Here is a 72089-nt window from a genome sequence, read left to right on the forward strand (position 1 = left end):
TATCATCTTTCTTGGTGCGTTCCGCCAGTCCTAACAATGTGTATGTGCGAAATTGCATATGCAACTGTCTAGTCTACATACAGAAAGGGTGTCCAAATCTTGAAATACTATGGCACTTACAGTAACATATAGGCAAGTTCGGACTTACATTTATTTAGCCGAGAGAAGAGAACCACATTTGTGAATAAAAATTAGACTTTATTTATAAATTATAAAACCACAGGTAAAAACAACAGATAACTTATAAAAAAGTGTCCAGTAGGGAGAACCCCAATCCAGATGTGATATAATAATGCAATAGTGTAAGTAACATTGGGATCTGACTGAATAAGTTCAGGTATATAGGTTCAATGACAATTAGCTGATTAACTTATGATATATCCCAAAAGACAGAAATACAAGGTCTACTATATAATCAAATCTCCATAAAGGCTGATATATGAGTTACTAGTTCGCCCTCACCCCGATGTACTTTTTGTCCTTAGTTTCTTCCAGGAGACACCCATTGTGTCATAAAAACATCAAAGGGTCAAAACGTTATGCAACCGGTATACACAGCGAAGGGATGAATAGGCCCCACCACAGTATTGTAGAATTCCACATGAACATGCACAAAGCATTGGAAGAGCGCACGGACATTGGGTATCCGGAAATAATGCCTCACATTCAAAAGGGCCCAATAAAATACATAAAATACAGGGTCTGGCTAGTGATGACAGACAAACAGCAATCCTTCCGGTATATCCAGCAGCTGGAGGGTAGGTTGGCGGCTCTTGAGAGCGCAACCTCAGCTGTGGATGTTACCGCACTTGCTGTACAGGCTGCCAGCGTGGCTGCAGCAACTTTGTCCATTGCCACCCCTGTTCCGACATTTTCTCGCCTCCCGCTGCCAGAAAAATTTTCTGGTGATAGCAAATTTTGTAGGGGATTTGTGAGTCAGTGCTCTATTCATCTTGAGCTCCTGGCTGCACGCTTCCCCACAGAGCGGGCTAAGGTGGGATTTATTGTATCTCTGTTGTCGGACAGGGCGTTGGAATGGGCTACGCCGCTGTGGGAACGTGGCGATCATGTGGTGCAGAGTGCTCCGCTGTTTTTGAGCACTCTGAAACAGGTCTTTTTAGGACCTCAAGTCACCCATGATACTGCGCTCCAACTGCTGGCATTAACTCAGGGTGAGTCCTTGGTAAGTCATTTTGCCGTCCAATTCCGCACTTTAGCATCTGAGCTGGAATGGTCGGATAAAGCTCTTATCCCCATATTTTGGAGGGGCTTGGCTGACCACGTAAAGGACGCTCTGGCCACTAGGGAGATTCCTGCCACACTGGAGGAGTTAATAACAGTCTCCACTCGAATTGATCTCTGTTTTAACGAGCGGAGGTTAGAGCGAGCCCAGTGTAGGCAGAGGTTTCGGCTGGCTCCTACTTTCGCCAAACCTCTGGAATCTCTGGTCCTGGTTCCTGAGTCACATGAGGCCAGAGAAGTGTCACAAGCGGGATCTAAGTCCCGGACCGCTTGTGCACTCAGGGTCTGTCATGTTTGCCAGCAGTCAGGACATCTAGCCACCAGATGTCCTCAGCGGTCGAGGAAACGTCAGCGTCTAGTGGTCGTAGGTGGAGGTACACTAGACACGGCGACATTTGCCTCTAAATTGTCCTTTAAGGGGACAATTACTATAGGCTCATTCTCCCACTCGGTAGAGCTCTGCGTGGATTCTGGGGCGGAGGGCAATTTTATGTCTTCTGCCTTCGCCCAACGTCACGCAATACCCCTGGTTATGCTAGCTCAACCTGTAACGGTACGAGTGGTGAATGGGTCGACACTGCCCTCTCAGATAACACACCAGACCATCCCTTTTACTCTGTCCATGTCGCCATCTCATCAGGAGATTATTTCTCTGCTCGTCATTCCAGAAGGAATTGATGAGGTCCTGTTGGGAATACCTTGGCTATGGTACCACTCTCCTCCTATCGAGTGGTCCTCAGGCAGAATTCTGGGATGGGGTGAATCTTGTGGGGGTAGGTGTCAGAGGGAGTGCGTTCAGGTTGCTACAACAGAGGTACCCGCAGATCTATCCTCTCTTCCCAAGCAGTATTGGTCTTATGCAGACGTGTTCTCCAAAAAGGCGGCGGAGACTCTTCCGCCCCATCGCCCCTATGATTGTCCTATTGACCTCTTGCCTGATGCTGAGCCTCCCCGGGGTAGAGTCTATCCGCTATCTCTCCCGGAGACGGAGGCAATGTCACAGTACATCCAGGAAAATCTGGCAAGAGGGTTCATCAGGAAGTCAGTGTCACCTGCTGGGGCAGGATTCTTCTTCGTGCAGAAGAAGAATGGGGAATTGCGTCCGTGCATAGACTACAGGGGTCTTAACGCCATCACCGTTAAGAATAAGTACCCTTTGCCTTTGATATCTGAGCTATTCGATAGGCTTCGGGGAGCAAGGGTATTTACTAAATTAGATCTGCGGGGTGCTTACAACCTGATTCGCATCCGTGAGGGGGACGAATGGAAGACGGCGCTTAACACCAGGGATGGGCACTATGAATATCTGGTGATGCCCTTCGGGCTCTGTAATGCCCCAGCCGTTTTCCAAGACTTTGTGAATGATATCTTCCGGGATATGCTTTCCACCTCGGTCGTAGTCTATCTGGATGATATTCTCATCTACTCTCCAGATATTGACTCCCACCGGAGAGATGTTTGCAAAGTCTTCGACCTCCTACGGGCAAACTCCCTCTATGCCAAGTTGGAGAAGTGTATGTTTGAGCAGGAGTCCTTACCTTTCCTAGGCTACATCATCTCAGCCCAGGGATTGGCTATGGATCCTGCCAAACTACAGGCTGTGATGGACTGGCAGGAACCCCATTCTCTTAAAGTGGTGCAGCGCTTTATGGGATTCATCATTTATTATGGCCAGTTCATCCCGCACTTCTCAACTTTGGTAGCTCCCTTGGTTGCCCTCACCAAGAAGGGGGCGAATCCCAAATTGTGGTCTGAGGAGGTCTCCAAGGCCTTTATCTCTATAAAGTCACACTTCGCTAGCGCTCCCATTCTACATCGCCCCGATGTTGATAAGCCATTTATCATGGAGGTGGATGCCTCTTCTGTTGGTGCTGGAGCAGTCCTCTTCCAAAAGGATTCTCAAGGTCGGAAGCATCCTTGCTTCTTTTTCTGCAAGACCTTCGCACCAGCAGAGAGGAATTATTCCATCAGGGACAGGGAGTTGCTAACCATGAAGTTGGCTTTCTCAGAGTGGAGACATCTCTTGGAGGGAGCACGTTTTCCCTTCCAAGTCTTCACAGACCATAAAAATTTGGTGTACCTGCAGACAGCTCAGCGGTTGAATTCTCGCCAGGCCAGATGGTCCTTGTTCTTCTCCCGGTTTCATTTCACCCTCCATTTCCTTTCTGGGGAGAAGAACATTCGGGCCGACGCTCTCTCTCGCTCCGTTGTGTCATCTGCGGAGGAGGAGGAGGAGCCTCGGCTTATTGTCCCCACCGAGAGCTTGAGAACTTTGGCTCCGGTTTTGCTGGAGTCTGTGCCCCCGGGCAAGACTTTTGTTCCATCCAGTTTGCGACCGGAGGTTCTTTCTTGCGCGCACTCGTCCAGGGTGGGTGGACATTTTGGTACTAAAAGGACATCTGAGTTACTGGCGAGGACATACTGGTGGCCGCATATGGCCCGTGATGTCGCGGAGTATGTTCGGGCGTGTGTCTCTTGCGCCAGGAACAAGACTCCTCAGCAACGGCCAGCTGGTTTGCTTTATCCTCTGCCCGTGGCGGACAGGCCCTGTGAGATGGTCGGGATGGACTTTGTGGTGGGCTTGCCCAAGTCTCGTAACTGCACCATTATCTGGGTGATCACCGACCATTTTTCCAAAATGGTGCATTTGGTGCCTCTTCCACGGCTACCATCTGCACGGGCATTGGCTGTCTTGTTTATCAAGCATATCTTTCGCCTACACGGTATGCCAGACAAAATTGTTAGTGACCGGGGTCCCCAGTTTGCGTCTCGATTCTGGAGAGAGCTTTGTTGTCTACTCAGTATTGAGTTAAATCTCTCTTCGGCATATCATCGAGAGACGAATGGGTTGGTTGAAAGGGCCAACCAGACCTTGGTCACATATCTGCGACATTTTGTTTCTGCCATGCAGGATGACTGGGCATCCTTGCTACCGTGGGCAGAGTTTGCACTTAACAATGCCGTAGCCGACTCCACCGGTCAGACTCCATTCCTCTTAAATTACGGCCAGCATCCGCGTGTTCCTGTGCCCATGCCTGTGTCTTCCGCTGATTCCAGGGTGGCAGACTGGGCTGTGGAGGCACGGGACATTTGGGATCGCACGCAGGATGCCATTCGGGCCTCCAAGGAGAGAATGAGGTCCTCCGCCGATGTTCTTCGGCGCCCCGCTCCGACCTTTGCCCCTGGCGATTTGGTGTGGCTCTCCGCCCGTAACATCAGACTGCGAGTTGAGTCCACTAAGTTTGCTCCTCGCTACTTGGGTCCCTTCAAGGTTCTCGAACAGGTTAATCCCGTGGTCTACCGTCTGGCTCTTCCTCCACGCTTGGGTATCACCGACACCTTTCACGTGTCCCTCTTGAAACCCGTATACATGTCCCGGTTTTCCGAGTCTTCTGCCGGGACATCGGGTTCGTCTACGGACGATTATGAGGTGAACGCTATTTTGGGGTGCAAGGTGGTACGCGGCAAAAAGTTCTATTTGGTGGATTGGAAGGGTTATGGCCCAGAGGACAGGTCATGGGAACCTGCTGAAAACATTCGGGTCCCGCAGCTCATTGCTGCCTTCGAGCGTAGCGAGGCCCAAGGAGGGGGGGGCCCTAGGAGGGGGGGTAATGTTAGGTCTCGAGTTCCCACTTCTGCCCAGTGGGAATCTCGGGCCGTCTCCACTGCGGTCTCCCATTCCTATTCAGCCGCAGTGGAGTCTGCTCAGCAGGGACGTCGGTCCCAGCGTCTTGCTCGGTCTCGCTCGGTACAGAGAGTTACTGCTGCTTCTTCAGCTCCTGCCATTAAAGTCAGTGCTGGTCAGCAGCGAGCGGACTTCTCTTGGACTAAGTCCTTAATTGCGCACACTGAGCATGCCCAGGGCAAGATCTCCCGTTGGAGATCGAGGGTCATGTGCTCAGGCTCTGCAGCGCATTCCATTGGTCCTCTTGGCAGGTCTTGGAAGGGCAAAGTTTCTGTGGCCACTTCCTGTCCTGCAACTATATAAACTGCGCATGACCGCACGGCCATGCGCTAGTGTACAATTATTATGTGTGTGTGTAGATGGATGTATGTCGATGGATGAAAGCTCCTAAGTATCCCTCCCTAGAGTTGTTGATTGCTCGCGGATGATGGTAGCTCTCTAGCGCCCGACTATCCATCTGTATATTACACACATCACAGCGTCCTATAGCTGTGCCTGCCAGTACGGCGCCGTGCGCTTGCCTTGCGCTTTCCATACCCAAGCCTGGGTGGTTAGTGGCGTCCGTCAGTGCGGCATCGCACGCACTCTTGTGCTCATATATTGCTTATAAGGTTCTTTACACACCCAGTTGCGGTGTTGTGCCAGCAAGGGTCTAATCGGACTTCAATCCCTTTTGGGGTTAAGTTCGCTGACTACTTGCTCGCGCTCTATGTGCGGTACCGCGGTCCTGTGACTTAACAGGATCGCTTTCTTCACGTTGGGTGAGGTTTAACCCACGTGTTTATACTTTTAAGTACCGCCATATAGTCTGTCATTTACTAGCAGCGGGTTTCGCCTGCACGGTGGACCCTGGACTGCGAACGCATCTATATCATCCTTCTTGGTGCGTTCCGCCAGTCCTAACAATGTGTATGTGCGAAATTGCATATGCAACTGTCTAGTCTACATACAGAAAGGGTGTCCAAATCTTGAAATACTATGGCACTTACAGTAACATATAGGCAAGTTCGGACTTACATTTATTTAGCCGAGAGAAGAGAACCACATTTGTGAATAAAAATTAGACTTTATTTATAAATTATAAAACCACAGGTAAAAACAACAGATAACTTATAAAAAAGTGTCCAGTAGGGAGAACCCCAATCCAGATGTGATATAATAATGCAATAGTGTAAGTAACATTGGGATCTGACTGAATAAGTTCAGGTATATAGGTTCAATGACAATTAGCTGATTAACTTATGATATATCCCAAAAGACAGAAATACAAGGTCTACTATATAATCAAATCTCCATAAAGGCTGATATATGAGTTACTAGTTGGCCCTCACCCCGATGTACTTTTTGTCCTTAGTTTCTTCCAGGAGACACCCATTGTGTCATAAAAACATCAAAGGGTCAAAACGTTATGCAACCGGTATACACAGCGAAGGGATGAATAGGCCCCACCACAGTATTGTAGAATTCCACATGAACATGCACAAAGCATTGGAAGAGCGCACGGACATTGGGTATCCGGAAATAATGCCTCACATTCAAAAGGGCCCAATAAAATACATATCACACATAAAGCCCTGATTATAATTAGCTCCCAGAGTAGTAAGTGCTGGAGTGGTATTGGATTATCCTATTGCATAAATGCAAAATAACAAATAAAAAGATACAGAACCTGAGTGTAATCAATTAACATAGCCACAGGACAGCTTGAGTGGATGGATTGGGCATTTGCCCTCACTCCAATGTACGTTTTGTCCTTAGCTCCTTCCGGGAGACACCCATGGTGTTTTATATTAATCTATAATCTTTTCAAATTACCAAAAGAAAATTATTTTCAGAATAAAAGGAATTTGTGCTCTGTCACATTAAGTCTAAGTAAGAAGACATTTCTAGAGATTTCAAAATACAATGTTTGCAAAAGAAGTGCTGCAAATTAAATAAAATAATTGTGGGAGGGGATTGGTCTTTCCATTACAACATGTCCATGTGTTACAGGGACAACCTTGTGATTCTATGGAAAATGTGTGATGTTTTATTTTTCCTGCAGTGGTGCTCCAGAAAATTGGGTTCTTGCTCATGGGTTCCATCAAGGAAAACATCTAAAAAGAAATTTGGAATCTTAGAACCCTTCAGCTAAATATTTTCCTCACAACTCTATAATCTACCAATCCAATGTACATTATTCAAATTTCTAAGTCATTATATTACATTTTTGCATTTTTTTTCTAGATCAGTCCATTTTCCAGTGTTTCCCTTTTAAGTAACAGAAAAATGTTTCCATCCTTCTTCAGGACTTTTCCGAGTGACATTGTCCAGTCTAAAGGCATGGCTCAGCTTATTTTCAGATTTGGCTGGACCTGGATTGGTCTTTTGGCTCTCGATAATGATTATGGCCTTCAAGGAATTCAGCCAATAAAAGAAGAAATAATAAAAGCTGGAGCATGTGTGGCCTTTATGGAATATATTAGCCTTGGTCAACCCGATCGCAATGCTCCACATATAGCGAAAGTCATGAAAGAGTCCACCGCTACAGTTGTAGTTGTTTTTGCTACTGACATTGAATTTATTCCTATTTTGAATGAGTTGTTGAAGCGAAATGTCACAGGAAAGATATTTATTGGGAATGCTGGTTGGTCGAGGTCACTGTTATTGTCCATAAGTAAATATTTCCAGTTGTTATCCGGTAGTCTCAGTTTAGCCAGCAATGATTACATTGTACCAGGTTTAAGCCAATTCCTGGACAAGATCCATCCTTCTACGTCTACAACACCAAAGTGGACCAAAATGATGTGGGAGACGGTTTTCAACTGCCAATTTCTTCCTGAGAATCAAACTGTTTCTTTAGGGAACCCAGTAAAGGTTTGTACTGGATTAGAACGTATAGAAGATATCAAGAACAATGCCATCTATACCTCCAGCCTTAAAATGACTTACGTAATGTTTGTTGCTGTCCATGTCTTGGTGAAAGCTTTAGATGATCTGAAAACCTGCAAAATTGGGGAAGGGCCATTTTCTAAAAGAACATGTGCGAACATTTGGCACTTCAAACCATGGCAGGTAATTATACATATACTGGGTTCAAAAAAAGTTACTGTATATATAGATATGGGTAAAACATTAATAATGTGCTGCATCAGCTGAGACGTTTCTGAAACTTTGTATTATTTGACTGCTTTTTTAGTTACTCCCATCAAAGATATTAAACAGGGGCACTTGAAAGTTTAACACTAGAATTTTTGATATTTCTGTATATATTTGACCTTAAACTACATAAGATTATCAAACAAGTCATAAAAGTAGATAAAAAAGAACCAAATTAAACAAATGAGTCAAAAATATTAGACTTTTGTCTAAATCTAGGATCATTTGTCTGTTAGTGACAACAATATGTGAAAACAGATGCAGGTCATGTCTTTAAGACAACATGCATGGCTTTTCAATAAACCATTTTTTTTATCAGCCTTAGGTTTAATCTTGAACCATGATGACTGGATGGATAAATGATCTTTAGGAACATCAACCTTATGCAAGCCTAAATAGGACCACTAGGGTCTCCTCCCGTATTTTGTTTATTAGTTTCAAGCCATTGGGCTGCTGCTCCTCCTCTTTGTCTTGTTTCTTCTATTATTCCGATCATGATGTCCATCTCCAGTGGTTTATCTTTTTGTATGATGTTTAGAAAAGTGGTGGCTTGGCTAGCCTTTATTTGAGTGACATGTCTGGCTTATTTTTTAAGTCAACGCATCATGTTCTCAAGCCAGATGCAGGTCAAATCTTTAGGACCACATCTTCTTGACATTAATCGCAAACCTTTTGGATGTCATATTGATGTAACTTTCATTTCTTACTTACGAATATGTATTACACAGCCATTTATCAGCATGATTTGTTTTTATAAAGAGAAAATTCTGGGAAATGTTCATGTTCTCCACGACGCTCCGGACAAGTAACTCAGTACCATTGACAGTGTTTATAACAGATATGATTGTTAGAATAGAATGATTTCATTGAAACTTATTAAACATTTCCCAATTTAGCTCTTGTACTATATGCGGAGGGTCAAAGTTAACATTAATTTGAAGAATGAAAAATATTTTGATGAGAATGGTGATCCTCCTGGACTCTACGCTGTTGCTAACTGGAATCTGGAGGCAAATGGGACCCTGGCACAAGTGAAGATTGGCATCTATAATAATACAGCCCCACCACCTGAAGATCTGACTATGAACAGAAGTGTGATTGTTTGGAATCTGGGAAGTCAACAGGTGGGTGCAAATACAGCTGAGTGTGAGTGATTGTAGGGATGTGATTGAGTGTTAGGCCGGGATCACACTTGCGAGAAATACATCCGAGTCTCGCATGCTAATATCCGGCATTGCCGCCGTCACTCAGGAGCGGAGCGTGCGACTCCATGTATTGCTATGCGGTCGCACGCTCCTCTCCTGAGAGCCGGCGACATTGCCGGGTATTAACATGTGAGACTCGGCCGTGTTTATCGCATGGGAGATCCCGGCCTTACTCTATGTTCTCAGTGAGTTCTTTTCAGGAGTTCAAAGACCACAAACTTTCAAACATAAAGAACCTCAAACTATCCTTTTTTGGGGAGGTTGTAAAAGAGTTTTTCTGCTCTGGAAGTAAAGTATGGGCTTTGTTCAACTGGAGTTTTTATAATAGTTTTGGGAGCAGAAACTGATACTCTTAGATGCCAGCTCAGTTTCCAGATGCCAAATCATTAAAAAAGCATTGAAGTGGCTCTGTCGGCGGTTTTGCCGTGGTTTTTTAAGTGATTTTTTAACTATATCTTTTACAAAGAAATCCGGGGAAGCCACATGGAGAATGAATGTGTTATTTATTTTATCCGCTTCACAGTTTCCGAAACCTCAAGTGGTTAAAAGAAGTAAACAAAGGACTGAACAGAACAGCAAGTGGTTTTTCTATAGATATAAATATGTTCATTCTTTTGCACATTTTTGGTTAGGTTTTCAGGCAGATTTCTTGGTGGAAACCACCTAAAAAAGATGTTGTTTTCACATACTGTATCCACCGTGTGCAAACTGTCTAAAGCTTCCGCTAAATATCAAAGTTCCTCAAAAACTTTGAGTTTCCTTGCTGTAGATCCGTGCACATGGTGTTTTTTTTAAAGTAGATACTGCAAGGAATCTTCATGAAAACCCACTGCAAAACCACTGGAAAAAATGTACATAATGCACAACAATGTTAAAATGACAGATGTTCCGATATATGACACTTCTATTACCGCTGCAGGGTTCAGAAAAAAACGCAAAGGTAACCTGCAGAGCCATGTCAGAAAAGAAGTTACTAGATTTTTCCTGAAGTGACTTTGTCAAAGAAAATGTCAAAGAAAATTCTGGCAGCTCTGCCATCGGATGAAAGATGTTGTGTGTAGTGATGAGCGAGTGTACTCATTGCTCAAGTTTTCCCGAGCACGCTTGAGTGATCGCCGAGTAACTGCTCGGAGATTTAGTTTTCATCACCTCAGCTGATTGATTTACGGCTACTAGACAGGCTGAACACATGTGGGAATTCCCTAGCAACCAGGCAACCTCCACATGTATTCAAGCTGTCTAGTAGCCGTAAATCATTCAGCTGAGGTGACAAAGACTAAATCTCTGAGCAGTTACACATACTTGGAGACCACCCGAGCGTGCTTGGGAAAATCCGAGCAACGAGTATACTCGCTCGTCACTAGTTGTGTGCACACAGAATGGTTCTCCTTCTTTTGAAATTGTGCGCAAGAACCACAGCAAAAAACGGACATGCTGCATAGCAATTTCGAAACGTTATTCTTGTGGACATGTGCTGGCTTTTGTCACATTTTTTCCAAATGTCAAAAACTTAATCTTTCCATTTAGTTTTTGAGCAAAAATGTTTTCAAAAAGACTCCGTATGAACATAACCAATGGTTTTGTGCACACGGAGCCATTGTGGAACGGAAATTGAGCATAGCCTCCAAGTTTTTGAGGAGGTTTGAGATTTGGAAGAGTCTTTGGAGAATTTCCCATCAGTTTGTGCTCCGTTTCTGCTTCAAAAAGATTCTGTGTGTACATAGTCAATGAGTGGAATCTTCGAAAATTGTCATTAAAAGCCTGGAGGTTTTGCTCAGTTTATGCTTTGAAAATTCTGCAAAAATACTTCTCCAAAAGATCCACAAAAATCTTTGTGTATACAAAGCCTTTGGATATGTGCGCACATCGTATTTAAGATGCAGGTGGACCACTGAGGTTGCCTGGGTAAAGCTGCTCAAGGAAAAATCCACCAGTCTTTTTCTTGAAGCATCTTTGCTGGTGGTTTTACCATAGTTTTTGCTGTGGCTTTATCGCTGGGGTCTTTTCTCTGTAATTTAAAATATAGCTTGTAGCCTTCAATGAGTGAACAATTTCCTTCTTTTAACCGATTCACAATTTCTCAACCCTAAAGCAATTAAAAGAACCAATAAAAGACTGCACATGTGCGCAGCAAAGTTTTGTGGTGATTTTACAGGTTGGTTCCAGATCGAATCTGCCTGAAAAACATGTCACTTGCAAATTTTTGCTGAGTTTTTACAGTAAAAACTAAGGGTATGTGCAACAACGGCTGTGTTTTCTCCAAGACTCTTATTTTGCAAAACTAGTGAACAGTTGCCAAACAAAAGTCACTTGAGTGATCAGGTTATTTAGCTGCTTGATGGCTTTCGAAAGCCTTGAAAAGGCTAGCTCTAAGCTCTAAAGAATGAACATTTTTACATTTTTTGGCACTTTTTAGTGCTTTTTCAAGCAGGTTTCAATCAAAACACCCCAGCACTACAATCAAAATTTGTATTTTTTTAACTTCTCGTGGTTTAACTAACTTTTCAGGGTTAAAAGAAGGGAGCCGTTTCCCACTCTATTAGAAAATACTGAGAAAATAACAGCAAAGTCGGTAGCGGAGCTGCTTATGGAAAGAGACAACTGTGATTTTCTTGAATCAGGATTGCCTAGAAAAACTTGGAGGCTCTGCCCACAGAAGAAAGACTTTGTGCACACATGCGTCAACTCAATACTCAAAACGTTTGGTCCTAAATCTCTTTGTGGTTTTGGAAAGTGTCTGCTACAAAAATGCAACAGAACTAGTGATGAATAGTGATGAGTGAATATACTCATTACTCGAGATTTCCCGAGCATGCTCGGGTGACCTCCCAGTATTTTTTAGCGCTCGGAGATTTAGTTTTCCTCACCTCAGCTGAATGATTTACATCTGTTAGCCAGCTAGATTACATGTGGGGATTCCCTAGCAACCAGGCAACCCCCACATGTACTTATCCTGGCTAACAGATGTAAATCATTCAGCTGCAGCGATGAAAACTAAATCTCCGAGCACTAAAAAATACTTGGAGGTCACCCGAGCATGCTCGGGAAATCTCGAGTAACGAGTATATTCGCTCATCATGAAACAGAACCAAAAAACTCGATGTAAACACATTCTATGAAGGTTGATCTCATCTTCTCAACTTTTCACCCCACAATCCATATCATTATCTGCTTTATTTGACACAACCAGTTCTGGTGCAATCTGTGCACCATATTATAATTCATCTCTTTGGTGTAAATTACACAGTATTTTAAAGACATAAAATGGATCTTTACTCTTTACAGATCCCACTCTCAAGATGTAGTAACAGCTGCACCATTGGATTCCGGAAGGCCGCTATGCAAGGGAAACAATCATGTTGCTATGCATGTGTTCCGTGTTTACATGGAGAGTTCTCAAATAAGACAGGTGATGTTCCACACCAGGGAAACTGTATCTCAAGTTCCAAAAAGAAGAATGTGTCCATGAATTCAAACTATCTTTTCTTAGTCTTAAAATACATGAAGTAGTTTTCCTTAGTGAGCAATTCCTCAAAAGGAGTTATCTAAGAATTTGAATGTACAGCCTTTTCTTAGTAGAATACTAGTATAGATGGTTAGCACTCGACTAAGTAGAGTAACGGTGCCAGTGAAAGGGAACCCAATGTTCCATAGATATAAGTCAGATATAGAATCACTGCACTCAGTAGAAAGGTATGCTTTCAAGTGGATACATTTTATTTGTGATGATTAGTGAGGCGACAGTTTGACGATTCGGCCGAACTCCGGCCTTTATCATAAAGTCGCCTTTATGGTCATCTAGAAAATATTGGCACCGTGTATGTTAATTTTTCCAATTAGACGCAATGTATCCAGCTTGGTGGATGATCCAGTGGGGAGTTGCAGCAGGTCAGGGGAGCGATGTCCTGACAGTGGCACCTGGGAAATATTGGTGGCGCAGTGGTCATGCAGGAGCACAGGCATGCACACACACACTGCACCAGCATGCCTGTGCTCCCGCATGACCACTGCGCCACCAATATTTTCCAGGTGCCACTGTCAGGATATCGCTCCCCTGACCTGCTGCAACTCCCCACTGGATCATCCACCAAGCTGGATACATTGCGTCTAATTGGAAAAATTAACATACACGGTGCCAATATTTTCTAGATGACCATAAAGGCGACTTTATGATAAAGGCCGGAGTTTGGCCGAAACGTCAAACTGTCGCCTCACTAATCATCACAAATAAAATTTATCCACTTGAAAGCATACCTTTCTACTGAGCGCAGTGATTCTATATCTGACTTTTCTTAGTAGAAGACATTAAAGTCTGTTCATTGGCAACTTAGGAAGTCACATCAGCTCCATAACTTCCTGGAGCACTATAATCCTTCCATTGTTTATGCATGCACAGAGCCATAGATACTGTTGTGCATATTTCTGGCACTGCAGCTAGGTTTATGAAAGTGAACAGAGCCGAAGTATTGAGTTACAATAAAAAAAACCCAGGCATTACATTATCACACAAATACAGAGAGTGAAATGAGCATTGAAAAACAATTTTCTAAGAAAATATACAGGGTGGGCCATTTATATGGGTACACCTTGTGGGCCATTTACAAAGTTGGATTAAAAATGGCCGACTTCAAAATGGCCATCATGGTCACCACCCATCTTGAAAAGTTTTCCCCCTCCCATATACTAATGTGCCACAAACAGGAAGTTGATATCACCAACCATTCCCATTTTATTTAGGTGTATCCATATACATGGCCAACCAGGTGTATCCACACAAATGGCCCACCCTGTATTTCTAAACATGCTACTGACATGATATTAGAATCAGGTGTCAGTAACAACCAATACAAGCCACACAGGCAAAGAAATGAAACCATAGATGTCCAAAAATTAGGTTATGTGTAATAATGAGAAATGACACAGAAAAAAAAGTATGGAACACATGAAGAAAGATAGGTGTAAAAAGCTATGGAAAGTCGTGACACCAGCTGAAAACTATCAGTAATTAAAAAGCAATCCTGTCATTTAGTGAAAAATAATATCAACTGGTTAAACTAATAGCCTATAAAAAGGTATCTTATTACCAAGATGCTACACAAGAAACATCTCATGATGGGTAAAACCAGTGAGCCATCTCAAGACCTTCACAACCTTAATGTTGAAAACCATACCGATGACATTGATTGCAGATGAATTTCTAAACTACTAAAGGTTCCAGTGAGCACTGTTGGGACCATAATCCAGAAATGGAAAGAACATCATTTCACCATAAACCGGCCACAACCAGGTGCTCCCTGCAAGATTTCAGGAAGAGGAGTGAAAAGACTTATCAGAAGTGTTGTTCAGGAGCCAAGGACCGCCTTGAGAGTTACAGGTACCAGTACAGTTGTTTCAAATAAAACAATAAGTATTTGTGATGACACAGCATTTATTCTTAATTATGGCAGACATATTTTCTAGTAGGTCAAAAAACCAAAGCTATTGTTCATATGAACCTGAATGTTAACTCTTGAATTGATATTTATTGCAACTTATTGCTCTTCTATCCTTGGAAGACAAGGACGTAGGATAATTGAACAATTGAAGTCTGATAATATGTTGATTTCCATGGTATTAGCTTGTTGACCTGCAAAAGGTCAAAGACAAACCATGCAGATTGATTGAATACTTGAACAATTAGAACTGACCTCATCCCACCTTCCCTCTAATGTGTGGATCATGATCTGTAGGACAGCTGTGGTTATAAAAGAGACCTCTATCCTTCTGCAGAGAGACTTTTTGGAACAGCAGCCAGGCACCATGGCTCCAATCAGAGGAACACAGATTTGATAGACTGTCCATCACTGAACCCATGGAAACATTTCAAGAAGCCAGGTTGGGACAATCAAGTCACCTGTCCCCATGTAGACATTTGGAGAAACCAAGTTGGGACAATTAGGTCACCTAGCCACATACCTCAATGGACTGTCAGCTTCCTAAGCTTGCTGCTACCTCTTCCCTGGAAGCCCCAAAGTCGCAGCTGCTCTAATCCTGCCGAACCAGAGGAAGGCTGAGACTCTGTAATTTGCACCATTTTGTGTATTTGCTGAGACTGTACTATACATTATTGTCTGTTTGTGGTTCAATAAAGAATTACCACACTGTTTTACCCTCACTCTTTGTTTAGGACTGTGGGCATTCAGTGGGATGAGCCCTAGTCTACGCAGTCTTTCTAAAAACAGCAGGATTAGCAGACGAGAGCACTCACTGACCTTCGTGTCTCCACAGTAATGCAGTCAGCCTCCATGACCTGTATGCACACTCATGATCTTAAGATTCCATTGCTGAGCAAAAACTTATTCAAGCATTTTTAAAGTTTGCTCAACAACATTTAGACAAGACTGTGAAATACTGGGAGAATATATTATGGTCAGATGAGACCAAAATTTAACTTATTGGATACCATAATACACAACATGCTCGGAGGACAAAAGGCACTGCATATTAAAAACACCACAACAACAGTGAAATTTGGAGGTGGCAAAATTAGTGTGGTGCTGTTTTTTGAATATGGCATTGTCAAACTTCATGTAATTGAAGGAAGGATGAATGGAAAAATATACAGAGACATTCTTGAAAAAAAATTTCTGCCATCTACCAGGATGATGAAGATGAAACAGGGGTGGCCATTTCAGCAAGACAATGATCCCAAAAACAAAGCTTTCAATTGATGTCTCAAAAACACTGTGGAATTATTGGCGCTTAATAAATTAGTAGAATAAATAGACAAACAAATTGGTTTCTGTGAAAGAAAATAAATCTGCTAGAATAGCCCAGCCAATCAACTGACATGAATTCAAAAGAAAATGTATGGAAATAACTAAAGTTCAGAGTTTATAAAAGGAGCTAATTGAAGCCTCAGTATATGAAGAGTGCTTGTGTGGAAGAGTGGGCCAAATTCACACAGGAGCAATGCCTGCAACTAGTTTCTCCATAAAGGAGGTGTCTTGAAGATTCATCACCAAAAAAGCTTGTGTACAATGTATTATCTAAATTTCAATAAGCGTGGTTAATACATTTTCCCTTTGTCATTTCTCATTTTTATGCATAACTTATGGACAACTATGGTAATTTCTTTGCATGTCCAGACTGGATTGGCTGTTACCAAAATCTAGTGACAATATCATGTCATTAGCACCTTTAGAAATATATTTACTTGGAATATTAGTGACGGGTTTAATATTTATTTCACAAGCTTTGTTCAATCTAAAGAATCAGAATATATAAATAAAAAAAGACACAGTCACAAATGAACACCAAAACAATGTCAGTAGTATAAAATCTAAATTTTATTAAATTGGTCACAAGATTCCAAGAAAGAAAATTTCTATCAAAGTGAGAATTAAAATTTGAGAGACAGGCTATCTCAGGAAGAAGTTTGATCCCGAAGAAACATATAGAAGCTGGCAAGTCATGCAGCTTCAAAAAAACAGCACATAAGATTAAAACAAAATAATGATAATGCTAATATGGTGCCAATTCAGATATAAAGTATTAAAACATATACAACAAGAAGATAAAATCCCAAGAGGCATGCTGAAATGACAGTGTAAAGTTGTTAGGGCTAGCGGAACGCACCGAGTAAATAGAGATGTTTATTGATATTGGTGCGTTCGCAGCCCAGGGTCCCCCGGGCAGGAGTACCTGCTGCTAGCAAACGGCGGAGCTATATGGCGGTATAGACTAACTCAGTTAATTCACTGAGTAGCCGTGAAAGGAAAGCACTGTGCCCTGTTAGACTCCACAGAGGCACAGGCTAACTGCCCAAACAGAGAGCAGTCAGTGGTCACACAAACACACAAAACTCCTCGCCGGAGGAGCCAGCATTCTAGGGGCTTATTTCAGCCGGGTCCCTGAACACACATACATGTGACCACACTGGCGCAAAGCACATAACATAAGACAATACTAGCGCATGGCCGTGCGGTCATGCGCAGTTTATATAGTTGCAGCACAGGAAGCTGCTACTGAAGTTTTTGCCCTTTCAGGACCTTCCAGAAGGACCAATGGAATGTACTGCAGCACCTGAGCATGTGACCGAACATGTGGCCCTCGACCTCCAATGGGAGACCCTGCCCTGGGCATGCTCAGTGTGAGTAAACAAGGACTTAGTCCCAGAGAGGCTCGCTCGCCGCAGATCAGTGCAGGGTACCATAGGAAAGCCAGAAAAGGCAGTAGTGACCCTATGCACCGAATCAGCCTCAGCGAGACGCTGGGAGCGACGTCTCCGCTGAGCAGACCCCACTGCGGCCGATACCGAATGGGAGACCGCAGCAGACACGGATCGAGATTCCCCCTATGCAGCAGAGGAAACTCGACTCCTAACAAAAGTAACTATTTATAATGAAACGCAGAGCATAGGAGACAGTGTTAAATGGGACCTAAAAAATCAGTTAAATAACTTGTAAAAATCCCAGCACTTCCGTAATTCTGAACATTTTTTCCAATTTGCGCTATTTAGCTCTTTTGAAGAGATATTCACATTTGTTGCTTTTGGAGAACGGTATGTGAAATCTCTACTTGAGCAGCTTCTGGGCATTTCTTCAGTGTCTTCTCTAGAAGCGTGCACTTCTAGTCTTCACTCCTTCATCCTGCCAATCATAATGCTCAGTATAATCCGAGATGTGCTTGGCAATGTCTGGGTGGGATGGGTCAAAGCACACACCCACAGAGAAGACTCTGAACAAATTCATAGTTGGATGCAAGTACAGTTGTGCTCAAAAATTTACATACCCCGGCAGAATTTTTGCTTTCTTGGCCATTTTCCAGAGAATATGAGTGAGAACACCAAAACTTTTTCTCCACTCATGGTTAGTGGTTAGAATTAGCAAAACTAAAACTTGCTATCTAAAGCCAAGAAGTCTAGGTCCAAATGGAGGTAGTGATGGATGTGACGTTATAGTTGGAAGAAGCAAAGGAGGAGTAATCCAACACTGGTTTTTTTGTTGGTTTGTAATTTTTTTTATAAATTTTGGTGTTTATTTTATTTTTTAGTTTTTCATGGAACTGACTTTAAAATAACTTAGAATTAACAAAAGTAAAACTAGTAATCTGGAACCTGGAGGCATAAGTCCAACTGGAGAAAGAGGTCAATGTGGCAGTATACATGGAAGAGCAAGGGAGGAGTAATCCAGTACTGTTTTTTTTCCTGTTTTTTTCATTTTTGAGAGTTTTTTTTGCTTTTTTATATTTTTTATGGACCTGACCTAAAACAAACTACAACTAAACTAAAACTAAAACTAGCAATCTAGCACTAGGAGGTGTAGGTCCAAGTAGAGGAAAAAGTGGACGTTGCGGTATGGGTGGAAGAGGCAAGGGAGGAGTAATCCAACACTGTTTTTTTGTCTTTGTTCTTTGTCTGTATTTTTAAATTTTTCTTTACGGAGCTGACAACTAGGCAACCTAGAATTAACAAAACGTAAACAAACAATATAGAACCAGAAGGCGTAAGTCCAAGTGGTGGAAGAGGCCGATGTGGCGGTGTACGTGGAAGAGCAATGGTGGAGTAATACAACAATTGGAGTTTTTTGTGTTTTTTCTTTTTTTCAGGTTTTTTTATGGATCTGACTTAAAACAAACTAGAATTAACCAAACTAAACAAAACTAAAACTAGCAATCTAGAGCTAGAAGGCATAGGTCCCTTTTCAGTGTTTTTTTTTCAATAAAAATTACTTAAAACAACCTAGAATTCACAAAAGTGGAAGAGGCAAAGGAAGAGTAATCCAACACAGTGTTTTTTCTCTTTTTGTTTTGTTCTTTTGTGGGATTTTTTGTGTTTTTTTTTAGGGAACTGACTTAAAAGTTCTTAAAATGAACCCAAAATAAACTAACACCCTACAACCAGGGGTGCACAATTAACTGGAGTAAAAAGTGGTCATGGCCGTGTAGGTGTAAGAGAAGGTACAGTAAAATTATTTTTTTAGCCTATAAATACCAACGAGACGACTGCAGAGTAGACTTTTTTTAATTCACACTGCTCAACCAAACAAGGATACAAGAAAGAAGGAAACGACAATAAAAGTCCAAAGTGAGTGTAGTAAATTTATACAACTTTATTAATCAGGAATAATTATATAGTTGGGTGGGAAAAAATGACCAAATGGGACAGTGAACGCAATTCGAAGTAACACTTATGAAAATAAATCTAGATGAACATAAAAATATATATAAACACTGTCTAGTTTAAATGCAATAAATAGATTACAATATAGTAATAAATGTAGTTGATAATAGTAGGTTATAATCATGTGCAAAAAGTGCTTAAATTTAAACTTAATGTAGGTGCCCACATATCTAGACAGCCTGTAATCACAAATCATCAATGCAAGGTATACAGTATGTCTATAAGCAGTATATATGATTAGGTAAAGTGCATGTACATAAATGCACAGGACAAAGCATGATCACTATTAGGTAAATTATATAATATTGTTTAGTGTTGCCAATAGGCTATACCAGCAAAAGTGATAATAATTCCCTTGAAATAAACTATACCTTTGTGTAAGAGGATCAATAGTAAGTGTTGTGAAGAAGCATCCACCCCAAAGCATTTTACGGCATCTGCCTTCATCAGGGAACCATACAAACAAGGGTTGCCAATTGCAGAGTACTCCAACAGATTTTGGTTTAGAGTACACACAATGTCTTTTGGCACAGTACTTCCACAGGTGGGGTTGTAGAGTACACATAGTGGCTTTTGGCACAGTATTATCACAAATATGAAGTTACTGAACCGCCGCGCAACCTGCCCTGCCCTCTCCTAGTGTTTCATCACCCATCCCCTGCAGACTGTGAGCCCTCGCGGGCAGGGTCCTCCCTCCTTATATACCCGTGTGCCTGTTATCTGCTCATGTTTAATGTATTTGTCTATATTTGCCTCGTATTCACATGTAAAGCTCCATGGAATAAATAGCGCTATAAAAATGTATAATAATAAAATAATAATAAATATGGGTGCAGAGTACTCCCACAGGTGGGGTTGCAAAGTTCACACATTAGTTTTTGGCACAGAACTCCCACAGATATGGGTGCAGAATACACCCAGTGGCTTTTTGGTACAGTACTCTTACACGCGGCATTGCGGAACACACCCAGCAGCATTTGGCACAGTACTCCCACAGGCAGGTTGCAGAGTACACACAGCGGCTTTTGGCACAATACTCCCATTGATATGGGTGCAGAGTTCACACAGGAACTAAAAGGCACAGTACTCCCACAGGCGGTGTTTCAGAGTACACGCAGAGGCTTTAGGCCCAGTAGTCCCACATGAGCTGTTGCAGAGTACACACAGCAGCTTTTAGCACTGCACTACCGCAGGCAGGGTTGTAGAGTTCACACAGCAGCTTTTTGGCACAGTTCTCCCACTGAGACACAAGCAGCATACACACAGCGGCTTTTTTTCAGATTGTGTTGCTTAACACTGTCCCTCATTCCACATGTGTCCTGCCCGTAAACTATTCAGAGTAGAATGGAGGTGGAACTCGTGATCAAGCATTTATACCTGCATGGTCAGGTAGTTCTCTGGGCAATCACAGCCATGCCAATAAAATAGCTGCAGAAGTACCCACAGCCTAAAAGCTTCTTTGCTGGCTGAGCTACAGCCTTTTAAGAAACTTTGTTAGACATCCGAATCTGAACAGTAAACCAGACATCTTGTTAAAAGTCTGTGTTCGAGGTCCGGTACCGAATTCTAGGTGTCCTGTACAGAGCCGGAACTTTACAGTTCGGTTTCGGTCATCCTTATTAGTAAGGTAAATACAACCAACCTTATAGTTACAGATCAGTCCTTCTGTTCCTTTAAAAGAATAGGCAGTGCTATTTCTGTACAGACATATTTCCACCCTTCCTTTTGGTATTAGAAGTCTAGATGGTTGTAGATCAAGATGGTTGCCATACTTTTGATCTCAAATATTTCAACAACATATTAATTTTGAATATCTTTCTTCCTTAGTTATTTTATGTCCCTTTACTCTTTCTAAGACAGCAGAGACAAAATGATACAAGCTTAACATATTTTTTTCCATTTATAGATGACTTGAACTGTTTCAGATGTCCATGGGACGAATGGCCAAATCCTGAAAAATCCAAGTGTCTCCTAAAACCTACAGAGTTTCTGTCTTATGAAGATCTATTAGGTGTCTCTCTAGCTACAGCAGCCATAATTTCCTCAATTATTCCAGCTCCAATCTTCGGATTATTATTCCACTTTAGCAATACAGCACTTGTGAAAGCCAGCAATTACTCCCTAAGTTGTTTTCTTCTGATATCCATTAGTCTCTGCTTCCTGTGTTCTTTAGGTTTTATTGGTTACCCTGATCATGAGAAATGTCTACTACGTCAGGTGTCTTTTGGTCTGATCTTCTCTCTCTGTGTTGCATGTATATTGGCCAAGACGGTCATGGTAGTTTTTGCTTTTATGGCAACTAGACCTGGAAGCAGTCTAAGAAAATGGACAACGCTAAGAGTCTCCTACTCAATTATCTCTATATGTTTCCTTCTACAGCTAATATTGTGTATCAGTTGGATGTCAGTGGATCCTCCATTTCCACAGCTGAACACAGCAGATAAATCAGAACTCATTATTATTGACTGTAATGATCGGTCTGTCAAATTCTGGGCCATGCTCGGTTATCTCTTTCTTCTGGCCACAATTAGCTTCATAGTGGCTTTCTTGGCTCGAAAACTTCCAGATAGTTTTAATGAAGCTCAGTTTATTACTTTTAGCATGTTGGCCTTTCTTAGTGTTTGGCTATCTTTCATTCCTGCTTCTCTTAGTGCTCAGGGCAAATACACAGTCGCCATGGAGGTGTTTGCCATCCTGGCATCCAGTTGGGCATTGTTGATCTGTATGTTTTTTCCGAAATGTTTCATTTTACTCTTCAGACCTGAGATGAACTCCAAAGAATATCTGATGAGAAATAAAGATAAAGGTGCAATAAACAAATTTTAAACCAATTTTACAACCACAACTATGGCAACTGTTGTTTTAATAAAAGATATGAAAGTCAATCTTGATAGTCTTCAATGATCTTCTAAAAACCATTTGTAAGAATAGTGAACAGCATCCAAACAGGGTGATAAAGTATTGTACCAAATAATCGCTATGTTTCGGCACATTTTATGTCTTTGTCAAGCATTCGCATACAATGCAGGTCAGGATTAAAGTGCTACCAGTTTGTAGTCACTATACTTGAGCATGAAAGCCTGACTGTAAGGAATGCGGCAATGTGTCAACTACTAATGTGTCGCTTCACTCATAAATGTCAATTGTGAGAGGTCGGAGAAAACTAGTCAGAATGAAGCCGAAAATTAGCAAATCGCATGCTTGCGGTCATATGATCAACCAACCCCGGTGCTAACACCAGAGAATCCTCACAGAGACCAGTACGTATCCGATGAGGATACACAAGTCTGTAATCACAAAGAGTGACTGAAGACTTGTACCCTTAGGCTGAATAAACCTTTTAAATAGCACCACATTTGCTAGTCCACCAATCATTTTGTAGAGGAACTTCTCTATTTAATTTGAATATAACCCAATAGAAAATATAAATACAACACATACACATATAGACATAAAGAATAGAGAAGAATCAGATTAATACACCAGAAAGTAATCCCCATCATGAAATAATGATATTTGATCAAAGATCTATATCTATTTTGCAGGAAATTGGTGTCCTTCTTTCAGTAATCTCAACATTCCATGATTCATGACATTACAGACTATATTAACCCCTTAAGCCCCCAAAGTTTGTTTTCATCGTCAAGGCCAGGCCAAATTTTACAATTCTGACCACTCTCACTTTGTGGTAATAACTCGAAAACACTTCAATACTCCAGTGATTCTGAGAACGTTTTTCTAATGACACACTGTACTTTATAGTAGTGGTAAATTTAGCTCCATATTTTTTGCGTTTATTTGTGAAAATAATGGAGATATTGAAAAAAAAAATTTCAACATTGTGCAATTTCCAACTATTCATTTTTATGCCCTTAAAACAGACAGTTATATCATACAAAATAGTTAACAACATTTACTTTACATCTTCTTCATTTTTAAACACAATTTTTTCGCGAGGAATTTAGAAGGGTGAAAAGTTGATCAGCAATTTGAAATTTTTCCAACACACTTAACAAAATCATTTTTTTGGGACCACATCAAATTAAATGTGACTTTCAGGGGCCTATATGAGAGAAAATACCCAAAAGCGACACCATTCTAAAAACTGCACCTTTCAAAGTGCCGAAAAACACATGCAAGAAGTTTAATAACCCTTTCATAAGTAAAAATAAAAGGAAAAAATCAATGTTTAACTTTTACCCACAAGATTGTTACTTTAGCCCCAATTATTTTTCAGAAGGGTAACAGAAGAAAATGCACCATAAAATTTCTTGTACAATTTCTCCTGATTACTTCAACATTCCATGTATGTGGGAAAACTACTGTTTGAGTGCATGGCAAAACTCAGACGGAAAGAACACTGTTTGACTTTTTGAACTCAAAATTGGATGGAATAGACAGCAGACATCATGTTGGATCTGGAGAGTCCCTGATGTGCCTAAACAGTGGAAACCTCCACAAGTGATCCTATGTTGGAAATTAGACCCCTCAAGAAATGTATCTAGATATGTAGTGAGCACCCTGAATTAAAAGGTGCCTCACAGAAGTTTATAACATTGAACTATGAAAATAAAAGTCACATTTTTGCCACAAAGGTGTTCCTTAATACCCAAATGTTGCATTTTTACAAGGGCAACAAAAGAAAATGCATGTACAATTTGTTGTACAATTCCCCCAGAGTACGCCAATACCCCACATGTGAAGAAAAACTATTGTTTGGGTGCACAGCAGGGCTCGGAAGGGAAGGAGAATAATATGACTTTTTGAACTCAAAATTTGCTATAATCATTAGCAGATGACATGTTTCAAGGATAAGTGTTATGGACCTGGTGGTTAGGAGCACCCGGAACGACCTGATGGTTAAACTCACACAGGACAAGCTCTGGGAAGTGGGAGGTCTGCTGACCGCAACCCCTAATCCTATCACACAACTAGAAATAGCCGTGGAGCATACCTAACACGACCTAGACGCCTCTTCACAGCATAAGAGCTAACTAGCCCTAAAGATAGAAAATAAAGCCTACCTTGCCTCAGAGAAATTCCCCAAAGGAAAAGGCAGCCCCCCACATATATTGACTGTGAGTTAAGATGAAAGTCACAAACACAGAAATGAAACAGGTTTCAGCAAAGGGAGGCCAGACTTACTAAACAGACTGAGGATAGGAAAGGTATCTTTGCGGTCAGCACAAAAAACTACAAAAGACCACGCAGAGTGTGCAAAAAGACCTCCGCACCGACTCACGGTGCGGAGGTGCCACTCTGCATCCCAGAGCTTCCAGCTAGCAAGGCAAAATCATGAAAGCCAGCTGGACAAGGAAACAATCAACAAATAATAACTAGCAGGGACTTAGCTTCTGTTGGAGTAGACAGGTCACCAGAAAGATCCAAGGACGAACTGAACCAGTACAAGAACATTGACAGCTGGCATGGAGTAACGATCTGAGTGGAGTTAAATAGAACAGCCAGCCAAAGAATAAACTATGTCACCTGTGGAAGGAACCTCAGAAGCAGCAGCTCCACTCACAGCCACCAGAGGGAGTCCATGGACAGAACTCGCCGAAGTACCATTCATGACCACAGGAGGGAGTTCGAAAACAGAATTCACAACAGTACCCCCCTTGAGGAGGGGTCACCGAACCCTCACCAGAGCCCCCAGGCCGATCAGGATGAGCCAAATGAAAGGCACGAACTAGATCGGCAGCATGATCATCAGAGGCAAACACCCAGGAATTATCTTCCTGACCATAACCCTTCCACTTGACCAGGTACTGGAGTTTCCGTCTCGAAATACGAGAATCCAAAATCTTCTCCACCACATACTCCAACTCCTCCTCGACCAACACCGGGGCAGGAGGATCAACAGAGGGAACCATAGGCGCCACGTATCTCCGCAATAACGACCTATGGAACACATTATGGATGGCAAAAGAAGCTGGAAGGGCCAAACGAAATGACACAGGATTGAGAACCTCAGAAATCTTATACGGACCAATGAAACGAGGCTTAAACTTAGGAGAGGAAACCTTCATAGGAACATGACGAGATGACAACCAAACCAAATCCCCAACACGAAGTCGGGGACCAACACAGCGCCGGCGGTTAGCGAAACGTTGAGCCTTCTGCTGGGACAATGTCAAATTGTCCACCACATGAGTCCAAATCTGCTGCAACCTGTTCACCACCGTATCCACACCAAGAAAGTCCGAAGGCTCAACCTGCCCTGAAGAGAAATGAGGATGGAAACCAGAATTACAGAAAAAAGGCGAAACCAAAGTAGCCGAGCTGGCCCGATTATTAAGGGCGAACTCAGCCAAAGGCAAGAAGGACACCCAATCATCCTGATCAGCAGAAACAAAGCATCTCAGATATGTCTCCAAAGTCTGATTAGTTCGTTTGGTTTGGCCATTTGTCTGAGGATGGAAAGCCGAAGAAAAAGATAAATCAATGCCCATCTTAGCACAAAAGGACCGCCAAAACCTCGAAACAAACTGGGAACCTCTGTCCAAGACGATGTTCTCCGGAATGCCATGCAAACGAACCACATGCTGGAAAAACAATGGCACCAAATCAGAGGAGGAAGGCAATTTAGACAAGGGTACCAAATGAACCATCTTAGAGAAGCGATCACAAACCACCCAAATGACCGACATCCTTTGAGAGACAGGGAGATCTGAAATAAAATCCATGGAAATATGCGTCCAGGGCCTCTTCGGGACCGGCAAGGGCAAAAGCAACCCACTGGCACGAGAACAGCAGGGCTTAGCCCGAGCACAAGTCCCACAGGACTGCACAAAAGAACGCACATCCCGTGACAAAGAAGGCCACCAAAAGGATCTAGCCACCAAATCTCTGGTACCAAAGATTCCAGGATGACCAGCTAACACCGAACAATGAACCTCAGAGATAACTCTACTAGTTCATCTATCAGGGACAAACAGTTTCTCCGCTGGACAACGGTCAGGTCTATCAGCCTGAAACTTCTGCAACACACGCCGCAAATCAGGGGAGATGGCAGACAAAATTACCCCCTCTTTGAGAATACCCGCCGGCTCAGGAACACCCGGAGAGTCAGGCACAAAACTCCTTGACAGGGCATCAGCCTTCACATTCTTAGAGCCCGGAAGGTACGAAACCACAAAATCAAAACGGGAGAAAAACAGCGACCATCGAGCCTGTCTAGGATTCAACCGTTTGGCAGACTCGAGATAAGTCAAATTCTTGTGATCCGTCAAGACCACCACGCGATGCTTGGCTCCTTCAAGCCAATGTCGCCACTCCTTGAATGCCCACTTCATGGCCAACAACTCTCAAGTGCCAACATCATAATTGCGCTCAGCAGGCGAGAATTTTCTAGAAAAGAAGGCACATGGTTTCATCACCGAGCCATCAGAACTTCTTTGTGACAAAACAGCCCCTGCTCCAATCTCAGAAGCATCAACCTCAACCTGAAACGGGAGCGAAACATCTGGCTGGCACAACACAGGGGCAGAAGAAAAACGACGCTTCAACTCCTGAAAAGCCTCTGCAGCCGCCGAGGACCAATTGACCACATCAGCACCTTTCTTGGTCAAATCAGTTTAGCAACACTAGAAAAATTAGCGATGAAGCGACGGTAAAAATTAGCAAAGCCCAGGAACTTCTGCAGGCTCTTCACAGATGTCGGCTGAGTCCAATCATAAATGGCCTGAACTTTAACAGGGTCCATCTCGATAGTAGAAGGGGAAAAAATGAAACCCAAAAATGAAACCTTCTGAACCCCAAAGAGACATTTCGACCCCTTCACAAACAAGGAATTCGCACGAAGGACCTGGAACACCATTCTGACTGTTGTGAATTCTGTTGTCAAGCTCCCTCCTGTGGTCATGAATGGTACTTCGGCTGGTTCTGTCCATGGGCTTCCTCTGGTGGTTGTGAGTGGGGCTGCGGCCTCTGAGTTTCCTTCCACAGGTGACGAGGTTAATTTGTTAGCTGGCTGCTCTATTTAACTCCACTTAGATCATTGCTCCATGCCACCTGTCAATGTTCCAGTATTGGTCTAGTTCACTCCTGGATCGTTCTTGTGCCCTGTCTTCCCAGCAGAAGCTAAGTTCCTGCTTGTTTTTCTCTGGTTTGCTATTTTTCTGTCCAGCTTGCTATTTTGATTCTTGTCTTGCTTGATGGAAGCTCTGGGACGCAGAGGGAGCGCCTCCGCACCGTGAGTCGGTGCAGAGGGTCTTTTTGCGCCCTCTGCGTAGTCTTTTTGTAGTTTTTGTGCTGACCGCAAAGTTACCTTTCCTATCCTCTGTCTGTTCAGTAAGTCGGGCCTCACTTTGCTAAATCTATTTCATCTCTGTGTTTGTAATTTTCATCTTTACTCACAGTCCTTATATGTGGGGGGCTGCCTTTTCCTTTGGGGAATTTCTCTGAGGCAAGGTAGGCTTTATTTTTCTATCTTTAGGGCTAGCTAGTTCCTTAGGCTGTGTCGAGTTGCATAGGGAGCGTTAGGAGCAATCCACGGCTATTTCTAGTGTGTGTGATAGGATTAGGGATTGCAGTCAGCAGAGTTCCCACGTCCCAGAGCTTGTCCTGTATTATTAGTAACTATCAGGTCATTCCGTGTGCTCTTAACCACCAGGTCCATTATTGTCCTAACCACCAGGTCATAACATCTGACCTGCTTCACATGAGACTCCCAATCATCCGAAAAGACCAAAATATCATCCAAATATACAATCATGAATCTATCCAGGTACTCTCGGAAGATGTCATGCATAAAGGACTGAAACACAGATGGAGCATTAGAAAGCCCGAATGGCATAACCAGGTACTCAAAATGGCCCTCAGGCGTATTAAATGCTGTTTTCCATTCATTGCCCTGTTTAATTCGCACAAGATTATACGCCCCTCGAAGGTCTATCTTGGTGAACCAACTAGCCCCCTTAATCCGAGCAAACAAATCAGCAGCAGCAAAGGGAACTGAAATTTGACTTTGATCTTATTAAGAAGGCGGTAATCAATACAAGGTCTCAAAGAGTCATCCTTCTTGGCCACAAAAAAGAACCCTGCTCCCAACGGTGATGACGACGGGCGAATATGACCTTTCTCCAAGGATTCCTTTATATAACTCCGCATAGCGGCGTGCTCTGGCACCGATAAATTAAACAATCGGCCCTTAGGAAACTTACTACCAGGAATCAAATTAATAGCACAATCGCAATCCCTATGAGGAGGTAAGGCACCGGATTTGGACTCTTCAAATACATCCTGGTAATCTGACAAAAACTCAGGGACTTCAGAAGGAGTAAAAGGCGAAATTGACAGCAATGGAACATCACCATGTACCCCCTGACAACCCCAGCCGGACACAGACATAGATTTCCAATCCAATACTGGATTATGGACCTGTAGCCATGGCAACCCCAAAACGACCACATCATGCAGATTATGCAACACCAAAAAGCGAATATCCTCCTGATGTGCAGGAGCCATGCACATGATCAATTGAGTCCAGTACTGAGGCTTATTCTTGGCCAAAGACGTAGCATCAATTCCTCTCAATGGAATAGGATACTGCAAGGGCTCCAAGAAAAAACCACAGCGCCTGACAAACTCCAAGTCCATCAAATTCAGGGCAGCACCTGAATCCACAAATGCCATAACAGAATTTGACGACAGAGAGCAAATCAGAGTAACAGACAAAAGAAATTTAGACTGTACCGTACCAATGGTGGCAGACCTAGCGAACCGCTTAGTGCGCTTAGGACAATCGGAGATAGCATGAGTGGAATCACCACAGTAAAAACACAGCCCATTCCGACGTCTGTGTTCTTGCCGTTCAGCTCTGGTCAAAGTCCTATCACATTGCATAGGCTCAGGCCTATGCTCAGAGAATACCGCCAAATGGTGCACAGCTTTGCGCTCACGCAAGCGCCGATCGATCTGAATGGCCAAGGACATAGACTCATTCAGACCAGCAGGCGTGGGAAATCCCACCATGACATCCTTAAGGGCTTCAGAAAGACCCTTTCTGAAAATTGCCGCCAGGGCACACTCATTCCACTGAGTAAGCACAGACCACTTTCTAAACTTCTGACAGTACACCTCCGCTTCATCCTGACCCTGACACAAAGCCAGCAAGATTTTCTCTGCCTGATCCACTGAATTTGGTTCATCATAAAGCAATCCAAGCGCCAGAAAAAACGCATCTACATCACGCAATGCAGGATCTCCTGGCGCAAGGGAAAATGCCCAGTCTTGAGGGTCACCACGCAACAAAGAAATAATGATTTTTACTTGTTGAACGGGGTCACTAGAGGAGCAGGGTTTCAAAGCTAGAAACAGTTTACAATTATTTTTGAAATTCAGGAATTTAGATCTATCCCCAGAAAACAAATCAGGAATTGGAATTCTAGGCTCTAACATCGGATTCTGAACCACAAAATCTTGAATGTTTTGTACCCTTGCAGTGAGATGATCCACACAAGAGGACAGACCTTGAATGTCCATATCTACACCTGTGTCCTGAACCACCCAGAGATTAAGGGGAAAAGAAAGACAAAAAACACTGCAGAGAAAAAAAAATGGTCTCAGAACTTCTCTTATCCCTCTATTGAGATGCATTAATACTTTGGGCCAGTTGTACTGTTATGGACCTGGTGGTTAGGAGCACCCGGAACGACCTGATGGTTAAACTCACACAGGACAAGCTCTGGGAAGTGCGAGCTCTGCTGACCGCAACCCCTAATCCTATCACACACAATAGAAATAGCCGTGGAGCGTACCTAACACGACCTATACGCCTCTTCACAGCCTAAGAGCTAACTAGCCCTAAAGATAGAAAATAAAGCCTACCTTGCCTCAGAGAAATTCCCCAAAGGAAAAGGCAGCCCCCCACATATATTGATTGTGAGTTAAGATGAAAGTCACAAACACAGAAATGAAACAGGTTTCAGCAAAGGGAGGCCAGACTTACTAAACAGACTGAGGATAGGAAAGGTATCTTTGTGGTCAGCACAAAAAACTACAAAAGACCACGCAGAGTGTGCAAAAAGACCTCCACACCGACTCACGGTGCGGAGGTGCCACTCTGCATCCCAGAGCTTCCAGCTAGCAAGGCAAAATCATGATAGCCAACTGGACAAGGAAACAATGAACAAATAATAACTAGCAGGGACTTAGCTTCTGCTGGAGTAGACAGGTCACCAGAAAGATCCAAGAGCGAACTGAACCAGTACAAGAACATTGACAGCTGGCATGGAGTAATGATCTGAGTGGAGTTAAATAGAACAGCCAGCCAAAGAATAAACTACGTCACCTGTGAAAGGAACCTCAGAAGCAGCAGCTCCACTCACACTCACCAGAGGGAGTCCATGGACAGAACTCGCCGAAGTACCATTCATGACTACAGGAGGGAGTTCGAAAACAGCCAGGTGCCTTCTGGGAAAAGCAAAGAGTCTCCCTAAGCTAGAAGATCGTTGGGTACAGCCGGGACCAGCTGCTTGGAAAGCATCACCAAACCAGGGATTCAAGCTTGAGGAGGCTAATTTGCATATTCCAGGTGCCTTCTGGGAAAAGCAAAGAGTCTCCCTAAGCTAGAAGATCGTTGGGTACAGCCGGGACCAGCTGCTTGGAAAGCATCACCAAACCGCGCGCCTTTCGGCGCGCAAATTTTTGCCTGTAGGACATTATTGCAAGAGAGCTTGGCTGAGTAGATTACACAAGAAGGAAAGCACACAGCAAGTCAGCAGGATCTAGGAGCAACATGGCAGATGTGACAACCTACATGGTGAGCTGCAGCATGTGCTACATGTTCACAGATCGACCAGAAGAATCAAATTTCACCTGTCAGAAGTGTAGACTAGTGGCCCTTTTAGAAGAAAAGGTGCGGGGTCTGGAAGAAAGAATAGCAACTTTGAAACTCATCAAAGAGAATGAAGACTTTCTAGACAGAACAGAAGCATCTCTACTGGTCACAGAAGGTGAAAAAATTGTCAGAGAACCTCCAAAAGTAGATGAGTGGAAGCATGTGACCAAAAGAAGCAAGAAGACCGTGGAGAAATCACCAACCACACAACTGAAGAACCGATATCAAATCTTTGTAGAGGATGAAGATGGCACACCTAAGGATGAAGCAATACCAGCAAGCAAAAAAGAAAATGGCACACAGCAACAAGTGACAGCAAAAAGTACAGCCAAGAAGCAACGAAGAGTGGTGGTGGTGGGAGACTCACTACTGAGAGGCACAGAAGCAGCCATCTGCAGAACGGACATAACTGCAAGAGAAGCATGCTGCCTTCCAGGTGCGATGATCAAGGATGTCACGGATAGGATACCAAAGCTCTTCAGCTCAAAGGACGTCCACCCATTTCTTCTGATACATGTTGGCACCAATGACACAGCAAGGAAGGACCTACCAACAATCTGCAAGGACTTTGAAGAGTTGGGGAAGAAAGTAAAGGAACTGGATGCACAGGTAGTTTTTTCTTCTATCCTTCCAGTAGACAGGCATGGCACCAGGAGATGGAACAGGATCCTTGATGCAAACAACTGGCTAAGACGATGGTGCAGACAACAAGGATTCGGATTCCTGGACCACGGTGTGAATTACTTGTACGATGGACTCCTCGCCAGAGACGGACTACACCTCAACAAACCTGGGAAACACACATTCGCCAGAAGACTCGCTACACTCATCAGGAGGGCGTTGAACTAGAAGAAGAGGGGACGGGAAGAAAAACATTAGACTTGAACAAAGAAGACCCAGGAAAACATACTCAGAAGGGAGGTAAGAACATTTCTAAAACAATCCACAGCGAGGAGATTGGAACAAAACAAAATCCTCTAAACTGCATGCTCGCAAACGCCAGAAGCCTGACAAACAAGATGGAAGAACTAGAAGCAGAAATATCTACAGGTAACTTTGACATAGTGGGAATAACCGAGACATGGTTAGATGAAAGCTATGACTGGGCAGTTAACTTACAGGGTTACAGTCTGTTTAGAAAGGATCGTAAAAATCGGAGAGGAGGAGGGGTTTGTCTATATGTAAAGTCTTGTCTAAAGTCCACTTTAAGGGAGGATATTAGCAAAGGAAATGAGGATGTCGAGTCCATATGGGTCGAAATTCATGGAGGGAAAAATGGTAACAAAATTCTCATTGGGGTCTGTTACAAACCCCCAAATATAACAGAAACCATGGAAAGTCTACTTCTAAAGCAGATAGATGAAGCTGCAACCCATAATGAGGTCCTGGTTATGGGGGACTTTAACTACCCGGATATTAACTGGGAAATAGAAACCTGTGAAACCCATAAAGGCAACAGGTTTCTGCTAATAACCAAGAAAAATTATCTTTCACAATTGGTGCAGAATCCAACCAGAGGAGCAGCACTTTTAGACCTAATACTATCTAATAGACCTGACAGAATAACAAATCTGCAGGTGGTTGGGCATCTAGGAAATAGCGACCACAATATTGTACAGTTTCACCTGTCTTTCACTAGGGGGACTTGTCAGGAAGTCACAAAAACACTGAACTTTAGGAAGGCAAAGTCTGACCAGCTTAGAGATGCCCTTAATCTGGTAGACTGGGACAATATCCTCAGAAATGAGAATACAGATAATAAATGGGAAATGTTTAAGAACATCCTAAATAGGCAGTGTAAGCGGTTTATACCTTGTGGGAATAAAAGGACTAGAAATAGGAAAAACCCAATGTGGCTAAACAAAGAAGTAAGACAGGCAATTAACAGTAAAAAGAAAGCATTTGCACTACTAAAGCAGGATGGCACCATTGAAGCTCTAAAAAACTATAGGGAGAAAAATACTTTATCTAAAAAACTAATTAAAGCTGCCAAAAAGGAAACAGAGAAGCACATTGCTAAGGAGAGTAAAACTAATCCCAAACTGTTCATCAACTATATCAATAGTAAAAGAATAAAAACTGAAAATGTAGGCCCCTTAAAAAATAGTGAGGAAAGAATGGTTGTAGATGACGAGGAAAAAGCTAACATATTAAACACCTTCTTCTCCACGGTATTCACGGTGGAAAATGAAATGCTAGGTGAAATCCCAAGAAACAATGAAAACCCTATATTAAGGGTCACCAATCTAACCCAAGAAGAGGTGCGAAACCGGCTAAATAAGATTAAAATAGATAAATCTCCGGGTCCGGATGGCATACACCCACGAGTACTAAGAGAACTAAGTAATGTAATAGATAAACCATTATTTCTTATTTTTAGGGACTCTATAGCGACAGGGTCTGTTCTGCAGGACTGGCGCATAGCAAATGTGGTGCCAATATTCAAAAAGGGCTCTAAAAGTGAACCTGGAAATTATAGGCCAGTAAGTCTAACCTCTATTGTTGGTAAAATATTTGAAGGGTTTCTGAGGGATGTTATTCTGGATTATCTCAATGAGAATAACTGTTTAACTCCATATCAGCATGGGTTTATGAGAAATCGCTCCTGTCAAACCAATCTCATCAGTTTTTATGAAGAGGTAAGCTATAGGCTGGACCACGGTGAGTCATTGGACGTGGTATATCTCGATTTTTCCAAAGCGTTTGATACCGTGCCGCACAAGAGGTTGGTACACAAAATGAGAATGCTTGGTCTGGGGGAAAATGTGTGTAAATGGGTTAGTAACTGGCTTAGTGATAGAAAGCAGAGGGTGGTTATAAATGGTATAGTATCTAACTGGGTCGCTGTGACCAGTGGGGTACCGCAGGGGTCAGTATTGGGACCTGTTCTCTTCAACATATTCATTAATGATCTGGTAGAAGGTTTACACAGTAAAATATCGATATTTGCAGATGATACAAAACTATGTAAAGCAGTTAATACAAGAGAAGATAGTATTCTGCTACAGATGGATCTGGATAAGTTGGAAACTTGGGCTGAAAGGTGGCAGATGAGGTTTAACAATGATAAATGTAAGGTTAGACACATGGGAAGAAGGAATCAATGTCACCATTACACACTGAACGGGAAACCACTGGGTAAATCTGACAGGGAGAAGGATTTGGGGATCCTAGTTAATGATAAACTTACCTGGAGCAGCCAGTGCCAGGCAGCAGCTGCCAAGGCAAACAGGATCATGGGGTGCATTAAAAGAGGTCTGGATACACACGATGAGAGCATTATACTGCCTCTGTACAAATCCCTAGTTAGACCGCACATGGAGTACTGTGTCCAGTTTTGGGCACCGGTGCTCAGGAAGGATATAATGGAACTAGAGAGAGTAAAAAGGAGGGCAACAAAATTAATAAAGGGGATGGGAGAACTACAATACCCAGATAGATGAGCGAAATTAGGATTATTTAGTCTAGAAAAAAGACGACTGAGGTGCAATCTAATAACCATGTATAAGTATATAAGGGGACAATACAAATATCTCGCTGAGGATCTGTTTATACCAAGGAATGTGACGGGCACAAGGGGGCATTCTTTGCGTCTGGAGGAGAGAAGGTTTTTCCACCAACATAGAAGAGGATTCTTTACTGTTAGGGCAGTGAGAATCTGGAATTGCTTGCCTGAGGAGGTGGTGATGGCGAACTCAGTCGAGGGGTTCAAGAGAGGCCTGGATGTCTTCCTGGAGCAGAACAATATTGTATCATACAATTATTAGGTTCTGTAGAAGGACGTAGATCTGGGGATTTATTATGATGGAATAGAGGCTGAACTGGATGGACAAATGTCTTTTTTCGGCCTTACTAACTATGTTACTATGTTACAACAGATAAGAGCGCAAATTGACTTATTTGAATGCAAAATAGACTGTAATCGTTAGCCGATGCCATGTTGGATTTGGAGAGCCTCTGATGAGCCTAAGAAGTGGAAACCCCCATTTTAGAAACTAGACACCTCAAGGAATTTATCTAGATGTGTGGTGAGCACTTTGAACCCCTAGGTGGTCCACAGAAGTTTATAAAGTTGAGCAGCAAAATTAAAAAAGTCACCTTTTCCTCACAAAAATGTTATTTTGGCCCCAAATTTTGCATTTCCATAACAGAAATTGAACCATAACATTTCTTGTGCAATTTCTCCTGAGTATGCTGATACTACATATGTGGGGGAATACTACTTTTGATGCAAAGTGCAAAGCTCAGAAGGGAAGATGTGCCATATTGGAGTTCAGATTTTGCTGGAATGGTTTGAGGGTGCCATGTTACATTGGCAGAGCCCCTGAGGTGCCAGGACAACAGAAACCCCCTATATGTGAATGCATTTTTCAAACTACACTCCCCAATGAATTCATCTAGTGGTGCAGTGTTCATATTGACATTGAACTGTGAAAATGAAAAATTTTGGTTTTGCATTTTTATAATGGTAATATAAGCAAATACGAGACTACACGATGACAACCCATATGTAACTGAAAGGGCCACTGGGGTGCCAGAACAACAAAAACTCCCCATAAGTAAAGTCATTTTACAAAATTCATCTCTCAATTCATTTATATTGGGGTGCAATGAGCATGTTGACACCACTTGTGTTTCACAGAAATGTATACCACCAAATAAGAAATTACATGTTTAATGTTAAGATGTTGTTTTAGCAACAAATTTTAATTTTTTAAGGGCTAAAAGTAAAAAACGGAACTCAGTTTGTTGTGCAGGATCTACTGAGTATGCCAATACCCTACATTTAGTCGGAACTACTGTGCTTTTGAGGCACAGTGCAAAACTCAGAAGAAAAAGAGCATGATAATAGTGCAAATTTTACTATTATGTTTTGCCAAGACCCATTGGAAGCACAGCAGACCCCCCCTCATAAATGACCCCATTTTATGGGCTAGACAAATCAATGAAAAAATCTAAGGATGCACTGATCATATTGACACCACAAGTGCGTCACAGAATTTTATACCATTGGGCTGTGAATAACAAAAAATTACATTTTAATTAGTTTTAGCCCCAGAATTTACATTTCTACAAGGTGAAATGGACAAAAATGGCACCAACATTGGTACCACAATTTCTTCTGAACCTGAAAATACCCCATATGTGGCTGCACAGCCCTGCTTAGTGACAGGGTGAGACTTAGGATGGACAGAGTGGTATTTGCCTCCAGGAGTGCAGATTTTCCTAGAATAGTTTGCGAACTCCGTAAACAGAGACACTAGGTGCTGGAAGAGCAGAATACCGCCTCCTTCCCAAGTGAAACCACTTTGGAATTTATACCCATCAGGGAATTTATTTACAGGTGTACTAACGATTTGACTCCATGGGTGGTAAAATTGATAAGTCAGCTTTATCCTTCGGGTGAGTACGATTACAGCGATACCACATTTAGATATATTTATTTTATGTTTGTGCGCTTTTACACAAAAACTATTTTATAAAAAAAAGAATTATTTTTGCATCGCTATTTTCTAAGAGCTATATCTTTTTTACTTTTCCACTGTGGAGCTGCATGACGGCTTGTTTTTTTTGCAGGACAAGATGACCTATTTAGCATTACCATTATTATTTACATTCGGCTTTTTGATCGTGTTTTATTCCACTTTTTGTTCAACGGCATGATGAAAACGCATGCGTAGTTTTATCTTTATTTTTTTATCGTGCTCACAGAAGGGGTAATAGGTGGTGCTGTTCTGGATGTGGTGATACCAAATACGTACTCTTTAAAGGTTTATTTTTTTTCAATAAGAATACTTATTTTGTGGCACAGTATATTTAAACTTTAAAAAAAAAAAAAAATTTAAACAGATCACCGGAAAAAATATCAATCGATCAATGATCGAGAATTTATAAAGCAATAATCCTTGACTAGATGCCTGTCATACGTTATCCGTACTGCCACACCTCACAAATGCAGATAAGATCGGCATTATTATAACAGGATAGAATTTATTTCAATTTGCCCTGAAAAAGTGATTACTTTAATTCGCAGGATCAAGAACTGTTATTTCATCAACCCTGCAGGAGAATATAGTAGAGCGTTTGCATCTACTCAGCCTGATATGGAGGAGACCAGGATCTTCTGTACTTATTGTCCAAACTTTTCTGTCCCAGCTGTGAAGTCTTGTATGAAATGACCACTAGTGTTGAGCGATACCGTCCGATACTTGAAAGTATCGGTATCGGATAGTATCGGCCGATACCCGAAAAATATCGGATATCGCCGATACCGATATCCGATACCAATACAAGTCAATGGGACATCAAGTATCGGAATGTATCCTCATGGATCCCAGGGTCTGAAGGAGAGGAAACTCTCCTTCAGGCCCTGGGATCCATATTAAAGTGTAAAATAAAGAATTAAAATAAAAAATATTGTTATATTCACCTCTCCGGCGGCCCCTGGACATCAGCGGGAGGATCCGGCGTCCGGCACGGCTTCTTTCTTCAAAATGCGCGCCTTCAGGACCTGTGGAATGACGTCCCGGCTTCTGATTGGTCGCGTGCCGCCCATGTGACCGCCACGCGACCAATCAGAAGCCGCGACGTCATTCCTCAGGTCCTAGAAGGCGCTCATTCTAGGACTTTAGCTGAGGAATGACGTCGCGGCTTCTGATTGGTCGCGTGGCGGTCACATGGGCGGCACGCGACCAATCAGAAGCCGGGACGTCATTCCACAGGTCCTGAAGGCGCGCATTTTGAAGAAAGAAGCCGTGCCGGACGCCGGATCCTCCCGCTGATGTCCAGGGGCCGCCGGAGAGGTGAATATAACAATATTTTTTATTTTAATTCTTTATTTTACACTTCCGATACCGATACCCGATATCACAAAAATATCGGATCTCGGTATCGGAATTCCGATACCGCAAGTATCGGCCGATACCCGATACTTGCGGTATCGGAATGCTCAACACTAATGACCACCTGACAGCCCAAAACAAGGCACTGGATCACATGCTAAGATAACCCACCAGCTCTTTTGGTTTTAAAAAAATTTCACGCACACCGTCTTGGTTGAGTCCTCAAAGTTTTAGAGAACCGCATGTTAGGAGTCGAGTTTCCTCTGCTGCACAGGGGAAATCTCGATCCGTGTCTGCTGCGGTCTCCCATTCTGCATCGGCCGCAGTGGGTTCTGCTCAGCGGAGGCGTCGCTCCCAGCGTCTCGCTGGGACTGATTCTGTGCAGAGGGTTACTGCTGCCTTTTCTGGCTCTCCTGTTGTACCCTGCACTGATCTGCGGCGAGCAGGCCTCTCTGGGACTAAGTCCTTATTTGCACACACTGAGCATGCCCAGGGCAAGATCTCCCGTTGGAGATCGAGGGTCACATGCTCAGGTACTGCAGCACATTCCATTGGTCCTCCAGGAAGGTCCTGAAAGGGCAAAACTTCAGTAGCAGCTTCCTGTGCTGCAACTATATAAGCTGCGCATGACCGCATGGCCATGCGCTAGTATTGTCTTAATAATATGTGTGTGTGTTGTGAGTGAAAGTCGCTCTTTAAAATACCCTCCCTATTGGATGACTGTTCGCGGAAGGTGTATGTTTGCTATCTAGCGCCCGACTTATCCAACAGCACGTAACACACATAACAGCGTCTAGTTGCTGTGACCGCCTGTACGGCGCCGTGCGCTTACCTGACCCAAGCCTGGGTGGTTAGCGGCGTCCGTTTGTGCGGCACCGCACGCACTCTTGTGCCACTTAATTATATTATTTCTGTCAGTCTGACACCCCAGTAGTGGTGTCGAGTAGGGTTGAGCGAAACGGGTCGTTCATTTTCAAAAGTCGCCGACTTTTGGCAAAGTCGGGTTTCATGAAACCCGATCCGACCCCTGTGCGGGGTCGGCCATGCGGTACGCGACTTTCGCGCCAAAGTCGCGTTTCAATGACGCGAAAAGCACCATTTCTCAGCCAATGAAGGTAAACGCAGAGTGTGGGCAGCGTGATGACATAGGTCCTGGTCCCCACCATCTTAGAGAAGGGCATTGCAGTGATTGGCTTGCTGTCTGCGGCGTCACTGGGGCTATAAAGGGGCGTTCCCGCCGACCGCCATGTTACTGCTGCTGATCTGAGCTTAGGGAGAGGTTGCTGCCGCTTCGTCAGAAGCAGGGATAGCGTTAGGCAGGGTCCATTAACCACCAAACCGCTTGTGCTGTAGCGATTTCCACTGCCCAACACCACCTTCGGTGTGCAGGGACAGTGGAAGCTACATTTTTTTTTTCCTCAGCGCTGTAGCTCATTGGGCTGCCCTAGAAGGCTCCCTGATAGCTGCATTGCTGTGTGTACGCCGCTGTGCAAACCAACTGCTTTTTTCAAAGCACAAATCCTCTTGTTCCTTCCTTTCTGCACAGCTATCTTTTTGGTTTGTCCACACTTTTGATTTAAATTGTGCATCAGTCCACTCCTTATTGCTGCCTGCCATACCTGGCTGAGATTACTGCAGGGAGATAGTAATTGAAGGACACTCCCTGTTTTTTTTTTTTTTTTTTGTGGGAGATTAAGATTGACATTTCTGCTAGAGTGCCATCCCTGTCTGTGTCATCTCTCACTCAGTGGGCCATAGAAAGCCTATTTATTTTTTTGCTTGATTTGGGTTCTAAAATCTACCTGAAAAAATCACTACATCAATCAGTGGGAGAAAAATATTGGCCTCAGGGCTTGTGTGCCACTCTTGACTCCTGTGTGTGCCATCTCTCAGTGAGTGGGCCATAGAAAGCCTATTTATTTTTTTGCTTGATTTGGGTTCTAAAATCTACCTGAAAAAATCACGACATCAATCAGTGGGAGATAAATATTGGCCTCTGGGCTTGTGTGCCACTCCTTACTCCTGTGTGCATCATCACTCACTCAGTGGGCCATAGAAAGCCTATTTTTGTTTTATTTGTTTTCTAAATTCTCCCTGAAAAAATCATTTTATTTTATTTGGTTTCTAAATTCTTCCTGAAAAAAATCATTGTATTCTATTTTTTTTTTCCTAAAGTCTCCCTGAAAAAAAAAAAAAAAAAAATCAGTGGGAGATTAATATTGCCCTTTCTGCTTGTGTGCCAGTCTTGACTCCTGGGTGTGACATCTCTCTCTCTCTCTCCAATTGTGGGCCATAGAAAGCCTATTATTTTTTTAGCTTGATTTGGGTTCCAAAATCTACCTGAAAAAATCACTACATATAAAAGTAATAGTAAATAGTAAATAGTAAATAGTAAAAGAATAAAAACTGAAAATGTAGGCCCCTTAAAAAATAGTGAGGAAAGAATGGTTGTAGATGACGAGGAAAAAGCTAACATATTAAACACCTTCTTCTCCACGGTATTCACGGTGGAAAATGAAATGCTAGGTGAAATCCCAAGAAACAATGAAAACCCTATATTAAGGGTCACCAATCTAACCCAAGAAGAGGTGCGAAACCGGCTAAATAAGATTAAAATAGATAAATCTCCGGGTCCGGATGGCATACACCCACGAGTACTAAGAGAACTAAGTAATGTAATAGATAAACCATTATTTCTTATTTTTAGTGACTCTATAGCGACAGGGTCTGTTCCGCAGGACTGGCGCATAGCAAATGTGGTGCCAATATTCAAAAAGGGCTCTAAAAGTGAACCTGGAAATTATAGGCCAGTAAGTCTAACCTCTATTGTTGGTAAAATATTTGAAGGGTTTCTGAGGGATGTTATTCTGGATTATCTCAATGAGAATAACTGTTTAACTCCATATCAGCATGGGTTTATGAGAAATCGCTCCTGTCAAACCAATCTAATCAGTTTTTATGAAGAGGTAAGCTATAGACTGGACCACGGTGAGTCATTGGACGTGGTATATCTCGATTTTTCCAAAGCGTTTGATACCGTGCCGCACAAGAGGTTGGTACACAAAATGAGAATGCTTGGTCTGGGGGAAAATGTGTGTAAATGGGTTAGTAACTGGCTTAGTGATAGAAAGCAGAGGGTGGTTATAAATGGTATAGTCTCTAACTGGGTCGCTGTGACCAGTGGGGTACCGCAGGGGTCAGTATTGGGACCTGTTCTCTTCAACATATTCATTAATGATCTGGTAGAAGGTTTACACAGTAAAATATCGATATTTGCAGATGATACAAAACTATGTAAAGCAGTTAATACAAGAGAAGATAGTATTCTGCTACAGATGGATCTGGATAAGTTGGAAACTTGGGCTGAAAGGTGGCAGATGAGGTTTAACAATGAGAAATGTAAGGTTATACACATGGGAAGAGGGAATCAATATCACCATTACACACTGAACGGGAAACCACTGGGTAAATCTGACAGTGAGAAGGACTTGGGGATCCTAGTTAATGATAAACTTACCTGGAGCAGCCAGTGCCAGGCAGCAGCTGCCAAGGCAAACAGGATCATGGGGTGCATTAAAAGAGGTCTGGATACACATGATGAGAGCATTATACTGCCTCTGTACAAATCCCTAGTTAGACCGCACATGGAGTACTGTGTCCAGTTTTGGGCACCGGTGCTCAGGAAGGATATAATGGAACTAGAGAGAGTACAAAGGAGGGCAACAAAATTAATAAAGGGGATGGGAGAACTACAATACCCAGATAGATTAGCGAAATTAGGATTATTTAGTCTAGAAAAAAGACGACTGAGGGGTGATCTAATAACCATGTATAAGTATATAAGGGGACAATACAAATATCTCGCTGAGGATCTGTTTATACCAAGGAAGGTGACGGGCACAAGGGGGCATTCTTTGCGTCTGGAGGAGAGAAGGTTTTTCCACCAACATAGAAGAGGATTCTTTACTGTTAGGGCAGTGAGAATCTGGAATTGCTTGCCTGAGGAGGTGGTGATGGCGAACACAGTCGAGGGGTTCAAGAGAGGCCTGGATGTCTTCCTGGAGCAGAACAATATTGTATCATACAATTATTAGGTTCTGTAGAAGGACGTAGATCTGGGTATTTATTATGATGGAATATAGGCTGAACTGGATGGACAAATGTCTTTTTTCGGCCTTACTAACTATGTTACTATGTTACTATGTTACATCAATCAGTGGGAGATAAATGTTGGCCTCTGGGCTTGTGTGCCACTCCTGACTCCTGTGTGCGTCATCTCTCACTCAGTGGGCCATAGAAAGCCTTTTTTTGTTTTATTTGTTTTCTAAATTCTCCCTGAAAAAATCATTTTATTTTATTTGGTTTCTAAATTTTTCCTGAAAAAAATCATTGTATTCTATTATTTTTTTTTCCTAAAGTCTCCCTGAAAAAAAAAAAAAAAAAAATCAGTGGGAGATTAATATTGCCCTTTCTGCTTGTGTGCCAGTCTTGACTCCTGGGTGTGCCATCTCTCTCTCTCTCTCCAATTGTGGGCCATAGAAAGCCTAATATTTTTTTAGCTTGATTTGGGTTCCAAAATCTACCTGAAAAAATCACTACATCAATCAGTCGGAGATAAATGTTGGCCTCTGGGCTTGTGTGCCACTCCTGACTCCTGTGTGCGTCATCTCTCACTCAGTGGGCCATAGAAAGCCTTTTTTTGTATTATTTGTTTTCTAAATTCTCCCTGAAAAAATCATTTTATTTTATTTGGTTTCTAAATTCTTCCTGAAAAAATCATTTTATTCTATTATTTTTTTTTCCTAAAGTCTCCCTGAAAAAAAAAAAAAAAAAAAATCAGTGGGAGATTAATATTTACATTTGTGCTTCAGTGACAGTCCTGCGTGTGTGGCATCTTTCTCATTTGTTGCCACCAACAACAGAGTGTGTAACATTGTGCCTGATTTTCGTTGTGGTCTCACTCACCTGTAAAGGGGTAGCTAAATCATACTGAAGTTATAGCTCACCGTGTAAGTTGTGTGACAGCAACAAATACCGTTCGTTTGGTAACGTTTTTAAAACAATGAGGAAGTCTGGTGGAAGAGGTCGTGGCCGGGGGCGTTCATTGTCAGCTGGTAATGAGGGTAGTGGTAGTGGTGGAGCATCAGCTGGTCGTGGGAAAAAAAATATTGCACCTAAGTCTGGAGCTGTGGAGCCAGGTTCGTCGTCTGGCTACACAAGGCCTCGAACGCTCCCTTTTCTGGGAGTAGGAAAACCGCTTTTAAAGCCGGAGCAGCAAGAGCAAGTTTTGGCTTATCTTGCTGACTCAGCCTCTAGCTCTTTTGCCTCCTCTCGTGAAACTGGTAAATGTCAAAGCAGCGCGTCGTTAGTGGATGTTCACGGTCAGGGACAAGTCGCTGCCTTGTCCTCTTCAGCAAAAACAACAACAGAGAAGAATGCAGCAGGCGACACAACGGGTTACTCCATGGAGCTCTTTACACATACCGTCCCTGGCTTAGAAAGTGAAGCAGTTAACAGTCCATGCCCATTACAAGTTGAATCTGACATGGAGTGCACTGATGCACAGCCACAGCCAGACTACTATGCTGGTCCTTTGACTCAGACCACAACATTGCCCTCGCAGGGTAATGATCAAGAATCAGACCCTGATGAGACTATGTTGCCCCATCACGAACGCTATACCACCGACCGACACGGTGACACAGACGAAGTTGCACACGAGCTACAAGAAGAGGTAATAGATGACCCAGTTCTTGACCCCGATTGGCAGCCATTGGGGGAACAGGGTGCAGGCGGCAGCAGTTCTGAAGCGGAGGAGGAGGGGCCGCAGCAGGCATCAACATCGCAACAGGTTCCATCTGCCGGGCCCGTATCTTGCCCAAAACGCGTGGCAAAGCCAAAACCTGTTGGAGGACAGCGTGGCCATCCGGTTAAAGCTCAGTCTGCAATGCCTGAAAAGGTATCCGATGCTAGAAAGAGTGCAGTCTGGCATTTTTTTAAACAACATCCAATTGATCAGCGCAAAGTCATCTGTCAAAAATGTTCAACTACCTTAAGCAGAGGACAGAATCTGAAAAGTCTCAATACAAGTTGCATGCATAGACATTTAACCACCATGCATTTGCAAGCCTGGACTAACTACCAAACGTCCCTTAAGGTTGTAGCACCCTCGGCCAATGAAGCTAGTCAGCAACGCAACATCCCTTCCGGCAGTGTAGGGCCACCATTTTCCGCACCACCTGCAGTATCTGTGCAGGTTTCTTTGCCAGGCCAAAGCAGTCAGGGTCAGGGAATCACCAGTTTCGTAGTAGGAAACACTGCATCTAGGGCACCGGCTGCAACAATACCATCTCCCACCGTCTCTCAGTCTGCCATGTCCACCGGCACCCCCGCTAGTTCCACGATATCCAGCTCTCCAGTCCAGCTCACCCTGCATGAGACTATGGTTAGAAAAAGGAAGTACTTAGCCTCGCATCCGCGTACACAGGGTTTGAACGCCCACATAGCTAGACTAATCTCGTTAGAGATGATGCCCTACCGGTTAGTTGAAAGCGAAGCTTTCAAAGCCCTGATGGACTACGCTGTACCACGCTACGAGCTACCCAGTCGACACTTTTTTTCCAGAAAAGCCATCCCAGCCCTCCACCAGCATGTTAAAGAGCGCATCGTCCATGCACTCAGGCAATCTGTGAGCACAAAGGTGCACCTGACAACAGATGCATGGACCAGTAGGCATGGCCAGGGACGTTACGTGTCCATCACGGCACACTGGGTGAATGTTGTGGATGCAGGGTCCACAGTGGACAGCAAGTTTGGGACAGTTCTGCCTAGCCCACGGTCTAGGAAACAGTTGGCTGTAGCCGTTCGCACCCCCTCCTCCTCCTCTTCGTCCTCCTGCAGAAGCGAGAGCTCGTCCACAGACCGCAGTCGCACAACCACTCCATCCTCAGCTGCCACTGTTGCACACCAGGTCTCCCATTATGGGGCAGCTACTGGCAAACGTCAGCAGGCTGTATTGGCTATGAAGTGTTTGGGCGACAACAGACACACCGCGGAAGTTCTGTCCGAGTTCTTGCAGAAAGAAACGCAGTCGTGGCTGGGCACTGTAGATCTTGAGGCAGGCAAGGTAGTGAGTGATAACGGAAGGAATTTCATGGCTGCCATCTCCCTTTCCCAACTGAAACACATTCCTTGCCTGGCTCACACCTTAAACCTGGTGGTGCAGTGCTTCCTGAAAAGTTATCCGGGGTTATCCGACCTGCTCCTCAAAGTGCGTGGACTTTGCTCACATATCCGCCGTTCGCCCGTACACTCCAGCCGTATGCAGACCTATCAGCGTTCTTTGAAACTTCCCCAGCATCGCCTAATCATAGACGTTGCAACAAGGTGGAACTCAACACTGCACATGCTTCAGAGACTGTGCGAACAGAGGCGGGCTGTTATGTTTTTGCGGGAGGATACACATACACGGGCAGGCAGTAGGATGGCAGACATGGAGTTGTCAAGTGTGCAGTGGTCGAAGATACAAGACATGTGTGAAGTCCTTCAGTGTTTTGAGGAATGCACACGGCTGGTTAGTGCAGACAACGCCATAATAAGCATGAGCATCCCCCTAATGTTTCTGCTTATGCAAAGTTTGACGCACATAAAGGATCAGGCGTCTGCACCAGAGGAAGAGGAAAGCCTTGATGACAGTCAGCCATTGTCTGGTCAGGGCAGTGTACAGGACGAGTTAGCGGGCGAAGAGGAGGAGGAGGACGAGGAGGATGATGGGGATGATTATATTTTTAATGAGGAAGCTTTTCCGGGGCCACTGGAAATTGTTGGCACGGCAAGGCCGGGTTCTGGTTTTTGGAGGGACACAAGTGACGTGGATTTGCCTGAAACTGCCCCTCAACCAAGCACAACCGCAGATTTGAGAACTGGAACTTTGGCCCACATGGCGGATTATGCCTTACGTATCCTCAAAAGGGACACACGCATAACTAAAATGATGAACGATGACGATTACTGGTTGGCCTGCCTCCTTGATCCTCGCTATAAAGGCAAATTGCAAAATATAATGCCACATGAGAACTTGGAACTAATATTAGCAACCAAACAATCAACTCTTGTTGACCGTTTGCTTCTGGCATTCCCTGCACACAGCGCCCGTGATCGTTCTCACACGAGCTGCAGGGGCCAGCAGACCAGAGGAGTTAGAGGGGCAGAAATCAGAAGTGGCGTTGGCCAGAGGGGTTTTCTGACCAGGTTGTGGAGTGATTTTGCTATGACCGCAGACAGGACAGGTACTGCAGCATCAATTCAAAGTGACAGGAGACAACATTTGTCCAGTATGGTTACAAACTATTTTTCATCCCTTATCGATGTTCTCCCTCAACCGTCATTCCCATTTGATTACTGGGCATCCAAATTAGACACCTGGCCAGAATTGGCAGAATATGCATTGCAGGAGCTTGCTTGCCCGGCAGCTAGTGTCCTATCAGAAAGAGTATTCAGTGCTGCAGGTTCAATACTAACAGAAAAAAGGACTCGTCTGGCTACCCAAAATGTAGATGATCTAACCTTCATTAAAATGAACCACAACTGGATTTCGAAATCTTTTGCCCCACCTTGCCCGGCTGACACCTAGCTTTCCTATGAAAAGGTCTTGCCTGTGGACTATTCTGAATGCCTTTTCCAATCTCGTAATTTTCTGCACCTGATTGTCCAGCATACGACATGATTACACCTCACTAAATGGCCAAACTCCCCACACGGGGCCGTGGTATCGACACTTGGCGACAGCACCCGTGAGAGTGCTGTTTGTCTGAAGAGGTGGGTGTGCCCACTTTTGGTCGACGGCACTGCCACTGGGTCCCTCCTAGTACAATAAAGTGTCTCTGGCGGTGGTGGTGCGCACCCAACGTCAGACACACCGTTGTAATATGAGGGGCCCTGGGCCTGTACCGCCGGCCACAAGACAGTTCCCCCCCCCCCAGCTCAAACAGTGCTCTACCACTTGCAAAATTATCTCACAGCTCCACCAATGTTTAGTCTATGCGCTGACATCCTTCAATGCCTGCCACTGACAATACCATTGTATTGACATTTTTGTTATGTTAGGCCTTCGAAGCCTGTCTGCGGTCTCTCCTTCCACTATGCCTCCACTGACCACACCACTGCTGCCCATGTACCCCTGGAACCAATTTAAAATTGCCTACAGCCAGCCCAATTTTTTTATTTTAGGCCTTTGATGCCTGTCTGCGGTCCGTTCTTTCTACTACTACTACTACACTGACCAGGCCACTGCTGCCCGTGTACCCCTGGAACCAATTTAAAATTGCCTACAGCCAGCCCAATTTTTTTATTTTAGGCCTTCGAGGCCTGTCTGCGGTCACTCCTTCCACTAGGCCTCCACTGACCACACCACTGCTGCCCGTGTACCCCTGGATCCAATTTAAAATTGCCTACAGCCATGTGTTATTATGTTAGGCCTTCGATGCCTGTCTGCGGTCACTCCTTCCACTAGGCCTCCACTGACCACACCACTGCTGCCCGTGTACCCCTGGAACCAATTTAAAATTGCCTACAGCCAGCCCAATTTTTTTATTTTAGGCCTTCGATGCCTGTCTGCGGTCCATTCTTTCTACTACTACTACACTGACCAGGCCACTGCTGCCCGTGTACCCCTGGAACCAATTTAAAATTGCCTACAGCCATGTGTTATTATTTTAGGCCTTCGATGCCTGTCTGCAGTCACTCCTTCCACTAGGCCTCCACTGACCACACCACTGCTGCCCGTGTACCCCTGGAACCAATTTAAAATTGCCTACAGCCATGTGTTATTATTTTAGGCCTTCGATGCCTGTCTGCGGTCACTCCTTCCACTAGGCCTCCACTGACCACACCACTGCTGCCCGTGTACCCCTGGAACCAATTTAAAATTGCCTACAGCCATGTGTTATTATTTTAGGCCTTCGATGCCTGTCTGCGGTCACTCCTTCCACTAGGCCTCCACTGACCACACCACTGCTGCCCGTGTACCCCTGGAACCAATTTAAAATTGCCTACAGCCAGCCCAATTTTTTTATTTTAGGCCTTCGATGCCTGTCTGCGGTCCATTCTTTCAACTACTACTACACTGACCAGGGCACTGCTGCCCGTGTACCCCTGGAACCAACATCAGAAAATATAAAAATAAGTATTTTGCTTACAAAAAAGAAAATACTGGAGAGATATCAAATGCAGACATTTTAACATTAAAAACAAACACACAACTAAAATCTGGTACAGTACTAAAAATGGCCACCAGCTACAATTACTTTCTCCTGCAAGTAGTTAACTGAAAGGTTTTTTAAATTGAAAACACACATATGGCATCCACCGAGTGTTGTCCTGTCGCGTCTTCTTTATATTATTGCCGAGAAGATGCAAAACAATGAAAATAATAAAATCATTAATTACCAAAATAATAGAGAAAGTCAACACCACATTGCAAATAAACATTCATTCCAAATAAAGAAGCAGGGCGCGTCCGAGGGTGAGTATATACCTAATAAGAATATAATCACCCTCGGACGCGCAATGCTTATTTCCAACAGCCTTCCTTCCTAAGAATCAGCCCTTCCGTGGTGTAGAGAGACGTTGTGTTACACTCCAAGGTGTTCCCCAGGTTGCCTTTCCTGAGCTTCGATCTTCCGGCTCTCGTTTAGTAGTTGTTGGAAACTACGCTGCATTAGGCCTTCAAATTGGGTATGGGGTGTAGAGAGAAGGTGTGTTCCACTCCAAGGTGTTCCCCAGGTTGCCTTTCCTGAGCTTCGATCTTCCGGCTCTCGTTTAGTAGTTCTTGGAAACTACACTGCATTAGGCCTTCAAATTGGGTATGGGGTGTAGAGAGAGGGTGTGTTACACTCCAAGGTGTTCCCCAGGTTGCCTTTCCTGAGCTTCGATCTTCATGCTCTCGTTTAGTAGTTGTCGGAAACTACGCTGCATTAGGCCTACAAATTGGGTATGGGGTGTAGAGAGAGGGTTTGTTACACTCCAAGGTGTTCCCCAGGTTGCCTTTCCTGAGCTTCGATCTTCCGGCTCTCGTTTAGTAGTTGTTGGAAACTACGCTGCATTAGGCCTTCAAATTGGGTATGGGGTGTAGAGAGAGGGTGTGTTACACTCCAAGGTGTTCCCCAGGTTGCCTTTCCTGAGCTTCGATCTTCCGGCTCTCGTTTAGTAGTTCTTGGAAACTACACTGCATTAGGCCTTCAAATTGGGTATGGGGTGTAGAGAGAGGGTGTGTTACACTCCAAGGTGTTCCCCAGGTTGCCTTTCCTGAGCTTCGATATTCCGGCTCTCGTTTAGTAGTTGTTGGAAACTACACTGCATTAGGCCTACAAATTTGGTATGGGGGAAACATTGGCGCATCTGCGGTCCCTCCTTCCTCTAGGCCTCCACTGACCTGTCTACTGCTGCCCGTGTTCCCCTGGAACCAATTTTAAATTGCCTACAGGCAGCCCAATTTATTATGTTAGGGCTTCGAAGCCTGTCTGCGGTCCCTCCTTCCACTAGGCCTCCACTGACCTGTCTACTGCTGCCCGTGTACCCCTTGAACCAACATCATAAAATAAAAAAAAAAGTATTTTGCTTATAAAAAAGAAAATACTGGTGAGATATCAAATGCAGACATTTTAACATTAAAAACAAACACACAACTAAAATCTGGTACAGTACTAAAAATGGCCACCAGCTACAATTACTTTCTCCTGCAAGTAGTTAACTGAAAGGTTTTTTAAATTGAAAACACACATATGGCATCCACCGAGTGTTGTCCTGTCGCGTCTTCTTTATATTATTGCCGAGAAGATGCAAAACAATGAAAATAATAAAATCATTAATTACCAAAATAATAGAGAAAGTCAACACCACATTGCAAATAAACATTCATTCCAAATAAAGAAGCAGGGCGCGTCCGAGGGTGAGTATATACCTAATAAGAATATAATCACCCTCGGACGCGCAATGCTTATTTCCAACAGCCTTCCTTCCTAAGAATCAGCCCTTCCGTGGTGTAGAGAGACGTTGTGTTACACTCCAAGGTGTTCCCCAGGTTGCCTTTCCTGAGCTTCGATCTTCCGGCTCTCGTTTAGTAGTTGTTGGAAACTACGCTGCATTAGGCCTTCAAATTGGGTATGGGGTGTAGAGAGAGGGTGTGTTACACTCCAAGGTGTTCCCCAGGTTGCCTTTCCTGAGCTTCGATCTTCCGGCTCTCGTTTAGTAGTTCTTGGAAACTACACTGCATTAGGCCTTCAAATTGGGTATGGGGTGTAGAGAGAGGGTGTGTTACACTCCAAGGTGTTCCCCAGGTTGCCTTTCCTGAGCTTCGATATTCCGGCTCTCGTTTAGTAGTTGTTGGAAACTACACTGCATTAGGCCTACAAATTTGGTATGGGGGAAACATTGGCGCATCTGCGGTCCCTCCTTCCTCTAGGCCTCCACTGACCTGTCTACTGCTGCCCGTGTTCCCCTGGAACCAATTTTAAATTGCCTACAGGCAGCCCAATTTATTATGTTAGGGCTTCGAAGCCTGTCTGCGGTCCCTCCTTCCACTAGGCCTCCACTGACCTGTCTACTGTTGCCCGTGTACCCCTTGAACCAACATCATAAAATAAAAAAAAAAGTATTTTGCTTATAAAAAAGAAAATACTGGTGAGATATCAAATGCAGACATTTTAACATTAAAAACAAACACACAACTAAAATCTGGTACAGTACTAAAAATGGCCACCAGCTACAATTACTTTCTCCTGCAAGTAGTTAACTGAAAGGTTTTTTAAATTGAAAACACAGATATGGCATCCACCGAGTGTTGTCCTGTCGCGTCTTCTTTATATTATTGCCGAGAAGATGCAAAACAATGAAAATAATAAAATCATTAATTACCAAAATAATAGAGAAAGTCAACACCACATTGCAAATAAACATTCATTCCAAATAAAGAAGCAGGGCGCGTCCGAGGGTGAGTATATACCTAATAAGAATATAATCACCCTCGGACGCGCAATGCTTATTTCCAACAGCCTTCCTTCCTAAGAATCAGCCCTTCCGTGGTGTAGAGAGACGTTGTGTTACACTCCAAGGTGTTCCCCAGGTTGCCTTTCCTGAGCTTCGATCTTCCGGCTCTCGTTTAGTAGTTGTTGGAAACTACGCTGCATTAGGCCTTCAAATTGGGTATGGGGTGTAGAGAGATGGTGTGTTCCACTCCAAGGTGTTCCCCAGGTTGCCTTTCCTGAGCTTCGATCTTCCGGCTCTCGTTTAGTAGTTCTTGGAAACTACACTGCATTAGGCCTTCAAATTGGGTATGGGGTGTAGAGAGAGGGTGTGTTACACTCCAAGGTGTTCCCCAGGTTGCCTTTCCTGAGCTTCGATCTTCATGCTCTCGTTTAGTAGTTGTCGGAAACTACGCTGCATTAGGCCTACAAATTGGGTATGGGGTGTAGAGAGAGGGTTTGATACACTCCAAGGTGTTCCCCAGGTTGCCTTTCCTGAGCTTCGATCTTCCGGCTCTCGTTTAGTAGTTGTTGGAAACTACGCTGCATTAGGCCTTCAAATTGGGTATGGGGTGTAGCGAGAGGGTGTGTTACACTCCAAGGTGTTCCCCAGGTTGCCTTTCCTGAGCTTCGATCTTCCGGCTCTCGTTTAGTAGTTCTTGGAAACTACACTGCATTAGGCCTTCAAATTGGGTATGTGGTGTAGAGAGAGGGTGTGTTACACTCCAAGGTGTTCCCCAGGTTGCCTTTCCTGAGCTTCGATCTTCCGGCTCTCGTTTAGTAGTTCTTGGAAACTACACTGCATTAGGCCTACAAATTGGGTATGGGGTGGAGAGAGATGGTGTGTTACACTCCAAGGTGTTCCCTAGGTTTCCTTGCCATTGCTTCGGTCTTCCGACTCTCGTTTAGTAGTTGTAGAAAAGTACACTGCATTAGGCCTACAAAATGGGTATGGGGTGGAGAGAGATGGTGTGTTACACTCCAAGGTGTTCCCCAGGTTGCCTTTCCTGAGCTTCTATCTTCAGGCTCTCATTAAATTGTGGTTAAATGGAACAACTGCATTTGGCGTACTAGTTGGTTTGGGGCCTACTATCGGTGTCTGCCACTCCTTGCTGTTCTCCTGGTTTCCTGTCCTGAAATTCCATTTTCAGGCTCTCGTTAAGTAGTTGTTAATGTTAGACTGCATTTGGCCTACTAGTTGGGTTGGGGCCTACTATCGGTGTCTGCCACTCCTTGCTGTTCTCCTCCACTGAACAAAGCTGTGCCGCCTGTTTACTACGGTTGCCAATTTTGAACTGCATTTCGACTACTTACTGATTTGGCCCTACTCTCTGTGTCAGCCTCTCATTCCAGTTGTCCTCCACTGCAATGCCCCCTGGTTATTCCTGTGTTACCAATTTTGAACTGCATTTAGCCCACTTTATTCTTTGGGCCTATATCTGTGTTTCCACTTCATCGTGCCCATTGCCCAGCCAGTGATAGATGAGTCTGCTGGTACATTGACCCATAACGCAACATTCCCCGTGCATGCTACACAACAACATTGTGACCCTGCTGAAAGTCAGGTTGCTCTTCCCGCATACCATACCACCTTACACGGGGACAAAGAGGAAGGTGCAGATGAAAGTGCAGGTTCCTTCATCAGGTGAGGGGAGGAATACTAGTTGGCGACGTCACTGGCACAGGGCCTCTCATAGTACGCAAAAGTGTTGCTGCCGGTGGGAGGCGCCCCCGCCGTGCAAACACACCGCTGTACTTTGAGGGGCCCTGTGCCAGTGCCAATGCCAACAAGTGGGCCCCCCCTGCTTGCTCAGGATCACAGCACTTGCAAAGTTGAAATACTTACCTCTCCCTGCTCCACTGCCGTGACGTGGTCCAGATTTACTGGGCCCACTAATTACTTGAACCAGCCCTACCCCACACAACTTTAGCCAAATGACCCCCAATTTCAAATGCCTTCCAATTATTATAAGGTAAATTACGCTTGACAAGCTTCATTAAGAAGAATGGATGGTTTTGACATTAAAATGGGCACTCTAGGTGTTTTCCTGGCCCCCACTCACTGCCGACTATGCTGCCCCATTGACTTGCATTGGGTTTCGTGTTTCGGTCGATCCCGACTTTACGTCATAATCGGCCGATTTCACTCGACCCGACTTTTGAGATAGTCGGGTTTCGCGAAACCCGGCTCGACTCTAAAAAGGTCAAGGTCGCTCAACTCTACTCACCACATATCTAAATAAATTCCTTGGGAGGTCCAGTTTTCAAAATGGGGTCACTTGTGGAGTGAGGCACTTGGAGGTTTACGGTGCTCACCACATATCGAAATAAATTCCTTGGGAGGTCCAGTTTTCAAAATGGTGTCACTTGTGGAGTGAGGCACTTGGAGGTTTACGGTGCTCACCACATATCTAAATAAATTCCTTGGGAGGTCCAGTTTTCAAAATGGTGTTACTTGTGGAGTGAGGCACTTGGAGGTTTACGGTGCTCACCACATATCTAAATAAATTCCTTGGGAGGTCCAGTTTTCAAAATGGGGTCACTTGTGGAATGAGGCACTTGGAGGTTTACGGTGCTCACCACATATCTAAATAAATTCCTTGGGAGGTCCAGTTTTCAAAATGGGGTCACTTGTGGAGTGAGGCACTTGGAGGTTTACGGTGCTCACCACATATCTAAATAAATTCCTTGGGAGGTCCAGTTTTCAAAATGGGGTCACTTGTGGAGGATTTCCACTGTTTAGGTACATCAGGGGCTCTGCAAATGCAACTTGACGCCTGCAGACCAATCCATCTAAGTCTGCATTCCAAATGGTGCTCCTTCCCTTCCGAGCTCTGCCATGCGCACAAACAGTGGTTTTTCCCCACATATGGGGTATCGGCGTACTCGTGAAAAATTGCATAACATTTTTTTCTTTCTATTTTGTCCTATAACCCTTGGGAAAACAAAAAAAAACCTTGCTAAAGATCATTTTTGTGGAAAAAATGTGTTCTATTTTTTTTACGACTCATCGTTATAATTTTTGGTGAGGCACTTGGAGGTTTACGGTGCTCATCACATAGCTAGATAAGTTCCTTGAAGGGTCTAGTTTCCAAAATGGGGTCACTTGTGGCGGTTTTCCACTGTTTAGGCACATCAGGGGCTCTCCAAACGGGACATGGTGTCCGATCTCAATTCCAGCCAATTTTGGTTTGTAAAAGTCAAATGGCGCTCCTTCCCTTCCGAGCCCTGTCGTGTGCCCAAACAGTGGTTTTCCCCCACATATGGGGTATCAGTGTATTCAGGATAAATTGGTCAACAACTGTAGTGGTCCATTTTCTCCTTTTACACTTGTGAAGATAAAAAAATTGTTGTTAAAAGATCATTTTTGGGGAAAAAATGTGAATTTTTATTTTCACGCCTCTACGTTCTAAACTTCTGTGAAGCACCTGGGGGTTCAATGTGCTCACCACATAGCTAGATAAGTTCCTTGAAGGGTCTAGTTTCCAAAATGGGGTCACTTGTGGCGGTTTTCCACTGCTTAGGCACATCAGGGGCTCTCCAAACAGGACATGGTGTCCGATCTCAATTCCAGCCAATTTTGGTTTGTAAAAGTCAAATGGTGCTCCTTCCCTTCCGAGCCCTGCCGTGTGCCCAAACAGTGGTTTTCCCACACATATGGGGTATCAGTGTATTCAGGATAAATTTTTCAACAACTGTAGTGGTCCATTTTCTCCTTTTACACTTGTGAAGATAAAAAAATTGTTGTTAAAAGATCATTTTTGGGGAAAAAATTTGAATTTTTATTTTCACGCCTCTACGTTCTAAACTTCTGTGAAGCACCTGGGGGTTCAATGTGCTCACCACATAGCTAGATAAGTTTCTTGAAGGGACTAGTTTCCAAAATGGGGTCACTTGTGGCGGTTTTCCACTGCTTCGGCACATCAGGGGCTCTCCAAACGGGACATGGTGTCCGATCTCAATTCCAGCCAATTTTGGTTTGTAAAAGTCAAATGGCGCTCCTTCCCTTCCGAGCCCTGTCGTGTGCCCAAACAGTGGTTTTCCCCCACATATGGGGTATCAGTGTATTCAGGATAAATTGGTCAACAACTGTAGTGGTCCATTTTCTCCTTTTACACTTGTGAAGATAAAAAAATTGTTGCTAAAAGATCATTTTTGGGGAAAAAATGTAATTTTTTATTTTCACGCCTCTACGTTCTAAACTTCTGTGAAGCACCTGGGGGTTCAAAGTGCTCACCACATAGCTAGATAAGTTCCTTGAAGGGTCTAGTTTCCAAAATGGGGTCACATGTGGAGGTTTTCCACTGTTTAGGCACATCAGGGGCTCTCCAAACGGGACATGGTGTCCGATCTCATTTCCAGCCAATTTTGGTTTGTAAAAGTCAAATGGCGCTCCTTCCCTTCCGAGCCCTGCCGTGTGCCCAAACAGTGGTTTTCCCCCACATATTGGGTATCAGTGTATTCAGGATAAAATGGTCAACAACTTTAGTGGTCCATTTTCTCCTTTTACACTTGTGAAGATAAAAAAATTGTTGTTAAAAGATCATTTTTGGGGAAAATATGTGAATTTTTATTTTCACGCCTCTACGTTCTAAACTTCTGTGAAGCACCTGGGGGTTCAATGTGCTCATAACATAGCTAGATAAGTTCCTTGAAGGGTCTAGTTTCCAAAATGGGGTCACTTGTGGCAGTTTTCCACTGTTTAGGCACATCAGGGGCTCTCCAAACATGACATGGTGTCCGATCTCAATTCCAGCCAATTTTGGTTTGTAAAAGTCAAATGGCGCTCCTTCCCTTCCGAGCCCTGCCGTGTGCCCAAACAGTGGTTTTCCCCCACATATGGGGTATCAATGTATTCAGGATAAATTGGTCAACAACTGTAGTGGTCCATTTTCTCCTTTTACACTTGTGAAGATAAAAAAATTGTTGTTAAAAGATCATTTTTTGGGAAAAAATTTGAATTTTTATTTTCACGCCTCTACGTTCTAAACTTCTGTGAAGCACCTGGGGGTTAAATGTGCTCACCACATAGCTAGATAAGTTCCTTGAAAGGTCTAGTTTCCAAAATGGGGTCAATTGTGGCGGTTTTCCACTGTTTCGGCACATCACGGGCTCTCCAAATGGGACATGGTGTCCGATCTCAATTCCAGCCAATTTTGGTTTGTAAAAGTCAAATGGCGCTCCTTCCCTTCCGAACCCTGTCGTGTGCCCAAACAGTGGTTTTCCCCCACATATGGGGTATCAGTGTATTCAGGATAAATTGGTGAACAACTTTCGTGGTCCATTTTCTCCTTTTACACTTGTGAAGATAAAAAAATTGTTGCTAAAAGATTATTTTTGGGGAAAAAATGTAATTTTTTATTTTCACGCCTCTACGTTCTAAACTTCTGTGAAGCACCTGGGGGTTCAAAGTGCTCACCACATAGCTAGATAAGTTCCTTGAAGGGTCTAGTTTCCAAAATGGGGTCACATGTGGCGGTTTTCCACTGTTTAGGCACATCAGGGGCTCTCCAAACGGGACATGGTGTCCGATCTCAATTCCAGCCAATTTTGGTTTGTAAAAGTCAAATGGCGCTCCTTCCCTTCCGAGCCCTGCCGTGTGCCCAAACAGTGGTTTTCCCCCACATATGGGGTATCAGTGTATTCAGGATAAATTGGTCAACAACTGTAGTGGTCCATTTTCTCCTTTTACACTTGTGAAGATAAAAAAATTGTTGTTAAAAGATCATTTTTGGGGAAAAAATTTGAATTTTTATTTTCACGCCTCTACGTTCTAAACTTCTGTGAAGCACCTGGGGGTTCAATGTGCTCACCACATAGCTAGATAAGTTCCTTGAAAGGTCTAGTTTCCAAAATGGGGTCAATTGTGGCGGTTTTCCACTGTTTCGGCACATCACGGGCTCTCCAAATGGGACATGGTGTCCGATCTCAATTCCAGCCAATTTTGGTTTGTAAAAGTCAAATGGCGCTCCTTCCCTTCCGAACCCTGTCGTGTGCCCAAACAGTGGTTTTCCCCCACATATGGGGTATCAGTGTATTCAGGATAAATTGGTGAACAACTTTCGTGGTCCATTTTCTCCTTTTACACTTGTGAAGATAAAAAAATTGTTGCTAAAAGATTATTTTTGGGGAAAAAATGTAATTTTTTATTTTCACGCCTCTACGTTCTAAACTTCTGTGAAGCACCTGGGGGTTCAAAGTGCTCACCACATAGCTAGATAAGTTCCTTGAAGGGTCTAGTTTCCAAAATGGGGTCACATGTGGCGGTTTTCCACTGTTTAGGCACATCAGGGGCTCTCCAAACGGGACATGGTGTCCGATCTCAATTCCAGCCAATTTTGGTTTGTAAAAGTCAAATGGCGCTCCTTCCCTTCCGAGCCCTGCCGTGTGCCCAAACAGTGGTTTTCCCCCACATATGGGGTATCAGTGTATTCAGGATAAATTGGTCAACAACTGTAGTGGTCCATTTTCTCCTTTTACACTTGTGAAGATAAAGAAATTGTTGCTAAAAGATCATTTTTGGGGAAAAAATGTAATTTTTTATTTTCACGCCTCTACGTTCTAAACTTCTGTGAAGCACCTGGGGCTTCAAAGTGCTCACCACATAGCTAGATAAGTTCCTTGAAGGGTCTAGTTTCCAAAATGGGGTCACTTGTGGCAGTTTTCCACTGTTTAGGTACATCAGGGGATCTCCAAACGGGACATGGTGTCCGATCTCAATTCCAGCCAATTTTGGTTTGTAAAAGTCAAATGGCGCTCCTTCCCTTCCGAGCCCTGCCGTGTGCCCAAACAGTGGTTTTCCCCCACATATGGGGTATCAGTGTATTCAGGATAAATTGGTCAACAACTGTAGTGGTCCATTTTCTCCTTTTACACTTGTGAAGATAAAGAAATTGTTGCTAAAAGATCATTTTTGGGGAAAAAATGTAATTTTTTATTTTCACGCCTCTACGTTCTAAACTTCTGTGAAGCACCTGGGGGTTCAAAGTGCTCACCACATAGCTAGATAAGTTCCTTGAAGGGTCTAGTTTCCAAAATGGGGTCACTTGTGGCAGTTTTCCACTGTTTAGGTACATCAGGGGATCTCCAAACGGGACATGGTGTCCGTTCTCAATTCCAGCCAATTTTGGTTTGAAATAGTCAAACGGCGCTCCTTCCCTTCCGAGCCCTGCCGTGCTCCCAGACAGTGGTTTTCTTCCACATATGGGGTATCAGTGTATTCAGAAGGAATTGCACAACAACTTTCGTGGTCCATTTTCTTCTTTTACCCTTGTGAAAATAAAAAAAATGTTGCTAAAAGATCATTATGTGGAAAAAAAAGTTAAATGTTATTTTTTTCCTTCCACATTCCGTTAATTCCTGTGAAGCACCTGAAGGGTTAATAAACTTCTTGAATGTGGTTTTGAGTACCTCGGGGGGTGTAGTTTTTAGAATGGTGTCACTTTTGGGTATTTTAAATCCTATAAGCCTCTCAAAGTGACTTCAAATATGATGTGGTCCCTACAAAAAATGGTTTTATAAAAGTTGTTGAAAAAATGAGAAATCGCTGTTTAACTTTTAACCCTTATAACTCCCTAACGAAAAAAAAATTGGTTCCAAAATGTTGCTGATGTAAAGTAGACATGTGGGAAATGTTATTTATTAACTAATTTGTGCGATATGAGTCTCTAATGCAAGGGTATAAAAATTCAAAGTTTGAAAATTGCAAAATATTCAAAATTTTCGCCAAATTTCCGTTTTTTTCACAAATAAACGAAGGTAATATCAAAAATTTTTTATCACTATCATGAAGTACAATATGTCACGAGAAAACGATGTCAGAATCGCCAGGATCCGTTGAAGCGTTTCAGAGTTATTACCTCATAAAGTGACAGTGGTCAGAATTGTAAAAATTGGCCCTGTCACTTAGGTGAAAACAGGCTTCGGGGTGAAGGGGTTAAGGTCTTGGATCACTGCTTGAAAGGTGGATTTCCAGGTTCTATAATTCTCAGCACGATCATCAAACTTTGAGAGACTAATGTTTATTAACTCCCGGCGAATCATGTATCTGGCAAAGTCAGACATGTCCGATCTCCCGGTCATTGTTGCAGGATGAACTTGTGGTATCCGTAGGGAATGTAAGTTCTCTGGCTTATATGACTGCGACAAATCAGGACGAAATGATGCGGCATAAGGGTTAAACTGCGGTTTAGTCTCTATAGGGTCCGCTGGCTGTGGCCTAAATTGTGAGTTAGTGCTGGAAGTTACCTTGTCGGCAGTAGGTGGCGACATTTCTTGACTTGCAGGCGCATCCGTGTTAGAAACTGGAGGTGGTGCTGGTGCAGATGTTAGATGTCTTAGCACGTAGTCAGAGGTGCGATCAGCTGAGTCCTCCATTTCTTCTGGAATAAGACAGTCCGAGTTGTCTTCTTGTCCCAATGCTTTTTCAAGGACCTTCAGTTTAGCAAGGGCTGTTGCTTCTTCCCTTTCTGCTTGGAGTATTTTTAATTTCCTTTGAGCTTCCATCTCATTTCTTTGAGCTTCCACTTTGTTTCTTTGAGCTTCCACTTCCACTTCAGCCTCCCTTTTAGCAAAGGAGCTTTTTACTCTAGCTTCCTCTGCAGCTGCACGGATCTCCAGTAGCTTGTCGGACAATGTTGACTTCCTGGAGTGAGATGATCTGGAAGACCGAGCTGTGATTTTGGTCGATGTTGTGCGATGTGACCTAACCTCTTGGAGGTGAGCGATGCGGAGTTCTGCTTTATCCTGGGCATCTCGTACTAATGAGGTCTTTTCTTGGAGAAGAGTTTCCCTTTCAGTTACTTCTGCATGGGCATCTTCCATGTCACAGTTACTCAGAAATGTGATGAACTTTGCAGACAGTCTCTGGTAGCGATCATAGGCGGCAGATAAACTCTTCAATGTGGCGGTTAAACCTGCAGCGTCACTGTGGTAACGTGGAAGAGCTGCTAAATAGTGATCAACTCTGCCCCATAAAAGTTTTAGGTTATCATGGAACTCGTCTCTAGTAGTCTCAAAGTTCTCTCTGGCCTTTTGTGTCGGCTTGGTTACACGTTTGGGTCATACGTCCTGCTCTGCAGTAAGTGTGGACTCTGCTCCTGCAGCATCTATGGTGTCGGGAACCTGATGTGCTTCACTTGCAGATGGGTCCACCGTGCTTTTTGTGGACATGTTTTAGCTAAGATGGCGGACGGTTAAGACTTGCTAGCAGACAATGCATATGCACACAGACACTGTAGACTTAGGTCTCTTGTTACTATTCTGCCACCGATATACATGGATGAGATGTGTCTGAGGGATGTGATCACAAATCGCTATATAAACAATGGCAGGTAGCGTTACTCACTAACTGTGCCACCAGCCGCGCGTAGTGATCCGGAAGGATGATGCAGTGATACATTCAACAGGTTTATTTACAGTACCTTGGTGAGAGTGAGGACTGTAGGTTACAGCTGTTACAGAATCACCAGATACAGATAATAGAAGCTTCAGGTTAGAGTTAACAAGAGAATCCTTCTCCAGCTCTGCAGCACATGTGGGATCCAAGATGGCACGGAGTACAAAACAGGAAGAGAAGGAAAAAGATAGGAGGAGCTAAAGACAGAAAGGTGTTGTGGGAAAAATGCCATAACAAATATTACAGTGTGATATAGCAACGGCCAGTAGATGGCAGCAAAGTATAACATACAACAAATGATAGAACCAGAAATTTTAGCACTACATAAATGTCCATGTATGACTGAAAGTCTATCAGAATAAACTGAGCAGCACAATGGGGATAAGGAGACCTGCATACTGGGATAGCGATGATGAGCTCGTATATACCAGGACAGGGATGAGTAGCCATGCATACAAGGGTAGGGATGAGGGGACAATGCATGCCCGGCTTATACTTGAGTCAAAACATTTTCCCAGTTTTCTATTGTCAAATTAGGTGCCTCGGCTTATACTCAGGTTGACTTATACTCGAGTATGTACGGTACACCTCCAGCTTCTGGTTTGGTTACCAAAGAAAATAATATCTACATTCAATAAAATATATAAACAATAGCCACAAAAAAATTATAGTATACAGAAACTTTTTTTTAACATAAAATATATGTTATCTATTAGGGTTGAGCGAAACGGATCGGACAATTTCAAAAGTCGCTGACTTTTGGCAAAGTTGGGTTTCGTGAAACCCGACCCGATCCCACTGTGGGATCGGCCACGAGGTCGGCGATCTGTGCGCCAAAGTCGCATTTCATATGACGCTTTAAGCGCCATTTCTCAGCCAATGAAGGAGCACGCAGAGTGTGGGCAGCGTGATGACATAGGTCTCAGTCCCCACCATCTTAGAGAAGGGTATGGCAGTGATTGGCTTGCTTTCGGCAGCGTCACAGGGGCTATAAAGGGGTGTGAATGCCGACCGCCATCTTACTTCTGCCGATCTGAGCATAGGGAGAGGTTGCTGCCGCTTCGTCAGAAGAAGGGAGGGAAGATTAACCCCCAAACTGCTTGTGCTGTAGCGATTTCCACTGTCCAACACCACCTTTTCTTTGCAGGGACAGTGTTTTTTTTTTGGGGGGTGCATCAGCTCTGTAGCTTATTAGGCTGCCTTATAGGGCTCCCTGATAGCTGCATTGCTGTGTGTACGCTGCTGTGCAAACCAACTGCTTTTTTCAAAGCAAAAATCCTGTTGCTCCTTTCTGCACAGTTCTCTTGTTTGTTTGTCCACACTCTTTTGTGTGCAGCAGTCCTTTTTATTGCTGCCATACTTGTCCTGAGATCATTGTAGGGAGATAGAAATTCTACTACAGCCCTTGTGTTTTTTGATATATCTGCCAGCCACGTTCTGCCTTGTGCATTGTGTTGTGTAACACACAGGGCCTGTTTTTTCCCTTATCTGGGAGTTGGAAACAACTTTTAACCCCATTCTGACATCTGACGTACTATCCCGTCGAGGTGGGGTGGGCCCGTGTGACCACCAACGGGATAGTATGTCATAGCTATCGGCCGAGCGGCCGATCGAAGCTGGGTGTCAGCTGCCTATCGCATCAAACATGATCGCGGTGTGCCGGCGGTACAGGGAAGCATCGCGCAGGCAGGGGCCTCCCTGCGTGCTTCACTGAGACCCCCGGAGCACCTTGAAGGTCTCTTACCTCCTTCCTCGCTGCAGGCCCCGGATCCAAAATGGCCGCGGCATCCGGGTCCTGCAGGGAGGGAGGTGGCTTCACAGCGCCTGCTCAGAGCAGGCACTGTGAAGCCTGGAGCTGTGCATGTCAGATCGCTGATCTGACACAGTGCACAACAAAGTGTCAGATCAGCGATCTTACACTGTAACATGATGCCCACCCCTGGGGCAATGTTATAGTGTAAAAAAAAAAAATGTTCACATGTGTAAAAAAATTAAAAAAATTCCCCAAAAAATTCCCCCTCCCCCCAAAAAAAATATTGTTCCTATAAATACATTTCTTTATCTAAATTTAAAAAAAAAACAATAAAAGTACACAAATTTAGTATCGCCACGTCCGTAACGACCCCACCTATAAAACTGTCCTGCTAGTTAACCCCTTCAGTGAACGCGGTTAAAAAAAAAAAAAAAACGAGGCAAAAAACAGCGCTTTATTATCATACCGCCAAACAAAAAGTGGAATAACATGCGATCAAAAAGACGGATATAAATAACCATGGTACCGCTGAAAACGTCATCTTGTCCCGCAAAAGATGAGCTGCCATACAGCATCATCAGCGAAAAATAAAAAAGTTATAGTCCTCAGAATAAAGCGATGCAAAAATAATTATTTTTTCTATAAAATAGTTTTTATCGTGTAAAAGCGCCAAAACATAAAAAAATGATATTAATGAGGTATCGCTGTAATCGTACTTACCCGAAGAATAAAAGTGCTTTATCCATTTTAACAAACGCGGAACGGTATAAACGCCTCCCCCAAAAGAAATTCATGAATAGCTGGTTTTTGGTCATTCTGCCTCACAAAAATCGGAATAAAAAGTGATCAAAAATTGTCACGTGCCCGAAAATGTTACCAATAAAAACATCAATTCATCCCGTAAAAAACAAGAACTCACATGACTCTGTGGACCAAAATATGGAAAAATTATAGCTTTCAAAATGTGGTAACACAAAAAATATTTTTTGCAATAAAAAGCGTCTTTCAGTGTGTGACGGCTGCCAATCATAAAAATCCGCTAAAAAACCCGCTATAAAAGTAAATCAAACCCCCCTTCATCACCCCCTTAGTTAGGGAAAAATTAAAAAATTTAAAAAAATGTATTTATTTCCATTTTCCGGTTAGGGCTAGGGTTAGGGATAGGGCTAGTGTTAGTGTTAGGGCTAGGGTTAGGGCTAGGGCTTGGGTTAGGGCTACAGTTAGGGTTGGGGCTAAAGTTAGGGTTGGGGCTAAAGTTAGGGTTAGGGTTTGGATTACATTTACGGTTGGGAATAGGGTTGGGATTAGGGTTAAGGGGTGTGTCAGGGTTAGGGGTGTGTTTAGGGTTACCATTGAGATTAGGGTTAGGGGTGTGTTTGGATTAGGGTTTCAGTTATAATTGGGGGGTTTCCACTGTTTAGGCACATCAGGGGTTCTCCAAACGCGACATGGCGTCCGATCTCAATTCCAGCTAATTCTGCGTTGAAAAAGTAAAACAGTGCTCCTTCCCTTCCGAGCTCTCCCGTGTGCCCAAACAGTGGTTTACCCCAACATATGGGGTATCAGCGTACTCAGGACACATTGGACAACAACTTTTGGGGTCTAATTTCTCCTCTTACCCTCAAGAAAATACAAAACTGGGGGCTAAAAAATAATTTTGGGGGGAAATTTTCTTTTTTTAATTTTCACAGCTCTGCGTTATAAACTGTAGTGAAACACTTGGGGGTTCAACGTTCTCACAACACATCTAGATAAGTTACTTGGGGGTCTAGTTTCCAATATGGGGTCACTTGTGAGAGGTTTCTACTGTTTAGGTACATAAGGGGCTCTGCAAACGCATTGTGACGCCTGCAGACCAATCCATCTAAGTCTGCATTCCAAATGATGCTCCTTCCCTTCTGAGCTCTGCCATGCGCTCAAACGGTGGTTCTTCCCCACATATCGGGTATCAGCGTACTCAGGACAAATTGGACAACAATATTTATGGTCCAATGTCTCCTGTTACCCTTGGAAAAATACAAAACTGGGGGCTACAAAATAATTTTTGTGTAAACAAATATTTTTTATTTGCATGGCTCTGCGTTATAAACTGTAATGAAACACTTGGGGGTTCAAAGTTCGCAAAACACATCTACATAAGTTCCTTAGGGGATCTACTTTCCATAATGGTGTCACTTGTGGGGGGTTTCCACTGTTTAGGTACACAAGGGGCTCTGCAAACGCAAAGTGATGCCTGCAGACCATTCCATCTAAGTCTGCATTCCAAATGGCGCTCCTTCCCTTCCGAGCCCTCCATGCACCCAAACGGTGGTTCCCCCCCCACATATTGGGTATCAGCGCACTCAGGACAAATTGGACAACAACTTTTGGGGTCCAATTTCTCCTGTTACCCTCGGGAAAATACAAAACTGGCAGCTAAAAAATAATTTTTGTGGGAAAAAATTTTTGTTTTATTTTTACGGCTCTGCATTATAAACTTCTGTGAAACCCTTGGTGGGTCAAAATGCTCACCACACATCTAGATGAGTTCCTTAGGGGGTCTACTTTCCAAAATGGTGTCACTTGTGGGGGGTTTCAATGTTTAGGCACATCAGTATGCTTATTTTGTTAACTATAATTATGGGTCGCTGTGACCAGTGGGGTACCGCAGGGGTCAGTATTGGGACCTGTTCTCTTCAACATATTCATTAATGATCTGGTAGAAGGTTTACACAGTAAAATATCGATATTTGCAGATGATACAAAACTATGTAAAGCAGTTAATACAAGAGAAGATAGTATTCTGCTACAGATGGATCTGGATAAGTTGGAAACTTGGGCTGAAAGGTGGCAGATGAGGTTTAACAATGATAAATGTAAGGTTATACACATGGGAAGAGGGAATCAATATCACCATTACACACTGAACGGGAAACCACTGGGTAAATCTGACAGGGAGAAGGACTTGGGGATCCTAGTTAATGATAAACTTACCTGGAGCAGCCAGTGCCAGGCAGCAGCTGCCAAGGCAAACAGGATCATGGGGTGCATTAAAAGAGGTCTGGATACACATGATGAGAGCATTATACTGCCTCTGTACAAATCCCTAGTTAGACCGCACATGGAGTACTGTGTCCAGTTTTGGGCACCGGTGCTCAGGAAGGATATAATGGAACTAGAGAGAGTACAAAGGAGGGCAACAAAATTAATAAAGGGGATGGGAGAAATACAATACCCAGATAGATTAGCGAAATTAGGATTATTTAGTCTAGAAAAAAGACGACTGAGGGGCGATCTAATAACCATGTATAAGTATATAAGGGGACAATACAAATATCTCGCTGAGGATCTGTTTATACCAAGGAAGGTGACGGGCACAAGGGGGCATTCTTTGCGTCTGGAGGAGAGAAGGTTTTTCCACCAACATAGAAGAGGATTCTTTACTGTTAGGGCAGTGAGAATCTGGAATTGCTTGCCTGAGGAGGTGGTGATGGCGAACTCAGTCGAGGGGTTCAAGAGAGGCCTGGATGTCTTCCTGGAGCAGAACAATATTGTATCATACAATTATTAGGTTCTGTAGAAGGACGTAGATCTGGGTATTTATTATAATGGAATATAGGCTGAACTGGATGGACAAATGTCTTCTTTCGGCCTTACTAACTATGTTACTATGTTACTATGTTACTATGACCCAAATGATGGTACAGCCGCGAGACTTGGGTAAACCCACGACAAAGTCCATCCCGACCATCTCCCAGGGTCTATCGGCCACCGGCAAGGGATAGAGCAACCCAGCTGGCCTTTGACGCGGAGATTTATTTTTGGCGCAGGAGACACACGCCAGAATATAATCCCTGACATCCCGGACCATATGTGGCCACCAGTATGTCCTCGCCAGTAGCTCAGATGTCCTTTTTGTCCCAAAGTGTCCACCCACCCTGGACGAATGAGCCCAGGAGAGAACCTCCGGTCGCAAATTAATGGGCACAAAAGTCTCGCCCGGAGGCACAGACTCTAGCGAAACCGGCGCGACGGTTCTCAGGCTCTCAGAAGGGACAATAAGCCGAGGCTCCTCTTCCTCCTCCTCAGTTGACATAAGGGAGCGAGAGAGAGCGTTGGCACAAATATTCTTCTCCCCGGCGAGATAATGCAGAGTAAAATTGAACCGGGAGAAAAATAAGGACCATCTGGCCTGACGAGAATTCAGCCGCTGGGCTGTGTGTAAATACACCAAATTTTTGTGGTCCGTGAAAACCTGGAAGGGAAACCGTGCACCTTCCAGAAGATGTCTCCACTCTGAAAAGGCCAACTTCATTGCTAGCAACTCCCTATCCCCGATGGAGTAATTTCTCTCCGCTGATGTGAAGGTCTTAGAGAAGAAGAAGCATGGATGCCTCCGACCTTGAGCGTCCTTTTGATAGAGGACTGCTCAAGCACCAACGGATGAGGCATCCACCTCCATTAGGAATGGCTTATCCACATTGGGGCGATGTAAGATGGGAGCGCTATCAAAATGAGACTTAACAGAAGTGAAGGCCTTGGAGACCTCTTCCGACCACAATTTGGGATTCGCTCCCTTCTTGGTGAGGGCCACCAAGGGGGCTACCAGAGTTGAGAAGTGGGGAATGAACTGGCGGTAATAATTAATGAACTGTCATGATCCCAATGGCAGGGGATCACTAAAGGACAAGCACAGATACAAACAAGCTCTAGGGCGATGGAACCTGAGCTGACCGCGACCCTGAACCTAACACACAAATAAAAGTAGCCGGGGAACGTGCCTACGATGATCCTAGACGTCTCGCTCCAGCCGAAGATCTAACTTCCCCTATTAGAAGAAACACAGACCTCTCTTGCCTCCAGAGAAATCCCCCACAGAAATTTTTGTGGTCCGTGAAAACCTGGAAGGGAAACCGTGCACCTTCCAGAAGATGTCTCCACTCTGAAAAGGCCAACTTCATTGCTAGCAACTCCCTATCCCCGATGGAGTAATTTCTCTCCGCTGATGTGAAGGTCTTAGAGAAGAAGAAGCATGGATGCCTCCGACCTTGAGCGTCCTTTTGATAGAGGACTGCTCAAGCACCAACGGATGAGGCATCCACCTCCATTAGGAATGGCTTATCCACATTGGGGCGATGTAAGATGGGAGCGCTATCAAAATGAGACTTAACAGAAGTGAAGGCCTTGGAGACCTCTTCCGACCACAATTTGGGATTCGCTCCCTTCTTGGTGAGGGCCACCAAGGGAGCTACCAGAGTTGAGAAGTGGGGAATGAACTGGCGGTAATAATTAATGAACTGTCATGATCCCAATGGCAGGGGATCACTAAAGGACAAGCACAGATACAAACAAGCTCTAGGGCGATGGAACCTGAGCTGACCGCGACCCTGAACCTAACACACAAATAAAAGTAGCCGGGGAACGTGCCTACGATGATCCTAGACGTCTCGCTCCAGCCGAAGATCTAACTTCCCCTATTAGAAGAAACACAGACCTCTCTTGCCTCCAGAGAAATCCCCCACAGAAATAGCAGCCCCCCACATATAATGACGGTGAAATGAGAGGAAAGCACATACGCAGTATGAAAACAGTTTCAGCAAAATGAGGCCCGCTAAAGCTAGATAGCAGAGGATACAAAAGTGAACTGCGCGGTCAGCGAAAAACCCTTCAAAAAACCATCCTGAAATTACTTGAACTCATGTGCCAACTCATGGTACATGAGGAGCAATTTCAGCCCACTAGAGCAACCAGCAGCAAGAATCACATATCTGCAGGCTGGACTAAAAACCAAATAAAGCAAAACACCAAAACAGGAAAATCCAAACTTAGCTTGACCAGAAGGTTCTAGGAGCAGGGAGCAGAGGTAACAAGACACACTGGATACATTGAAAACCGGCGAGGAACTGCCAGCAAAGCCAGGTTAAATAGGAAACTCCCATATGCTGATGGAACAGGTGGAACCCAGAAACCCAGGAAAGACAAGTCACCCAGTACCATCAGTAACCACCAGAGGGAGCCCAAAAACAGAACTCACAACAGTACCCCCCCCTTGAGGAGGGGTCACCGAACCCTCACGAGAACCACCAGGGCGACCAGGATGAGCCCTATGAAAAGCGCGAACCAAATCATCAGCATGAACATCCGAGGCAACCACCCAAGAATTATCCTCCTGACCATAACCTTTCCACTTGACCAAATACTGGAGTTTCCGTCTGGAAACACGAGAATCCAAGATCTTCTCCACAACATACTCCAATTCTCCCTCCACCAGCACTGGAGCAGGAGGCTCAAGCGAAGGAACAACAGGTACCTCATACTTCCGCAACAACGACCGATGGAACACATTATGAATAGCAAACGATGCCGGGAGATCCAAACGAAACGACACAGGGTTAAGAATTTCCAAGATCCTATAGGGACCGATGAACCGAGGCTTGAACTTAGGAGAAGAGACCTTCATAGGAACAAAACGAGAAGACAACCACACCAAGTCACCAACAAGAAGTCGAGGACCCACGCGGCGACGGCGATTAGCAAACTGCTGAGCCTTCTCCTGGGACAACTTCAAATTGTCCACCACATGACTCCAAATCCGATGCAACCTATCCACCACCATGTCCACTCCAGGACAATCAGAAGGTTCCACCTGACCAGAGGAAAAACGAGGATGAAACCCCGAATTACAAAAGAAAGGAGAAACCAAGGTAGCAGAACTAGCCCGATTATTAAGGGTAAACTCGGCCAGCGGCAAAAAGGTAACCCAGTCATCCTGATCAGCAGAAACAAAACACCTTAAATAAGTTTCCAAGGTCTGATTAGTTCGTTCAGTCTGGCCATTCGTCTGAGGATGGAATGCAGACGAAAAGGACAAATCAATGCCCATCTTAGCACAGAACGTCCACCAAAATCTAGACACAAACTGGGATCCCCTGTCAGAAACAATGTTCTCAGGAATCCCATGCAAACGAACCACATTCTGAAAAAACAGAGGGTCCAACTCAGAGGAGGAAGGCAACTTAGGCAAGGGTACCAGATGAACCATTTTAGAAAAGCGATCACACACAACCCAGATGACGGACATCTTTTGAGAGACAGGGAGATCCGAAATAAAGTCCATGGAAATGTGCGTCCAAGGCCTCTTCGGGATAGGCAAAGGTAACAACAATCCACTGGCCCGAGAACAGCAAGGCTTAGCCCGAGCACAAACCTCACAAGACTGCACAAAAGAACGCACATCCCTCGACAAGGAAGGCCACCAAAAAGACCTGGCCACCAAGTCTCTAGTACCAAATATTCCAGGATGACCTGCCAACGCAGAAGAATGGACCTCGGAGATGACTCTACTGGTCCAATTATCCGGAACAAACAGTCTCTCAGGCGGACAACGATCAGGTTTACCCGCCTGAAACTCCTGCAAAGCACGTCGCAAGTCTGGGGAGACAGCAGACAAAATCACCCCATCCCTAAGGATACCAGAGGGCTCAGAATTTCCAAGGGAGTCAGGCACAAAACTCCTAGAAAGAGCATCCGCCTTCACATTCTTTGAACCTGGCAGGTACGAAACCACAAAATTGACACGAGAGAAAAACAGTGACCAACGAGCCTGTCTAGGATTCAGACGCCTGGCAGACTCAAGGTAAATCAAATTTTTGTGATCAGTCAAGACCACCACACGATGTCTAGCACCCTCTAGCCAATGACGCCACTCCTCAAATGCCCACTTCATGGCCAAAAGTTCCCGATTACCAACATCATAATTCCGCTCAGCCGGCGAAAACTTTCTAGAAAAAAACGCGCATGGCTTCATCACTGAACCATCGGAGCTTCTCTGTGACAAAACCGCCCCCGCTCCAATCTCGGAAGCATCAACCTCAACCTGAAAAGGGAGCGAAACATCTGGCTGACACAACACAGGAGCAGAAGAAAACCGGCGCTTAAGTTCCTGAAAGGCCTCCACAGCCGCAGGAGACCAATTAGCAACATCAGCACCCTTCTTAGTCAAATCCGTCAAAGGCTTAACAACACTAGAAAAATTAGTTATAAAACGACGATAGAAATTAGCAAAGCCCAAGAACTTCTGTAGACTCTTAAGAGATGTAGGCTGCGTCCAGTCACAAATAGCCTGAACCTTGACGGGCTCCATCTCAATAGTAGAAGGGGAAAAAATATACCCCAAGAAAGAAATCTTCTGGACTCCAAAGAGACACTTTGAGCCTTTTACAAACAAGGAATTGGCCCGCAGAACTTGAAACACCTTCCTGACCTGCTGAACATGAGACTCCCAGTCATCAGAAAAAACCAAAATATCATCCAAATACACAATCATAAATTTATCCAGATATTCACGGAAAATATCGTGCATAAAGGACTGGAAGACTGAAGGAGCATTAGAAAGTCCAAAAGGCATTACCAAATACTCAAAATGGCCCTCAGGCGTATTAAATGCGGTTTTCCACTCATCACCTTGCTTTATTCGTATAAGATTATACGCACCCCGAAGATCAATCTTAGTGAACCATTTAGCCCCCTTAATGCGAGCAAACAAATCAGTCAACAATGGCAAAGGATACTGATATTTTACGGTAATCTTATTCAAAAGACGATAATCTATACAAGGCCTCAAGGAACCATCTTTTTTGGCCACGAAAAAAAACCCTGCTCCCAAAGGGGACAAAGATGGACGGATATGTCCCTTTTCCAAGGACTCCTTAACATAATCCCGCATAGCAGTATGCTCTGGCACTGACAGATTGAACAAACGACCTTTAGGAAATTTACTGCCTGGAATTAAATTTATAGCACAATCGCAATCCCTGTGAGGAGGAAGCGAACTGAGCTTAGGCTCCTCAAAAACATCCCGATAGTCAGACAAAAACACAGGAATCTCAGAAGGAGTAGATGAAGCGATAGAAATCGGAGGTGCATCATCATGAACCCCCTGACAACCCCAGCTTAACACAGACATTGATTTCCAGTCAAGGACTGGATTATGAGTTTGTAACCATGGCAGACCAAGTACTAGAACATCATGCAAATTATACAGTACCAGGAAGCGAATCACCTCCTGATGAACGGGAGTCATACGCATGGTCACTTGTGTCCAGTACTGAGGTTTATTCATAGCCAAAGGTGTAGAGTCAATTCCCTTCAAAGGAATAGGGACTTCCAGAGGCTCCAGACTAAACCCACAGCGATTGGCAAATGACCAATCCATAAGACTCAGGGCAGCGCCTGAATCCACATAGGCATCGACGGAAATGGATGATAATGAACAAATCAGAGTCACAGACAGAATGAACTTAGACTGTAAAGTACTAATGGCAACAGACTTATCAACCTTTTTTGTGCGTTTAGAGCATGCTGATATAACATGAGCTGAATCACCACAATAAAAGCACAACCCTTTTTTCCGCCTATACTTTTGCCGTTCACTTCTGGACTGAATTCTATCACATTGCATTATCTCAGGTGACGGTTCAGACGACACCGCCAAATGATGCACAGGTTTGCGCTCCCGTAAACGCCGATCAATCTGAACAGCCATAGTCATAGACTCATTCAGACCTGCAGGCGCAGGGAACCCCACCATAACATCTTTAATGGCCTCAGAAAGGCCATCTCTGAACTTTGCAGCCAGAGCGCACTCATTCCACTGAGTAAGTACCGACCACTTTCGACATTTTTGACAATAAATTTCTGCTTCATCTTGCCCCTGAGAGAGGGCCAACAAAGCTTTTTCAGCCTGAATCTCTTGGTTAGGTTCCTCATAGAGCAAACCCAATGCCAGAAAAAACGCATCCGCATTAAGCAACGCAGGGTCCCCTG

At 43.9% G+C, this 72089-nt stretch overlaps 1 protein-coding gene across 1 annotated transcript; it reads left to right on the plus strand.

The window, feature by feature from the left end:
• The first annotated feature begins 7249 nt into the window (after nucleotides 1–7249).
• LOC138674702 (extracellular calcium-sensing receptor-like) lies at nucleotides 7250–22258 on the plus strand. Its single transcript, XM_069762519.1, has 3 exons — nucleotides 7250–7981; nucleotides 8962–9211; nucleotides 21339–22258. The coding sequence occupies exons 1-3, from the start codon at nucleotides 7250–7252 to the stop codon at nucleotides 22256–22258; spliced, it is 1902 nt and encodes a 633-aa protein (XP_069618620.1).
• Nucleotides 22259–72089: the final 49831 nt, after the last annotated feature.

Source organism: Ranitomeya imitator, chromosome 4 (assembly GCF_032444005.1).
Source record: "Ranitomeya imitator isolate aRanImi1 chromosome 4, aRanImi1.pri, whole genome shotgun sequence".
Lineage (NCBI taxonomy): Eukaryota > Metazoa > Chordata > Amphibia > Anura > Dendrobatidae > Ranitomeya > Ranitomeya imitator.

What these genes read in the sequence shown, in the direction of transcription:
- LOC138674702 (XM_069762519.1), top strand. Translation starts at nt 7,250, where the DNA reads ATGGCTCAGCTTATTTTCAGATTTGGCTGGACCTGGATTGGTCTTTTG. An exon ending in GGCACTTCAAACCATGGCAG is followed by an intron (nt 7,982 to 8,961) that starts GTAATTATACAT and finishes TTCCCAATTTAG; the next exon opens with CTCTTGTACTATATGCGGAG. An exon ending in GGGTGCAAATACAGCTGAGT is followed by an intron (nt 9,212 to 21,338) that starts GTGAGTGATTGT and finishes TTCCATTTATAG; the next exon opens with ATGACTTGAACTGTTTCAGA.